The sequence below is a fragment of the Lactuca sativa genome, chromosome 1 (genome assembly GCF_002870075.4).
Source record: "Lactuca sativa cultivar Salinas chromosome 1, Lsat_Salinas_v11, whole genome shotgun sequence".
Lineage (NCBI taxonomy): Eukaryota > Viridiplantae > Streptophyta > Magnoliopsida > Asterales > Asteraceae > Lactuca > Lactuca sativa.
In genome coordinates, this window is record NC_056623.2 from 49,025,275 (window position 1) to 49,097,363 (window position 72,089).

Here is a 72,089-nt window from a genome sequence, read left to right on the forward strand (position 1 = left end):
ATAGAGAGCGGAATTGACTATTCCGTTAGGAATCAGAATGTGAGGTCGCAATTTACCATTTCAACTCAATGTGTTTAGGTCAGCATTGACTAAAGAATTTTGTTTTGTGAATCGTTATGTGAATTTAGTTTAAACACACAGACACACAGACACACACAACATATAGTATAATGTAAAATTAAGGATAATTTATTTAGCTTTTAATTAGTTTGAAGACGCCACTTACGATCATAATCAATTTCCATTTAAAACCTTTTGATAAATTCTAATCAGCAAGCTGCTTCTAGGTTTTTTCTAACCCCATTTGAATTCACCATTTTTATATCCCGTTTTTGAAGTCAACTGTATGCCCTATATATAGTGTTTATAAATAAGACACTGGCATCGATATTCAAACCAATCAAATTAAGATGAAGAAGTACTCTCAAATACGCTCCTGTGTCTTCCTTCTGGTTCTTTGTCTTTCCTTTTCTAACTCATGGGCAAACTTATCTTCCCTTGTTGATGTTACACCAGGTACGGAAAATTTCATAAGTTGCATACAGCCCAAATCCAACAATGTCACCTCCTTCTCTCAGCAGCTCATTATCACACCTGTCAATGCTTCTTTCATTCCCATTTGGCAAGTCGCAGTGCAAAACACTAGGTTCCTTAAACCCTCGACTCCTAAACCATCAATCATCGTGACACCTGTGGATGAAACACTTGTCCAAAAGGCTCTATTCTGCGCAAAGAAACATGGGTACGAGATGAGGATCAGGAGTGGGGGCCATGACTATGAAGGCCTATCATACACTGCTGATGTTCCCTTTGTTATGCTTGATTTCACCAACATGAGGTCTATAGACGTGGACGTAGCTAACAGGAGCGCATGGGTCCAGCCAGGTGCTGTGCTTGGTGAACTCTATTACAGTATTTCTCAGAAGACCGACACCTTGTATTTCCCGGCAGGTGTTTGCCCCACGGTGGGTGTTGGCGGGTACATGGGCGGTGGTGGCTACGGAAACCTACTGAGGAAATATGGTACTGCTGCTGATAATGTTGTGGACGTTCGCTTTATGGATGTCAATGGAAATATTCTTGACAGGAAGTCCATGGGTAAGGATTTGTTTTGGGCAATACGAGGAGGTGGTGCTTCCAGTTTTGGAATCGTTCTCGCATGGAAGCTCAGGTTGGTTCCGGTTCCAGAAAAAGTAACTGTATTCATACTGAATAAAACTTTGGAAGAAGGGGCAACCAAAATTTTCCATAAATATCAATACGTTGCGCCAACTATTGATAGAAATCTACACATAAGAACTCAGGTGTTTGCCGAATATATTGGCAACACCACCAAGAAAACCATACGGATTATGTTCGAAGGAATTTATCAGGGCACAAGTGACACATTGCTTCCGTTGCTGGACGAAAAATTTCCTGAGCTCGGTGTTAGACGAGAGATTTGTGAAGAAATTAGAAGCATCCAATCGACCGTTGTGTTTTGGGGCCTGCCAAGCTCCACCCCAATTGAGATCCTCACGAACCGGTCTGCTATAGCCAAGCTGAACAATAAAAGCAAATCAGACTATGTCCGGACACCAATTCCCATACGCGGTCTAAGAAAGATATGGAGAAAGCTCATGCAAAACGACGGATCGGCACTTCTCATGATCAATCCTTTTGGCGGAAGGATGGCTGATTACTCAGAGTCAGCAATTCCATATCCTCATAGAGCTGGGGTGTTGTTACAGATTCTCAAGACTGTTAATTTTAACGGTCAAACTTCAGACACGACCCCTACATCGCTCAAGAGAATAATGTGGCTTCGAAGCTTGGACGAGTTATTGACGCCTTATGTCTCAAAGAACCCAAGAGAAGCATATTCCAACTACAATGATCTAGATTTGGGTGTTGGAAGTTCTAATTATGAAGAAGCCAGTCTTTGGGGTGAGAGGTACCGGAAAAGGGACAATTTTCAGAAGTTGATTCGAATCAAGGCCAAAGTTGATCCGGATAATTTCTTCCCGCGTCCACAAAGTATCCCTGTTTTCTAACACCTCTCTCTCTACACGCGGCACCTTTTTCTTGAGAAAGGCTCCAAATTAGGGTCTTACTTCTATTGTTTTTTTTTAATAAACTACCAATAAGTCTAACGTACTCATAATATCGCTCTGTTTTAAAAGAATATCTAAAATTAATTGTTAAATGATTGTAATTTTTATATGAATTGGTTATGATTTATTCTAATCGATGCATTGTTTGGTTATTATATTTCTTGGTTATACTTTGTGTTGATGAATAAATTTGATATAATTAATTCTTAAGACGTCTTCGATAATTTCTAATTTTGGCTTGGGTTTAAGTTGGATGATGGAAACTATCCTGTGTTGGAACTCGTATGGTTGATAAAACTTATTGTATAAGTACTTGTTGGTGTAATTGTATATTGTATGGAATATATCATAAGGGAACTACATATATGTAATGTTATATGAGGGGTCAAGAAATGACGAATATTAGTGTAGTTCTTTGTCCAGTCGCAATACCTTGTTGCTAGCCGCTCCAAGTACAACAACATACTCAAACCTTGTTTCTAGAAGCTCCAAGTACAATTACATACTCAAGAACTTGGGGTTAAGAATGGGGATGAATAGTTATACGGTATATGACCATTTGTTGGCAGCGTTGTGAATGTCACACGTTGGTCGTTATGTAGATGCCCGACTGTGTATTTTTGTCAGGACCCTTGAACAATGGATACAATGGATACAACGGATGATCTTTGTTGTGTCTTTCAGTATTGCATTTCATAATATCTATATTGTATTATAAAATGTAAGTAGATTGCTAGTGTTTGAAATTTTCCCAAGAAAACAGACTGTATATTAAATATGGACATGAAAGTAGGTTCTTATTGTTTTCACTTTCCTTGACCACTTGTTTAAACTGATTGTTAACAACAATGTTGTTGATCATAAATATTTTGAGGCTTGGTATTATCATTCATTGTTACTAAGTAGTAGTTAACCGTTATACCAAATCATGTCACATGTATTTTTGATAAATGAGTTTAAGAAAATGTTGTTGCTGGAATGTACAAAATACGGGTACCTTGGAACGAACAAAAAAAAATGTAAAGTTACTAGAATTGTTGGAACAAGTTGAACATTGATTTTTTTATTTGTATGTTTTGGAATTCAAATCATGGGTTATTAATTTGAAACCGTTAATAGCATTGTAGCATTGTACTTTATTTTATCGATTCAATTCGGGACATTTTTTCACAGTTACACGTTGTAACTGTGTTTCCAAAAACACGATCATATTTTCCTCCCGAGTGCTTATCTTGATGACGCTTATCTCTATAAACATAACACTTTTAGCCTTTTCTTCTAGGTGATTTAGGCGACTTTCTAGCGATTTTCGAGATCCGAAGACCACGATTAGAGACTCGTTTATTAAGTTTTGCAAGTTGAGATTTTTACTCTTTTTTTTTTTTTTTTTTTTTTCAGATTAACAGTTTTTGTTTCGTTTTTAGCCATTTATGGGTAAAACTTTAGATTTCAGTTTTGCATCGACGTCGACCTTTTATGCAAGTAATCAGTGGTATTGTTTTTTAATTCATGTTTGTATATAGTAATACCCGTCCTGTTTTAATCTAATGTTTGATTTTGGTTCGGTTCATGTTGGTCTCTTGAATTAGGATTTAATCACTCTAGTTAATCAAATTAGTAGAATATGTAATTGTTACATTGACGGATAAAAAAATGACAATCATCAAATTGGTTTTGCGAGGAGATTTAATGCTGATGTAAATTGTGTATTGGATATTTTTAGGCTTTTGAGCTTGAAATGCAAGAAGCTCACTACTACAAAAGGCTTTACAGGACTCGCCAATTAGAACCTGGTTTCGAGAAAAACTGCGATATATTATTAAAAAACCAGGACTTAAAAGGGAACAACCAATATGACCCGGTTCATTCTAACAAACCGGGATATATGCTCACTTAAGGAAACCGGTTCCCAGCATAACAACCGGGACTTTTAGTCGTATAGGTATATGACCCTGTCTCGAGAAAAACAACCGGGTTCTATTAGTATTACTACAGAACACGCTTACTAGGAAGTTATATGACCCATATTCTACAACCGGGTGTTTTGACTTCTTTTAGCAAATATAAATGTGGATTAATGAATTCTTTTTTTCAACTATGACTTTAGTAAACAACACACAAGAATGAAGCTGGAACAAAGTAAAATAATGAGCAACAAGAAGAATCAAACAAACAAAAGCAAAACATACAAAGAACTAAAAACAATAAGAAAAACACCCCACAAGGGTAAAAAGGTCCAAATAGCAAATATCTATTCCACCATCAACATGGAGAGCATAGCAGACCAGAACAAAAGCAAACAGATCAATAGAGGGAGAAAACATCAGTAATCAAGCACCACACCAAAAATTGCCAGGCAGGGGCAAAATGGTCAAGAAAGCAATAAAACACACCAACATCTAGAATGCAATCAGCAACCAGGATCACAAATAGAACCAGAGAAGATCAAGAAAGTATGCCAGCAACTCCAAAAGAAACCACCACACAGATGCAAGACAAAACCAGGGGCAAAATTGTCAAAGGGATGAACTCATCTCAGCAACACAACATTTTTATAATCATGTTGTCCGGTAATGTGATTATAGTTGGTTTTTGCAAGTTTGAAAAAGACTCGGTTATTTGAATGAAACCGGTCCATATTTAATCTTTATATGACCCGGTTTGGGGATTGGAATCGGGCTCTTTTAGCCATATATGACCCAGTTGTTGGATTAGTGTCTAAGTCCATAACTATTTTGGTATGTACTTGACCCGATGGTGCATGGTCCTTTTGGGTTGCCTTCACCAAAGCAACTTGATTGGAGAAATAAATAGAGAGAGAGGTTATTATGATTTATTAATATGTTATAAGAATAATATATTAAAGGAGAAATCATATTTGTTTAATTAATATTGGTCAATAATTAATTAAGAATTAATTTTGTGATCAAGTGTAATTAATTAAACTAGAGGGGTTGAATTGTAATTATGTGATAGTTACAAAATAAGGTAAGGATTATCTTATATATATGGTGAACGAATTTGAGGTGTAAATCCCTTAGAATTCGACTAGGATAAGGATTTCTAGGACTTATCTTAAGGTTGCTTGGTGGACAAGCAACTAGATAAGGATAAGGACTAAAACCGTAATCTTTACACCTATATAAACCCCCTAAGGCTCATGAATTCGTCCAACCCTTCCCAAGAAGTCCTAGGGACGAATTCTAACACCTCTCCTCTCTCTTTATACCTTCTCCATTTGCTCTTGGTGTTTGTAAGCCATTAGAGGAGTGACACTTGTGACTCTAAGCCTTCCAAAGCCAATTCAAGGAGGAATTGGGATTGTTATTGCTACATAACAATCAAGGTAATATCTTAAACCTAATTATATGTTAATATTGATTTCCATATGCTAGAATTAGGGTTTATAGTCTTGGATTCAAAGCATGTACAATAGAGAAACCTAGATCCAAGCATTAGGGTTTGTATGAGCACATAGGATGTCTTATGACCAAAACCCATCAGTGGTATCAGAGCCTTGATTGGTTTCTATTGTATTGATGCTTGATATGTTTGAAAATTTCGAATTTTGTGTTTCTGGAGGCTGGACTCGCCGAGTCCATAGATGAACTCGCCGAGTCCAAGGTGACTCGACGAGTCCATGCCTGACTCGGCGAGTCGGCTCGTCAGATGGAGGGTACTTCGGGATTTCTTGCTGTTTTTGCTTATGGATAGTTACTTTATCATGTTAGATCATTATTAATCCGATTATATGATATATTTGACTATAATTTTGATCTAATTGAAGATATTTATCAATTAATAAGATAATTGTTTCCTTATAAGATAATTGATTAATTATTTTGAGTAAATTGATAAATTGTTTTGCAAGAAATCATTAAATAAATCAAATATGGATAATTATGTGATTAAATGTTAATTTGAATTATTTGTTATTTGATCCTTGATGTTATGAAAAGTTTCATATTTTGCCCTTTAAGTTTTATAGTTTAAATTTGAACCCCAAAAGTTTGTTGTTTTGAAATTTAAATAGTTGAAACCCTAATGTTTTGAAAAAGGTTTCAAAACTTGCCCTCAAGTTTTGGAATTTAAATTTTGATTAAATGGTTTAATTTTGATGTATATTTAAATTCTAAAACCTAATGTGTTGAAATGTTTCAAAACTTGCCCTCAAGTTTTGGAATTTAAAAGTTGATTAAAAGTTTAATTAGGAATGTTAAATTCTAAAACCCTAGTATTGTTTTGAAAAAAGTTCAAATCACACCCTTATGGTTTTATTAATTAATTAAGGTGTATAATTAAAGGAGGTTTAATAAATCCATAAAAGTTTAGGTTTACAATTTAAGTGAATTAAAAGTATAATTGTTAAATTGAACCACCTAATATTTTAAAAGTGTAAAATACACCCTATACTATATATAACATTAAAAGTCTAACATTATATATATGTATGAGTAAAAGTCAGTCTTACCGTTAGTAGGCCTCATTCACGAAGCTAGTCTATAAGGGGTGTTTAAGGAAATTGCCTATAAAATGGCGATTGAATGGGTATCCACTCTTACCCACCGCACTCTTGACCAGTGGAGGGTCGTTAGCCGAACGGGTAGGATAGGACAAAACCTTCCATTATAAGTATAATGAAGTATAAAAGTAACTAAATGTTTTCATATAATTCCCAATCTTAGTTACTTAGGCAAAAGTGAATTGATGCAATTCCATGAAATTACACTTTGTGCCCTTGCGAAGACGTTAGTGGAGCATGTGTGGTTAACCGGCACACTAAATGGGTCTAAGCAAAGGTAGCAAAGGGTGACTCAATGTTTGTCATAGTTCGGTGGAGCGTGTGTGTTTTACCGGCACATCGAATAGGCGACCGTAACATGTGAGGGCACCATGTAAGTTTGCATGGTTATTCACACCCACTTTGTGATCCTCGGCATCCCAGTCACAAACAAGAGGGGCATATCGAGATTTAAACATGCCATTGAATGTTCAATGAATCTCAAAGGATCTAGGAGTTTTCATAGATTTAAAACTTAAATTTCTTTTTCGTTTTTCGTGATGGAAATTAGTGAATCGTCATTCACTTACCTTCAAATATTCTGCAATTAGGGTTACGGCATCCCTCTCCCGAGTTGTAGAATATTGTGTTGGGTCCTAGCCTTAGTATCTCATTTGGGTGATTTACTAAGGACTCAACCTAACAACTAACTTGAATTTGTTTTTCTCCCGTTTTGTAGATGTCAAAGTTCGACAACTATGGTCTTCCCAAATCCCGTGGAACAAGCATTCCACATGAAGATGATATTCCACGATTCAATCGAGGAACGAGAAATCATGCTTCAATTCCTCCTCCTCCTCCTATTGTTCTCCCTAGCCCACAAGATCGAAGAATTGAAAGGTTCAATATCACTAAAGCCCTATTGGAAATGAAACATGAAGATGGTAAACCCGTGTGTGCCCACGTTCTAGGAATGAAATCACACATTGATAGGTTGATAATGTTGGGTGTGTCATTCCCAGATGAGTTGGCTGTAAATTGGGTTTTGCAGTCACTTCCTAAATCATATAATGAGTTCAAAAGAAAGTATTATATGATGAATCATGACGACAACCTCATTGACCTAACTTACATGCTCATTGCTGCTGAATCAGAAATGATTTGGCGAAGCAATGGAGCGTATTTGTTGGGAAAGTCAACCAACCATGCTTCCGAGGACGTTCTAGGAGAACCGACCTGCGTTTACTGCCAAATGAAAGGGCATTGGATACAAGTCTGCCCAAAGAGCCTGAAGAGTCCAGAAGCTGGGAGAGTCAAAGAGTATGGCTGCGCTTCAGGTAAAATCCACTATCTAACTCCATTAAGTTCCTATTCATTAATTCTTAATACATAATGTGATAAGATTGCATTTGAATGTTTTACAGGATCGGTGAAAAGAAAGGAAGCTTGGTGAAAGAACAAGATGAATCTAATCACAAGGAATGGATCTTGATCGCATGGACTTGAAGATTAGATTTTGAGCTTAGATAGTTATGATAGAGTTGTTAGAAATTTTCTTTTGAAATACATAGTTTTCAATGGATTTTGCATTGTAAGGACATTTGTTTTCCGCTGCTTTTATAAATAAAATAAATTTTCGTTTGACTTATTTATTTATTTGTTTATTTCCTTGCAATGAAATCGTTATGAAAATTGGTGTTTGCATATTTCTACAACAAATGGATATGATTCTTATTTATGGTGTTTATGGAAAAGTCGAGAATTTACCAAATAGGGAGAGTTTTCTCGTCACTCAAGTTTCAATTGGACAGAAATTTAGAATCATGCAACTTGGTTGCACGATGAATGAGAAATTTCATATATGGAAATTAGACTAATTCGTTGACAAGGTGTCAAGTGAAGGACTAAGAGATCGAGCACACAATGTTGCGTGTTGATCAAGTCCACCATAAGAGTAAAAATGATATTCATCATGATTTACTAAAGGTTTAGTAAATATGATTATACTTACATGATTAGGTGTAATTCTGAATTGATTAAAGAGTTTAAATCAATAGCAGAACGAATAAGAAGAATCAAGTAGGCAGAAAGATAAAAGTTTCTCCATTCTAAGATGAAGGGAGAGTACCTTTTATGCTTTATGATATGTCTTAGTGATTAAGAACCATACCTCAATTGATCCTCTAAGTGAGTCTTAGTATAATTGTATGTCTAAGAAGAGGAATCAAGAATTGAAGAAATGGTTAAATCAATAAGTCAATCATACTTCGTTCCAATAACAAGTCTTAAAGTTAAGATTGTGACATTGAGTGAAAGGTATTAAGAAGGTTTGTAACTTTCATTAAATGTGGAAAGTTGTGATGTCTTGGATAAGACAAAGACCAACTAGGACCAATTTATGAAGTCTTTTGATAAAAGCTACACTAACTCTTGAATATTTGTTTGTCAAGAAATGGTTTTTGACAAGAGAATCTTATATGTCAAGGAGTCAGTGGGAGTCTTAATGGTCTTGAAAGGTTTCAAGAACAAATCAAATAAACCTTATCGATCATCACTAGCACACAAGTTGAGGTTTACAACCTATCGTGTTGACATTATTTTGATTCTGTGCCAATCCAATCGAGTTAATTGTGCATGTGAGTTCTATGAGTTCTCATTTTGAACGCATAAAAGGCAAAGCACCTTAATCAATGAAAGGTACATTGATAGGAAAGGGTGAGCAGCTTAACTACTTGGAAGACGTGGTGGGCAGCTGTGCTACCATAAAGGCAAGAAATCGAGATCAAGAAAGTTCGATCCATAAGAGTTTGAATTTGTCGTAAACTTTGGTTTTGACAAATTCACATGGATAGGAACAAATACACTGTTTAAATCTAAGTGTCATAAGATTTCCTCTTTCATGAAAATGATTGTGAGGAAATGCTTTCACTAAGACAGATTTTAAGAAGATAGTGATTGTAAAATTGCATTCTCGAATTCAATTATGGTTACGGCATCCCTTTCCATAATTTGAATTGTGAGGTTTGGCAATTAGTCTTAATTGTTTAGACACACATATGAACTATCGAAGGCAAATGTGTATAAGTTCAAGAAACATTGATAAAAGATTATTAAAGCACTAAGTATTAGAAACATGAACTTAAGAAATTCAATAAGCATTGTTTTTCTGAAAGTTAAGATGTTTATGAATACATGTCGAAGCTAGTGGGAGCATAAGTGTTATGTTTTATAATAATCATCAAGATAGTAGGAGCATAAAAGTTATGATTGTATGATTATTAAGGAAAGTATTGCAAGATTAGCAATATTAATTATAGAAAACAAGAGTCATACTTTGCAAAGTCGCAATAGTTGAAGAGTTGTTTTGCTATAATTAAGGGAGAGAATATTATGCTTCATTTCAAATCTAAAGGTTTAGGTTGAGAAATGTTAATAAAATTTAGTCAAAGGTACAAAGTGTGTTCTTAAAATTTCGATTATGATTACGGCATCCCTCTTCACAATTCGAATTTTGGGAACATAGCAAATAAAACATTATGCGTCGTGTCCCATACGCTTCGGGTATAGGATCGATTGCAAATGCTTTAATGTTTGACCATTCTAAAATTTTCCAAATGTCGAGCACATTTAGAGGGAAAAAGGACTAGAATCGGTTTGGACTAAAATAATTAAACAACTATCAAAGGACAATCCAAGTTCGACGAGGATTGGTCGCTTGTGAGTAGTTGGAAGTATAGTATTGGAAAATATGGAAATGTTTCCATATTGGATGGACCATATCGACATCATTACGAACAGATAAGATTCTATTAAGAATGAGTTGTCATATGGAACATATGGAAGTGTGTCCATATTGGGAATTGAATATTGAGAAATCTATGACTAGATTAGAAACTTCTATGCAAAAGGATGTTCAAAGAAAGTACTTTAAGTGAGAGACATCACATCTATGGAATTGTCTTGTAACAATCTCCGATAGAAGACTTTGTAATATCATTGGCAACAGTCTTTGTGACTTTGGTGTAGTGACATTACAAAAGAGATCATTGCATAAAATGTTAGAATCTAGCATATTCTATAAGTAGCAAGAATTTGATATTCTTTCACTTATGAAAAGGATTTGGAGTTGTGAAATGAGAATGATTGGAAATGTGTTCAATGTGATCTATTTCACAAAGTAAGAACCATAGGTAAACATTGTGTGCATGCTAGGAGCATGGGACAAGTGTTGTAATTCAAGTAAGAAGTTGATTACCCGAAACTACAAATAATGAGTAATCAATATGGTGATAAATAAAAGGTGTTTTATTTATACTCAAAGGGTTGAGGCCACATGGGATTAGTATTATTCTTGTGTTTCACATTTGCCTGTTTTGACTTCCAGAATAATTGAGTTTATTAAGAATAATCGAATTATTCGAACGGGCCACAGTCGTTCATATGTTGAAAGTAGATATGAATGAAGACTGTCATGAATTGGTGTGTGGAATGTCTAGAAAAGTATTAGACATAAGCAAATGTTTGCTAGAACGTTCATGAGTGCTTATGAATGTGATTTGAGCATTGGATTAGACCCACGCTCACTTGGATCACTCCATGGATTGTATCACGAGTGATTGGTGAGACGATAACATCTTATATTCTTGAAACCGAGATGTGTGAGTTGTATCTTGCAAATCGGTTGCACATTGATAATATGTAAAAGCACTAGTAACTTGGTGTTATAAAACATATTGTTGTGTGTGATTCGGTGCTTGAGTACAAGCAAACATTGTATCAAAGTTTATCCATTCCTTTTATCCAAAGTAGGATAAAAGCGATATCTTTGGGCCCCTCGATGGTTTAGTGATGACAAATGTAAATGCTCGGCTGGGCTAGGGCTAATTTGATTTGTTCAATTAGTCTGTCGTCATAAATCAGAAATCGAGATATAGTACAAAGAAAATGATTTGAAATCATTTCTCATATGATATCTAGAATGGAAGAATATATGATCCCTTATCTAAGGACACGCGTATCTGATAGGATCAGAGTTGACAGCGGCTTTGGAAAGCTACGATTGCAGATCAGGATCTGAAGTCATACGCATAATAGTTATTAGACTTATCCAAGTGGGAGACTGTTGGATTAGTGTCTAAGTCCATAACTATTTTGGTATGTACTTGACCCGATGGTGCATGGTCCTTTTGGGTTGCCTTCACCAAAGCAACTTGATTGGAGAAATAAATAGAGAGAGAGGTTATTATGATTTATTAATATGTTATAAGAATAATATATTAAAGGAGAAATCATATTTGTTTAATTAATATTGGTCAATAATTAATTAAGAATTAATTTTGTGATCAAGTGTAATTAATTAAACTAGAGGGGCTGAATTGTAATTATGTGATAGTTACAAAATAAGGTAAGGATTATCTTATATATATGGTGAACGAATTTGAGGTGTAAATCCTTTAGAATTCGACTAGGATAAGGATTTCTAGGACTTATCTTATGGATGCTTGGTGGACAAGCAACTAGATAAGGATAAGGACTAAAACCCTAATCTTTACACCTATATAAACCCCCTAAGGCTCATGAATTCGTCCAACCCTTCCCAAGAAGTCCTAGGGACGAATTCTAACACCTCTCCTCTCTCTTTATACCTTCTCCATTTGCTCTTGGTGTTTGTAAGCCATTAGAGGAGTGACACTTGTGACTCTAAGCCTTCCAAAGCCAATTCAAGGAGGAATTGGGATTGTTATTGCTACATAACAATCAAGGTAATATCTTAAAACTAATTATATGTTAATATTGATTTCCATATGCTAGAATTAGGGTTTATAGTCTTGGATTCAAAGCATGTACAATAGAGAAACCTAGATCCAAACATTAGGGTTTGTATGAGCACATAGGATGTCTTATGACCAAAACCCATCACCAGTTTTGAATGGTTGGACCGTGTCCTAATCTTCGTATATGATCAAATGTTGTGCGTTATGTTCCTCATATATGTCCCGGTTTTATGAATTATTCCACATTCAAGGCTACTATTATTATTGATTTTTTATCTACTTATTTATTTAACAAACAGGATGTTACACATATTTACTATATACTACCTAAAGTTGTAAAAAACACTCGACATTAGCTAGTCGGTGGATGGACTGAGGTTAAGGGGTTAATCGGCTAGGTTGGGATTAATTGAGGGATTCATCGGGGACCCTAAATCGCTAACTTGTTGAATTTAGAAATAATTAAAGATGACTAATTTCGTAACAAAGTTCGTAAATACCACTAATATCATAACAAATAGGTTATTATGATTAATACAACACTAGTCATTCCTCAAATAGTTTTTGTTGACATAGAACTTCTTCAAAATGTTAAAATTTCATCGTTTTCTATTGCTTCGCTCATTGTGTAGGCATAGATTAATATCTAGGGGTCTTCTAGTCGGCTGGGTAACGCCTAAGGACTAATTGGAGATTCAGAACCTAGTCGAGATTTTAACAACACTACTACTACCATTTTCAAACAAGAATTGATTTTTATTTCCCATTTTTTGTTTGTTAGGTTTGACATACCAAACACAACCCATCGACTTACTTCATCATGGTTAGGATACTGCCAATCCACACAACTGCTGGTGCGAAATACGTTAGCAACATCTGCTAACCATTACCTACTTGCTGTCGGTTTCTTCTCCTCGTAGTAGTCAAGAGCCTCACATGCCCAAAACTCCATGAAGGTCAATGAATGCGCCCCTATCAAGGTCACCATCTCAGAATGGAAAGAGCCCAAACGCTCCTCCAACAGCTCCACCATACCCTACTTGATTGTACCGAAGATCACAGGAGTCTGCTCGAGAATGCAAGGCATAATCTCAGACGTAATGAACTCCTGTGTTTGATCATCCAACTGTCCGGCTCCCAAACCTGGGCTTGAGCCCTCACTAGCACCAGAAATACCAACCGGTCTGCCTCGAAGAGGCACATACTGAAAATAGACCATACAAACCATCACAATACACATACACACATACACACACACACACACACACACACATATATATATATATATATATATATATATATATATATATCTTGTTGAGTGATCTTATACTCCACAAGTTTCCTGGTTTCATCGCAGCTCTCCTTGACTCGAGTACGAATTCTCTGCTTCTGTTAGTACGGTCCCATATTGCCTTGCACATCTATCCGTAGTTTCCTCAAGGTTTTCCTTGAATCCGCCAGGTCACTCTTTATCCATACTATTAACTCTCATCAATATAAGGTTCCCGACACTAAATCTCTTCCTAGGTTCTCCTAGGACAACCACCACACCACTCTCTGCCATCTGCAGTAGAGGGGACTCCTACCTGCTCCCTCTAACATGCTCACAAATACAATTACATATCACTAACAACAAAAAATTACATCGAGTAATCAGAACCAAGCATAACCTAATCAAGCCATCATATCACTGACTGATCAGTACTGGTCTACATGCTCATACAATAAGCATACAAAAGTACCTGTCCTAGAATTCTATCATGCAAACACTGAGCATATCATTAGCCCTAACTAGCATGCGATTCACAGATTCACAAATCAAATCATATTAGATAACATGTATGAGTATTTTGGGAAAACTTACTTGAGCTCGGTCGATTGCATCCCCCACACCCTTACTTGTGTTAGTAAACCCTTTTCTGTAAAAATATTTCCCTTTTTTTTTGAATTTTTTTAACAAATCCTCAGTTTGAGTTCAGACACACCCGAGAGTATGTCCGAATCCCTCAAACTAAGGCTCTGATATCAATTTGTAACGTCTCAAAAATAAGACCCAAAAATATCATTTTTAAAATTAGTAAAATGGTAATCCAAAACATTGTCATACAGCCAAGATGAAGTGAGGTGGTGTGTGCTCTGCAATCATCCCAGACTCTTACAATTTGAACCAAAAGTACCTGAAATATAAATCGAAAACCGTAAGTACAAATATTAATGAATTCCCCAAAATACCATATAACATACGTAATAAGCACATATTGGGCCTCTGCCCTTAATTGGGCCCCGCCCAACATCGATCTGGTGTCAAATAGGTGTAGAGGCATTAACATTCACCGACTTATATGGAGGATCGCCCAAATATGACCATCTTACGATTAATAATAATATCTTGTTTTTCAAGGTTCAACTTCCCGCCGGCCCAAACAAAATTTAGTTGTTTATATGTTCGTCTATGCTTTTGATCAGTTTGGTGTCTTTAAATAGGTTCTCGAAACCTTTAAATGCAAATGCTTATAAACAATTTGCCACCCGTATCATACTTGTCTAGGCATGAATTGTGGGTTGATGCACCAGCAAAACGAAACATAAACTAGCCTAAAACGGACACTTAGACAAAATAAAATAATTGAAAATTAAATATGGAATTTGCCTGTGAATATTATAAGAATAAGACACCATACCGTGAAAACAATTTTCTAATCAATAACGTCCATTCTAACTTTTTCATTGCTTCTAACAAAACTTTTGCCAAGTCTTCGAATTAAAGTCCTCCATATCATTAGCCTAATATTAAATATCATAGCTTTAATCAACCTCAACAGTCTGCATGCATGCCGTGGTTCAAACTATATGAGAAAAAAAAAACTGGAAGCACATATCTTTCCTTGACTTTTATTCCTTCGTTGACTTTTGACTCAGATGGTATTATTGACATCTTCAGAACTTGTAATTATAAAAGTAATAGCTCGTCCTTAACAAGAAGCACATATCTGAATTACGTATTCCTGAACATTCAACAAAAAGTTAAACAACGTACATTACCTGAAAACAATTTCATATTATCTATGTGGCAGTTTTCTTTTTGAATCGCGGAATCGATATATTATAACGAAATCAATTGCATCTTAGATTCTATTTGACTATTCCATTAGAAAACAGATTGCAAGGTCATATTTTACTATTTCAGCTCAATATGCTTAGATCAGCAATTAAGGATGTTGACTAAAGAATGCTGTTTTTGTGGATGCTTATTGAGTTATTTCAATTTAGCTTTACAAACACATACATATATAACCTAAGTTTAGGATAACATAATTTGCTTTACAAACACATACAGATTCTCAAGACTGTTAATTTTAACGGTCAAACTTCAGACACGACCCCTACATCGCTCAAGAGAATAATGTGGCTTCGAAGCTTGGACGAGTTACTGACGCCTTATGTCTCAAAGAACCCAAGAGAAGCATATTCCAACTACAATGATCTAGATTTGGGTGTTGGAAGTTCTAATTATGAAGAAGCCAGTCTTTGGGGTGAGAGGTACTGGAAAAGGGACAATTTTCAGAAGTTGATTCGAATCAAGGCCAAAGTTGATCCGGATAATTTCTTCCGGCGTCCACAAAGTATCCCTGTTTTCTAACACCTCTCTCTCTACACGAGGCACCTTTTTCTTGAGAAAGGCTCAAAATTAGGGTCTTACTTCTTTTGTTTTTTTTAATAAACTACCAATAAGTCTAACGTACTCATAATATCGCTCTGTTTTAAAAGAATATCTAAAATTAATTGTTAAATGATTGTAATTTTTATATGAATTGGTTATGATTTATTCTAATCGATGCATTGTTTGGTTATTATATTTCTTGGTTATACTTTGTGTTGATGAATAAATTTGATATAATTAATTCTTAAGACGTCTTCGATAATTTCTAATTTTGGCTTGGGTTTAAGTTGGATGATGGAAACTATCCTGTGTTGGAACTCGTATGGTTGATAAAAACTTATTGTATAAGTACTTGTTGGTGTAATTGTATATTGTATGGAATATATCATAAGGGAACTACATATATGTAATGTTATATGAGGGGTCAAGAAATGACGAATATTAGTGTAGTTCTTTGTCCGGTCGCAATACCTTGTTGCTAGCCGCTCCAAGTACAACAACATACTCAAACCTTGTTTCTAGAAGCTCCAAGTACAATTACATACTCAAGAACTTGGGGTTAAGAATGGGGATGAATAGTTATACGGTATATGACCATTTGTTGGCAGCGTTGTGAATGTCACACGTTGGTCGTTATGCAGATGCCCGACTGTGTATTTTTGTCAGGACCCTTGAACAATGGATACAACGGATGATCTTTGTTGTGTCTTTCAGTATTGCATTTCATAATATCTATATTGTATTATAAAATGTAAGTAGATTGCTATTGTTTGAAATTTTCCCAAGAAAACAGACTGTATATTAAATATGGACATGAAAGTAGGTTCTTATTGTTTTCACTTTCCTTGACCACTTGTTTAAACTGATTGTTAATAACAATGTTGTTGATCATAAATATTTTGAGGCTTGGTATTATCATTCATTGTTACTAAGTAGTAGTTAACCGCTATACCAAATCATGTCACATGTATTTTTGATAAATGAGTTTAAGAAAATGTTGTTGCTGGAATGTACAAAATACGGGTACCTTGGAACGAACAAAAAAATTGTAAAGTTACTGGAATTGTTGGAACAAGTTGAACATTGATTTTTTTATTTGTATGTTTTGGAATTCAAATCATGGGTTATTAATTTTAAACCGTTAATAGCATTGTACTTTATTTTATCGATTCAATTCGGGACATTTTTTCACAGTTACACGTTGTAACTGTGTTTCCAAAAACACGATCATATTTTCCTCCCGAGTGCTTATCTTGATGACGCTTATCTCTATAAACATAACACTTTTAGCCTTTTCTTCTAGGTGATTTAGGCGACTTTCTAGCGATTTTCGAGATCCGAAGACCACGATTAGAGACTCGTTTATTAAGTTTTGTAAGTTATGATTTTTACTCTTTTTTTTATTTTTTTTAATTTTTTTTATTTTTCAGATTAACAGTTTTTGTTTCGTTTTTAGCCATTTATGGGTAAAACTTTAGATTTCAGTTTTGCATCGACGTCGACCTTTTATGCAAGTAATCGGTGGTATTGTTTTTTAATTCATGTTTGTATATAGTAATACCCGTCCTGTTTTAATCTAATGTTTGATTTTGGTTCGGTTCATGTTGGTCTCTTGAATTAGGATTTAATCACTCTAGTTAATCAAATTAGTAGAATATGTAATTGTTACATTGACCGATAAAAAGATGACAATCATCAAATTGGTTTTGCGAGGAGATTTAATGCTGATGTAAATTGTGTATTGGATATTTTTAGGCTTTTGAGCTTGAAATGCAAGAAGCTCACTACTACAAAAGGCTTTATAGGACTCGCCAATTAGAACCCGGTTTCGAGAAAAACTGCGATATATTATTAAAAAACCAGGACTTAAAAGGGAACAACCAATATGACCCGGTTCATTCTAACAAACCGGGATATATGCTCACTTAAGGAAACCGGTTCCCAGCATAACAACCGGGACTTTTAGTCGTATAGGTATATGACCCTGTCTCGAGAAAAACAACCGGGTTCTATTAGTATTACTACAGAACACGCTTACTAGGAAGTTATATGGACCATATTCTACAACCGGGTGTTTTGACTTCTTTTAGCAAATATAAATGTGGATTAATGACTTCTTTTTTTCAACTATGACTTTAGTAAAAAACACACAAGAATGAAGCTGGAACAAAGTAAAATAATGAGCAACAAGAAGAATCAAACAAACAAAAGCAAAACATACAAAGAACTAAAAACAATAAGAAAAACACCCCACAAGGGTAAAAAGGTCCAAATAGCAAATATCTATTCCACCATCAACATGGAGAGCATAGCAGACCAGACCAAAAGCAAACAGATGAATAGAGGGAGAAAACATCAGTAAACAGGCACCACACCGAAAATTGCCAGGTAGGGGCAAAATGGTCAAGAAAGCAATAAAACACACCAACATCTAGAATGCAATCAGCAACCAGGATCACAAATAGAACCAAAGAAGATCAAGAAAGTATGCCAGCAACTCCAAAAGAAACCACCACACAGATGCAAGACAAAACCAGGGGCAAAATTTTCAAAGGGATGAACTCATCTCAGCAACACAACATTTTTATAATCATGTTGTCCGGTAATGTGATTATAGTTGGTTTTTGCAAGTTTGAAAAAGACTCGGTTATTTGAATGAAACCGGTCCATATTTAATCTTTATATGACCCGGTTTGGGGATTGGAATCGGGCTCTTTTAGCCATATATGACCCAGTTTTGAATGGTTGGACCGTGTCCTAATCTTCGTATATGATCAAATGTTGTGCGTTATGTTCCTCATATATGTCCCGGTTTTATGAATTATTCCACATTCAAGGCTACTATTATTATTGATTTTTTATCTACTTATTTATTTAACAAACGGGATGTTACACATATTTACTATGTACTACCTAAAGTTGTAAAAAACACTCGACGTTAGCTAGTCGGTGGACTGAGGTTAAGGGGTTAATCGGCTAGGTTGAGATTAATTGAGGGATTCATCGGGGACCCTAAATCGCTAACTTGTTGAATTTAGAAATAATTAAAGATGACTAATTTCATAACAAAGTTCGTAAATACCACTAATATCATAACAAATAGGTTATTATGATTAATACAACACTAGTCATTCCTCAAATAGTTTTTGTTGACATATAACTTCTGCAAAATGTTAAAATTTCATCGTTTGCTATTGCTTCGCTCATTGTGTAGGCATAGATTAATATCTAGGGGTCTTCTAGTCGGTTGGGTAACGCCTAAGGACTAATTGGAGATTCAGAACCTAGTCGAGATTTTAACAACACTACTACTACCATTTTCAAACAAGAATTGATTTTTATTTCCCATTCTTTGTTTGTTAGGTTTGACATACCAAACACAACCTATCGACTTACTTCATCATGGTTAGGATACTGCCAAACCACACAACTGCTGGTGCGAAATACGTTAGCAACATCTGCTAACCATTACCTACTTGATGTCGGTTTCTTCTCCTCGTAGTAGTCAAGAGCCTCACATGCCCAAAACTCCATGAAGGTCAATGAATGCGCCCCTATCAAGGTCACCATCTCAGAATGGAAAGAGCCCAAACGCTCCTCCAACAGCTCCACCATACCCTACTTGATCGTACCGAAGATCACAAGAGTCTGCTCGAGAATGCAAGGCATAATCTTAGACGTAATGAACTCCTGTGTTTGATCATCCAACTGCCCAACTCCAAAACCTGGGCTTGAGCACTCACTAGCACCAGAAATACCAACCGGTCTGCCTCGAAGAGTCACATACTGAAAATAGACGATACAAACCATCATAATACACATACACACACACACACAGACACACACACATATATATATATATATATATATATATATATATATATATATATTGTTGAGTGATCTTATACTCCACAAGTTTCCAGGTTTCATCGCAGCTCTCCTTGACTCGAGTACGAATTCTCTGCTTCTGTTAGTACGGTCCCATATTGCCTTGCACATCTATCCGTACTTTCCTCAAGGTTTTCCTTGAATCCGCCAGGTCACTCTTTATCCATACTATTAACTCTCATCAATATAGGGTTCCCGATACTAAATCTCTTCCTAGGTTCTCCTAGGACAACCACCACACCACTCTCTGCCATCTGCAGTAGAGGGGACTCCTACCTGCACCCTCTAACATGCTCACAAATACAATTACATATCACTGACAACAAAAAATTCTTCGAATGAAAGGTCTCACACTACAATGATTGGAGTCAAACAAGAGCTGCCCAATAGAGTTAAAACCTAACCTTGTAAAATTATTTAGTTTCCGCCATATGCAACTTTACATATTGGCTTACTAGTTAGCTAATGTTAGTGAGAACTCCTAAAAAGCACAAAGCAAGCAACATTCGAGCATCGAGTAATCAGAACCAAGCATAACCTAATCAAGGCATCATATCACTGACTGATCAGTACTGGTCTACATCCTCATACAATATGCATACAAAAGCACCTCTCCTAGAATTCTATCATGCAAACGCTGAGCATATCATTAGCCCTAACTAGCATGCGATTCACAGATTCACAAATCAAATCATATTAGATAACATGTATGAGTATTTTGGGAAAACTTACTTGAGCTCGGTCGATTGCATCCACCACACCCTTACTTGTGTTAGTAAACCTTTTTCTGTAAAAATATTTCCCTTTTTTTGAATTTTTTTAACAAATCCTCAGTTTGAGTTCAGACACACCCGAGAGTATGTCCGAATCCCTCAAACTAAGGCTCTGATATCAATTTGTAACGTCTCAAAAATAATACCCAAAAATATCATTTTTAAAATTAGTAAAATGGTAATCCAAAACATTGTCATACAGCCAAGATGAAGTGAGGTGGTGTGTGCTCTGCAATCATCCCAGACTCTTACAATTTGAACCAAAAGTACCTGAAATATAAACCGAAAACCGTAAGTACAAATATTAATGAATTCCCCAAAATACCATATAACATACGTAATAAACACATATTGGGCCTCTGCCCTTAATTGGGCCCCGCCCAACATCGATCTGGTGTCAAATAGGTGTAGAGGCATTAACATTCACCGACTTATATGGAGGATCGCCCAAATATGACCATCTTACGATTAATAATAATATCTTGTTTTTCAAGGTTCAACTTCCCGCCCGCCCAAACAAAATTTAGTTGTTTATATGTTCGTCTATGCTTTTGATCAGTTTGGTGTCTTTAAATCGGTTCTCGAAACCTTTAAATGCAAAGGCTTATAAACAATTTGCCACCGTATCATACTTGTCTAGGCATGAATTGTGGGTTGATGCACCATCAAAACGAAACATAAACTAGCCTAAAACGGACACTTAGACAAAATAAAATAATTGAAAATTAAATATGGAATTTGCCTGTGAATATTATAAGAATAAGACACCATACCGTGAAAACAATTTTCTAATCAATGACGTCCATTCTAACTTTTTCATTTCTTCTAACAAAACTTTTGCCAAGTCTTCGAATTAAAGTCCTCCATATCATTAGCCTAATATTAAATATCATAGCTTTAATCAACCTCAACAGTCTGCATGCATGCCGTGGTTCAAACTATATGAGAAAAAAAAACTGGAAGCACATATCTTTCCTTGACTTTTATTCCTTCGTTGACTTTTGACTCAGATGGTATTATTGACATCTTCAGAACTTGTAATTATAAAAGTAATAGCTCGTCCTTAACAAGAAGCACATATCTGAATTACGTATTCCTGAACATTCAACAAAAAGTTAAACAACGTACATTACCTGAAAACAATTTCATATTATCTATGCGGCAGTTTTCTTTTTGAATCGCGGAATCGATATATTATAACGAAATCAACTGCATCTTAGATTCTATTTGACTATTCCATTAGAAAACAGATTGCCAGGTCATATTTTACTATTTCAGCTCAATATGCTTAGATCAGCAATTAAGGATGTTGACTAAAGAATGCTGTTTTTGTGGATGCTTATTGAGTTATTTCAATTTAGCTTTACAAACACATACATACATACATACATAAATGCATGCATACATACATATATAACTTAAGTTTAGGATAACATAATTTGCTTTTAACACGTACGCCACTTATGATCTTATTAATGAATTTCATTTAATTAAAACCTTTTTAGAATTCAAATCACCAAGGTCCTTCTAGGGTCGGTTTTTCTAACTCCATTTGAGTTCTCATTAAATATTAATTATAACCCGATATGAAGTCATCATCCTCTCTATTCTTTATAAATTAATAAGAAAATGCCATATATAGATCTGAGTCACCAAATTATCGTATATTTTGTAATTAGTGTTTTCATTATTTCCTCCGTTGACTTTTGATTCAAAGGGTATTATTGAAATTTTCGAACTTGTAATTACTTATGAATGGTCGTCGTTAACAGGAAGCACATATCTTAAACACTTTTGAAAATTAAATGAGTATATTTGACGAGATTAATACCTAAAAAACTTTACTATCCAGACCGCAATTTTCTTGTTGAAAACATGAAATGGAATCTACGTTAACTAATCAAGTGTATCATGATAGATATATAGAGAGCGGAATTGACTATTCCGTTAGGAATCAGAATGTGAGGTCGCAATTTACCATTTCAACTCAATGTGTTTAGGTCAGCATTGACTAAAGAATTTTGTTTTGTGAATCGTTATGTGAATTTAGTTTAAACACACAGACACACAGACACACACAACATATAGTATAATGTAAAATTAAGGATAATTTATTTAGCTTTTAATTAGTTTGAAGACGCCACTTACGATCATAATCAATTTCCATTTAAAACCTTTTGATAAATTCTAATCAGCAAGCTGCTTCTAGGTTTTTTCTAACCCCATTTGAATTCACCATTTTTATATCCCGTTTTTGAAGTCAACTGTATGCCCTATATATAGTGTTTATAAATAAGACACTGGCATCGATATTCAAACCAATCAAATTAAGATGAAGAAGTACTCTCAAATACGCTCCTGTGTCTTCCTTCTGGTTCTTTGTCTTTCCTTTTCTAACTCATGGGCAAACTTATCTTCCCTTGTTGATGTTACACCAGGTACGGAAAATTTCATAAGTTGCATACAGCCCAAATCCAACAATGTCACCTCCTTCTCTCAGCAGCTCATTATCACACCTGTCAATGCTTCTTTCATTCCCATTTGGCAAGTCGCAGTGCAAAACACTAGGTTCCTTAAACCCTCGACTCCTAAACCATCAATCATCGTGACACCTGTGGATGAAACACTTGTCCAAAAGGCTCTATTCTGCGCAAAGAAACATGGGTACGAGATGAGGATCAGGAGTGGGGGCCATGACTATGAAGGCCTATCATACACTGCTGATGTTCCCTTTGTTATGCTTGATTTCACCAACATGAGGTCTATAGACGTGGACGTAGCTAACAGGAGCGCATGGGTCCAGCCAGGTGCTGTGCTTGGTGAACTCTATTACAGTATTTCTCAGAAGACCGACACCTTGTATTTCCCGGCAGGTGTTTGCCCCACGGTGGGTGTTGGCGGGTACATGGGCGGTGGTGGCTACGGAAACCTACTGAGGAAATATGGTACTGCTGCTGATAATGTTGTGGACGTTCGCTTTATGGATGTCAATGGAAATATTCTTGACAGGAAGTCCATGGGTAAGGATTTGTTTTGGGCAATACGAGGAGGTGGTGCTTCCAGTTTTGGAATCGTTCTCGCATGGAAGCTCAGGTTGGTTCCGGTTCCAGAAAAAGTAACTGTATTCATACTGAATAAAACTTTGGAAGAAGGGGCAACCAAAATTTTCCATAAATATCAATACGTTGCGCCAACTATTGATAGAAATCTACACATAAGAACTCAGGTGTTTGCCGAATATATTGGCAACACCACCAAGAAAACCATACGGATTATGTTCGAAGGAATTTATCAGGGCACAAGGGACACATTGCTTCCGTTGCTGGACGAAAAATTTCCTGAGCTCGGTGTTAGACGAGAGATTTGTGAAGAAATTAGAAGCATCCAATCGACCGTTGTGTTTTGGGGCCTGCCAAGCTCCACCCCAATTGAGATCCTCACGAACCGGTCTGCTATAGCCAAGCTGAACAATAAAAGCAAATCAGACTATGTCCGGACACCAATTCCCATACGCGGTCTAAGAAAGATATGGAGAAAGCTCATGCAAAACGACGGATCGGCACTTCTCATGATCAATCCTTTTGGCGGAAGGATGGCTGATTACTCAGAGTCAGCAATTCCATATCCTCATAGAGCTGGGGTGTTGTTACAGATTCTCAAGACTGTTAATTTTAACGGTCAAACTTCAGACACGACCCCTACATCGCTCAAGAGAATAATGTGGCTTCGAAGCTTGGACGAGTTACTGACGCCTTATGTCTCAAAGAACCCAAGAGAAGCATATTCCAACTACAATGATCTAGATTTGGGTGTTGGAAGTTCTAATTATGAAGAAGCCAGTCTTTGGGGTGAGAGGTACTGGAAAAGGGACAATTTTCAGAAGTTGATTCGAATCAAGGCCAAAGTTGATCCGGATAATTTCTTCCGGCGTCCACAAAGTATCCCTGTTTTCTAACACCTCTCTCTCTACACGAGGCACCTTTTTCTTGAGAAAGGCTCAAAATTAGGGTCTTACTTCTTTTGTTTTTTTTAATAAACTACCAATAAGTCTCACGTACTCATAGTATCGCTCTGTTTTAAAAGAATATCTAAAATTAATTGTTAAATGATTGTAATTTTTATATGAATTGGTTATGATTTATTCTAATCGATGCATTGTTTGGTTATTATATTTCTTGGTTATACTTTGTGTTGATGAATAAATTTGATATAATTAATTCTTAAGACGTCTTCGATAATTTCTAATTTTGGCTTGGGTTTAAGTTGGATGATGGAAACTATCCTGTGTTGGAACTCGTATGGTTGATAAAAACTTATTGTATAAGTACTTGTTGGTGTAATTGTATATTGTATGGAATATATCATAAGGGAACTACATATATGTAATGTTATATGAGGGGTCAAGAAATGACGAATATTAGTGTAGTTCTTTGTCCGGTCGCAATACCTTGTTGCTAGCCGCTCCAAGTACAACAACATACTCAAACCTTGTTTCTAGAAGCTCCAAGTACAATTACATACTCAAGAACTTGGGGTTAAGAATGGGGATGAATAGTTATACGGTATATGACCATTTGTTGGCAGCGTTGTGAATGTCACACGTTGGTCGTTATGCAGATGCCCGAATGTGTATTTTTGTCAGGACCCTTGAACAATGGATACAACGGATGATCTTTGTTGTGTCTTTCAGTATTGCATTTCATAATATCTATATTGTATTATAAAATGTAAGTAGATTGCTATTGTTTGACATTTTCCCAAGAAAACAGACTGTATATTAAATATGGACATGAAAGTAGGTTCTTATTGTTTTCACTTTCCTTGACCACTTGTTTAAAGTGATTGTTAATAACAATGTTGTTGATCATAAATATTTTGAGGCTTGGTATTATCATTCATTGTTACTAAGTAGTAGTTAACCGCTATACCAAATCATGTCACATGTATTTTTGATAAATGAGTTTAAGAAAATGTTGTTGCTGGAATGTACAAAATACGGGTACCTTGGAACGAACAAAAAAATTGTAAAGTTACTGGAATTGTTGGAACAAGTTGAACATTGATTTTTTTATTTGTATGTTTTGGAATTCAAATCATGGGTTATTAATTTTAAACCGTTAATAGCATTGTAGCATTGTACTTTATTTTATCGATTCAATTCGGGACATTTTTTCACAGTTACACGTTGTAACTGTGTTTCCAAAAACACGATCATATTTTCCTCCCGAGTGCTTATCTTGATGACGCTTATCTCTATAAACATAACACTTTTAGCCTTTTCTTCTAGGTGATTTAGGCGACTTTCTAGCGATTTTTGAGATCCGAAGACCACGATTAGAGACTCGTTTATTAAGTTTTGCAAGTTAAGATTTTTACTCTTTTTTTATTTATTTTTATTTTTTTTATTTTTCAGATTAATAGTTTTTGTTTCGTTTTTAGCCATTTATGGGTAAAACTTTAGATTTCAGTTTTGCATCGACGTCGACCTTTTATGCAAGTAATCGGTGGTATTGTTTTTTAATTCATGTTTGTATATAGTAATACCCGTCCTGTTTTAATCTAATGTTTGATTTTGGTTCGGTTCATGTTGGTCTCTTGAATTAGGATTTAATCACTCTAGTTAATCAAATTAGTAGAATATGTAATTGTTACATTGACCGATAAAAAGATGACAATCATCAAATTGGTTTTGCGAGGAGATTTAATGCTGATGTAAATTGTGTATTGGATATTTTTAGGCTTTTGAGCTTGAAATGCAAGAAGCTCACTACTACAAAAGGCTTTATAGGACTCGCCAATTAGAACCCGGTTTCGAGAAAAACTGCGATATATTATTAAAAAACCAGGACTTAAAAGGGAACAACCAATATGACCCGGTTCATTCTAACAAACCGGGATATATGCTCACTTAAGGAAACCGGTTCCCAGCATAACAACCGGGACTTTTAGTCGTATAGGTATATGACCCTGTCTCGAGAAAAACAACCGGGTTCTATTAGTATTACTACAGAACATGCTTACTAGGAAGTTATATGACCCATATTCTACAACCGGGTGTTTTGACTTCTTTTAGCAAATATAAATGTGGATTAATGACTTCTTTTTTTCAACTATGACTTTAGTAAAAAACACACAAGAATGAAGCTGGAACAAAGTAAAATAATGAGCAACAAGAAGAATCAAACAAACAAAAGCAAAACATACAAAGAACTAAAAACAATAAGAAAAACACCCCACAAGGGTAAAAAGGTCCAAATAGCAAATATCTATTCCACCATCAACATGGAGAGCATAGCAGACCAGACCAAAAGCAAACAGATGAATAGAGGGAGAAAACATCAGTAAACAGGCACCACACCGAAAATTGCCAGGTAGGGGCAAAATGGTCAAGAAAGCAATAAAACACACCAACATCTAGAATGCAATCAGCAACCAGGATCACAAATAGAACCAAAGAAGATCAAGAAAGTATGCCAGCAACTCCAAAAGAAACCACCACACAGATGCAAGACAAAACCAGGGGCAAAATTGTCAAAGGGATGAACTCGTCTCAGCAACACAACATTTTTATAATCATGTTGTCCGGTAATGTGATTATAGTTGGTTTTTGCAAGTTTGAAAAAGACTCGGTTATTTGAATGAAACCGGTCCATATTTAATCTTTATATGACCCGGTTTGGGGATTGGAATCGGGCTCTTTTAGCCATATATGACCCAGTTTTGAATGGTTGGACCGTGTCCTAATCTTCGTATATGATCAAATGTTGTGCGTTATGTTCCTCATATATGTCCCGGTTTTATGAATTATTCCACATTCAAGGCTACTATTATTATTGATTTTTTATCTACTTATTTATTTAACAAACGGGATGTTACACATATTTACTATGTACTACCTAAAGTTGTAAAAAACACTCGATGTTAGCTAGTCGGTGGACTGAGGTTAAGGGGTTAATCGGCTAGGTTGAGATTAATTGAGGGATTCATCGGGGACCCTAAATCGCTAACTTGTTGAATTTAGAAATAATTAAAGATGACTAATTTCGTAACAAAGTTCGTAAATACCACTAATATCATAACAAATAGGTTATTATGATTAATACAACACTAGTCATTCCTCAAATAGTTTTTGTTGACATATAACTTCTGCAAAATGTTAAAATTTCATCGTTTGCTATTGCTTCGCTCATTGTGTAGGCATAGATTAATATCTAGGGGTCTTCTAGTCGGTTGGGTAACGCCTAAGGACTAATTGGAGATTCAGAACCTAGTCGAGATTTTAACAACACTACTACTACCATTTTCAAACAAGAATTGATTTTTATTTCCCATTCTTTGTTTGTTAGGTTTGACATACCAAACACAACCCATCGACTTACTTCATCATGGTTAGGATACTACCAATCCACACAACTGCTGGTGCGAAATACATTAGCAACATCTGCTAACCATTACCTACTTGATGTCGGTTTCTTCTCCTCGTAGTAGTCAAGAGCCTCACATGCCCAAAACTCCATGAAGGTCAATGAATGCGCCCCTATCAAGGTCACCATCTCAGAATGGAAAGAGCGCAAACGCTCCTCCAACAGCTCCACCATACCCTACTTGATCGTACCGTAGATCACAAGAGTCTGCTCGAGAATGCAAGGCATAATCTTAGACGTAATGAACTCCTGTGTTTGATCATCCAACTGCCCGGCTCCAAAACCTGGGCTTAAGCACTTACTAGCACCAGAAATACCAACCGGTCTGCCTCGAAGAGTCACATACTGAAAATAGACGATACAAACCATCATAATACACACACACACACACACACACACATATATATATATATATATATATATATATATATATTGTTGAGTGATCTTATACTCCACAAGTTTCCAGGTTTCATCGCAGCTCTCCTTGACTCGAGTACGAATTCTCTGCTTCTGTTAGTACGGTCCCATATTGCCTTGCACATCTATCCGTACTTTCCTTAAGGTTTTCCTTGAATCCGCCAGGTCACTCTTTATCCATACTATTAACTCTCATCAATATAGGGTTCCCGATACTAAATCTCTTCCTAGGTTCTCCTAGGACAACCACCACACCACTCTCTGCCATCTGCAGTAGAGGGGACTCCTACCTGCACCCTCTAACATGCTCACAAATACAATTACATATCACTGACAACAAAAAATTCTTCGAATGAAAGGTCTCACACTACAATGATTGGAGTCAAACAAGAGCTGCCCAATAGAGTTAAAACCTAACCTTGTAAAATTATTTAGTTTCCGCCATATGCAACTTTACATATTGGCTTACTAGTTAGCTAATGTTAGTGAGAACTCCTAAAAAGCACAAAGCAAGCAACATTCGAGCATCGAGTAATCAGAACCAAGCATAACCTAATCAAGGCATCATATCACTGACTGATCAGTACTGGTCTACATGCTCATACAATAAGCATACAAAAGCACCTCTCCTAGAATTCTATCATGCAAACACTAAGCATATCATTAGCCCTAACTAGCATGCGATTCACAGATTCACAAATCAAATCATATTAGATAACATGTATGAGTATTTTGGGAAAACTTACTTGAGCTCGGTCGATTGCATCCACCACACCCTTACTTGTGTTAGTAAACCTTTTTCTGTAAAAATATTTCCCTTTTTTTTGAATTTTTTTAACAAATCCTCAGTTTGAGTTCAGACACACCCGAGAGTATGTCCGAATCCCTCAAACTAAGGCTCTGATATCAATTTGTAACGTCTCAAAAATAATACCCAAAAATATCATTTTTAAAATTAGTAAAATGATAATCCAAAACATTGTCATACAACCAAGATGAAGTGAGGTGGTGTGTGCTCTGCAATCATCCCACACTCTTACAATTTGAACCAAAAGTACCTGAAATATAAACCGAAAACCGTAAGTACAAATATTAATGAATTCCCCAAAATACCATATAACATACGTAATAAACACATATTGGGCCTCTGCCCTTAATTGGGCCCCGCCCAACATCGATCTGGTGTCAAATAGGTGTAGAGGCATTACCATTCACCGACTTATATGGAGGATCGCCCAAATATGACCATCTTACGATTAATAATAATATCTTGTTTTTCAAGGTTCAACTTCCCGCCCGCCCAAACAAAATTTAGTTGTTTATATGTTCGTCTATGCTTTTGATCAGTTTGGTGTCTTTAAATCGGTTCTCGAAACCTTTAAATGCAAAGGCTTATAAACAATTTGCCACCGTATCATACTTGTCTAGGCATGAATTGTGGGTTGATGCACTATCAAAACGAAACATAAACTAGCCTAAAACGGACACTTAGACAAAATAAAATAATTGAAAATTAAATATGGAATTTGCCTGTGAATATTATAAGAATAAGACACCATACCGTGAAAACAATTTTCTAATCAATGACGTCCATTCTAACTTTTTCATTTCTTCTAACAAAACTTTTGCCAAGTCTTCGAATTAAAGTCCTCCATATCATTAGCCTAATATTAAATATCATAGCTTTAATCAACCTCAACAGTCTGCATGCATGCCGTGGTTCAAACTATATGAGAAAAAAAAACTGGAAGCACATATCTTTCCTTGACTTTTATTCCTTCGTTGACTTTTGACTCAGATGGTATTATTGACATCTTCAGAACTTGTAATTATAAAAGTAATAGCTCGTCCTTAACAAGAAGCACATATCTGAATTACGTATTCCTGAACATTCAACAAAAAGTTAAACAACGTACATTACCTGAAAACAATTTCATATTATCTATGCGGCAGTTTTCTTTTTGAATCGCGGAATCGATATATTATAACGAAATCAACTGCATCTTAGATTCTATTTGACTATTCCATTAGAAAACAGATTGCCAGGTCATATTTTACTATTTCAGCTCAATATGCTTAGATCAGCAATTAAGGATGTTGACTAAAGAATGCTGTTTTTGTGGATGCTTATTGAGTTATTTCAATTTAGCTTTACAAACACATACATACATACATACATAAATGCATGCATACATACATATATAACTTAAGTTTAGGATAACATAATTTGCTTTTAACACGTACGCCACTTATGATCTTATTAATGAATTTCATTTAATTAAAACCTTTTTAGAATTCAAATCACCAAGGTCCTTCTAGGGTCGGTTTTTCTAACTCCATTTGAGTTCTCATTAAATATTAATTATAACCCGATATGAAGTCATCATCCTCTCTATTCTTTATAAATTAATAAGAAAATGCCATATATAGATCTGAGTCACCAAATTATCGTATATTTTGTAATTAGTGTTTTCATTATTTCCTCCGTTGACTTTTGATTCAAAGGGTATTATTGAAATTTTCGAACTTGTAATTACTTATGAATGGTCGTCGTTAACAGGAAGCACATATCTTAAACACTTTTGAAAATTAAATGAGTATATTTGACGAGATTAATACCTAAAAAACTTTACTATCCAGACCGCAATTTTCTTGTTGAAAACATGAAATGGAATCTACGTTAACTAATCAAGTGTATCATGATAGATATATAGAGAGCGGAATTGACTATTCCGTTAGGAATCAGAATGTGAGGTCGCAATTTACCATTTCAACTCAATGTGTTTAGGTCAGCATTGACTAAAGAATTTTGTTTTGTGAATCGTTATGTGAATTTAGTTTAAACACACAGACACACAGACACACACAACATATAGTATAATGTAAAATTAAGGATAATTTATTTAGCTTTTAATTAGTTTGAAGACGCCACTTACGATCATAATCAATTTCCATTTAAAACCTTTTGATAAATTCTAATCAGCAAGCTGCTTCTAGGTTTTTTCTAACCCCATTTGAATTCACCATTTTTATATCCCGTTTTTGAAGTCAACTGTATGCCCTATATATAGTGTTTATAAATAAGACACTGGCATCGATATTCAAACCAATCAAATTAAGATGAAGAAGTACTCTCAAATACGCTCCTGTGTCTTCCTTCTGGTTCTTTGTCTTTCCTTTTCTAACTCATGGGCAAACTTATCTTCCCTTGTTGATGTTACACCAGGTACGGAAAATTTCATAAGTTGCATACAGCCCAAATCCAACAATGTCACCTCCTTCTCTCAGCAGCTCATTATCACACCTGTCAATGCTTCTTTCATTCCCATTTGGCAAGTCGCAGTGCAAAACACTAGGTTCCTTAAACCCTCGACTCCTAAACCATCAATCATCGTGACACCTGTGGATGAAACACTTGTCCAAAAGGCTCTATTCTGCGCAAAGAAACATGGGTACGAGATGAGGATCAGGAGTGGGGGCCATGACTATGAAGGCCTATCATACACTGCTGATGTTCCCTTTGTTATGCTTGATTTCACCAACATGAGGTCTATAGACGTGGACGTAGCTAACAGGAGCGCATGGGTCCAGCCAGGTGCTGTGCTTGGTGAACTCTATTACAGTATTTCTCAGAAGACCGACACCTTGTATTTCCCGGCAGGTGTTTGCCCCACGGTGGGTGTTGGCGGGTACATGGGCGGTGGTGGCTACGGAAACCTACTGAGGAAATATGGTACTGCTGCTGATAATGTTGTGGACGTTCGCTTTATGGATGTCAATGGAAATATTCTTGACAGGAAGTCCATGGGTAAGGATTTGTTTTGGGCAATACGAGGAGGTGGTGCTTCCAGTTTTGGAATCGTTCTCGCATGGAAGCTCAGGTTGGTTCCGGTTCCAGAAAAAGTAACTGTATTCATACTGAATAAAACTTTGGAAGAAGGGGCAACCAAAATTTTCCATAAATATCAATACGTTGCGCCAACTATTGATAGAAATCTACACATAAGAACTCAGGTGTTTGCCGAATATATTGGCAACACCACCAAGAAAACCATACGGATTATGTTCGAAGGAATTTATCAGGGCACAAGGGACACATTGCTTCCGTTGCTGGACGAAAAATTTCCTGAGCTCGGTGTTAGACGAGAGATTTGTGAAGAAATTAGAAGCATCCAATCGACCGTTGTGTTTTGGGGCCTGCCAAGCTCCACCCCAATTGAGATCCTCACGAACCGGTCTGCTATAGCCAAGCTGAACAATAAAAGCAAATCAGACTATGTCCGGACACCAATTCCCATACGCGGTCTAAGAAAGATATGGAGAAAGCTCATGCAAAACGACGGATCGGCACTTCTCATGATCAATCCTTTTGGCGGAAGGATGGCTGATTACTCAGAGTCAGCAATTCCATATCCTCATAGAGCTGGGGTGTTGTTACAGATTCTCAAGACTGTTAATTTTAACGGTCAAACTTCAGACACGACCCCTACATCGCTCAAGAGAATAATGTGGCTTCGAAGCTTGGACGAGTTACTGACGCCTTATGTCTCAAAGAACCCAAGAGAAGCATATTCCAACTACAATGATCTAGATTTGGGTGTTGGAAGTTCTAATTATGAAGAAGCCAGTCTTTGGGGTGAGAGGTACCGGAAAAGGGACAATTTTCAGAAGTTGATTCGAATCAAGGCCAAAGTTGATCCGGATAATTTCTTCCCGCGTCCACAAAGTATCCCTGTTTTCTAACACCTCTCTCTCTACACGCGGCACCTTTTTCTTGAGAAAGGCTCCAAATTAGGGTCTTACTTCTATTGTTTTTTTTTTAATAAACTACCAATAAGTCTAACGTACTCATAATATCGCTCTGTTTTAAAAGAATATCTAAAATTAATTGTTAAATGATTGTAATTTTTATATGAATTGGTTATGATTTATTCTAATCGATGCATTGTTTGGTTATTATATTTCTTGGTTATACTTTGTGTTGATGAATAAATTTGATATAATTAATTCTTAAGACGTCTTCGATAATTTCTAATTTTGGCTTGGGTTTAAGTTGGATGATGGAAACTATCCTGTGTTGGAACTCGTATGGTTGATAAAACTTATTGTATAAGTACTTGTTGGTGTAATTGTATATTGTATGGAATATATCATAAGGGAACTACATATATGTAATGTTATATGAGGGGTCAAGAAATGACGAATATTAGTGTAGTTCTTTGTCCAGTCGCAATACCTTGTTGCTAGCCGCTCCAAGTACAACAACATACTCAAACCTTGTTTCTAGAAGCTCCAAGTACAATTACATACTCAAGAACTTGGGGTTAAGAATGGGGATGAATAGTTATACGGTATATGACCATTTGTTGGCAGCGTTGTGAATGTCACACGTTGGTCGTTATGTAGATGCCCGACTGTGTATTTTTGTCAGGACCCTTGAACAATGGATACAATGGATACAACGGATGATCTTTGTTGTGTCTTTCAGTATTGCATTTCATAATATCTATATTGTATTATAAAATGTAAGTAGATTGCTAGTGTTTGAAATTTTCCCAAGAAAACAGACTGTATATTAAATATGGACATGAAAGTAGGTTCTTATTGTTTTCACTTTCCTTGACCACTTGTTTAAACTGATTGTTAACAACAATGTTGTTGATCATAAATATTTTGAGGCTTGGTATTATCATTCATTGTTACTAAGTAGTAGTTAACCGTTATACCAAATCATGTCACATGTATTTTTGATAAATGAGTTTAAGAAAATGTTGTTGCTGGAATGTACAAAATACGGGTACCTTGGAACGAACAAAAAAAAATGTAAAGTTACTAGAATTGTTGGAACAAGTTGAACATTGATTTTTTTATTTGTATGTTTTGGAATTCAAATCATGGGTTATTAATTTGAAACCGTTAATAGCATTGTAGCATTGTACTTTATTTTATCGATTCAATTCGGGACATTTTTTCACAGTTACACGTTGTAACTGTGTTTCCAAAAACACGATCATATTTTCCTCCCGAGTGCTTATCTTGATGACGCTTATCTCTATAAACATAACACTTTTAGCCTTTTCTTCTAGGTGATTTAGGCGACTTTCTAGCGATTTTCGAGATCCGAAGACCACGATTAGAGACTCGTTTATTAAGTTTTGCAAGTTAAGATTTTTACTCTTTTTTTTTTTTTTTTTTTCAGATTAACAGTTTTTGTTTCGTTTTTAGCCATTTATGGGTAAAACTTTAGATTTCAGTTTTGCATCGACGTCGACCTTTTATGCAAGTAATCAGTGGTATTGTTTTTTAATTCATGTTTGTATATAGTAATACCCGTCCTGTTTTAATCTAATGTTTGATTTTGGTTCGGTTCATGTTGGTCTCTTGAATTAGGATTTAATCACTCTAGTTAATCAAATTAGTAGAATATGTAATTGTTACATTGACGGATAAAAAAATGACAATCATCAAATTGGTTTTGCGAGGAGATTTAATGCTGATGTAAATTGTGTATTGGATATTTTTAGGCTTTTGAGCTTGAAATGCAAGAAGCTCACTACTACAAAAGGCTTTACAGGACTCGCCAATTAGAACCTGGTTTCGAGAAAAACTGCGATATATTATTAAAAAACCAGGACTTAAAAGGGAACAACCAATATGACCCGGTTCATTCTAACAAACCGGGATATATGCTCACTTAAGGAAACCGGTTCCCAGCATAACAACCGGGACTTTTAGTCGTATAGGTATATGACCCTGTCTCGAGAAAAACAACCGGGTTCTATTAGTATTACTACAGAACACGCTTACTAGGAAGTTATATGACCCATATTCTACAACCGGGTGTTTTGACTTCTTTTAGCAAATATAAATGTGGATTAATGAATTCTTTTTTTCAACTATGACTTTAGTAAACAACACACAAGAATGAAGCTGGAACAAAGTAAAATAATGAGCAACAAGAAGAATCAAACAAACAAAAGCAAAACATACAAAGAACTAAAAACAATAAGAAAAACACCCCACAAGGGTAAAAAGGTCCAAATAGCAAATATCTATTCCACCATCAACATGGAGAGCATAGCAGACCAGAACAAAAGCAAACAGATCAATAGAGGGAGAAAACATCAGTAATCAAGCACCACACCAAAAATTGCCAGGCAGGGGCAAAATGGTCAAGAAAGCAATAAAACACACCAACATCTAGAATGCAATCAGCAACCAGGATCACAAATAGAACCAGAGAAGATCAAGAAAGTATGCCAGCAACTCCAAAAGAAACCACCACACAGATGCAAGACAAAACCAGGGGCAAAATTGTCAAAGGGATGAACTCATCTCAGCAACACAACATTTTTATAATCATGTTGTCCGGTAATGTGATTATAGTTGGTTTTTGCAAGTTTGAAAAAGACTCGGTTATTTGAATGAAACCGGTCCATATTTAATCTTTATATGACCCGGTTTGGGGATTGGAATCGGGCTCTTTTAGCCATATATGACCCAGTTGTTGGATTAGTGTCTAAGTCCATAACTATTTTGGTATGTACTTGACCCGATGGTGCATGGTCCTTTTGGGTTGCCTTCACCAAAGCAACTTGATTGGAGAAATAAATAGAGAGAGAGGTTATTATGATTTATTAATATGTTATAAGAATAATATATTAAAGGAGAAATCATATTTGTTTAATTAATATTGGTCAATAATTAATTAAGAATTAATTTTGTGATCAAGTGTAATTAATTAAACTAGAGGGGTTGAATTGTAATTATGTGATAGTTACAAAATAAGGTAAGGATTATCTTATATATATGGTGAACGAATTTGAGGTGTAAATCCCTTAGAATTCGACTAGGATAAGGATTTCTAGGACTTATCTTAAGGTTGCTTGGTGGACAAGCAACTAGATAAGGATAAGGACTAAAACCGTAATCTTTACACCTATATAAACCCCCTAAGGCTCATGAATTCGTCCAACCCTTCCCAAGAAGTCCTAGGGACGAATTCTAACACCTCTCCTCTCTCTTTATACCTTCTCCATTTGCTCTTGGTGTTTGTAAGCCATTAGAGGAGTGACACTTGTGACTCTAAGCCTTCCAAAGCCAATTCAAGGAGGAATTGGGATTGTTATTGCTACATAACAATCAAGGTAATATCTTAAACCTAATTATATGTTAATATTGATTTCCATATGCTAGAATTAGGGTTTATAGTCTTGGATTCAAAGCATGTACAATAGAGAAACCTAGATCCAAGCATTAGGGTTTGTATGAGCACATAGGATGTCTTATGACCAAAACCCATCAGTGGTATCAGAGCCTTGATTGGTTTCTATTGTATTGATGCTTGATATGTTTGAAAATTTCGAATTTTGTGTTTCTGGAGGCTGGACTCGCCGAGTCCATAGATGAACTCGCCGAGTCCAAGGTGACTCGACGAGTCCATGCCTGACTCGGCGAGTCGGCTCGTCAGATGGAGGGTACTTCGGGATTTCTTGCTGTTTTTGCTTATGGATAGTTACTTTATCATGTTAGATCATTATTAATCCGATTATATGATATATTTGACTATAATTTTGATCTAATTGAAGATATTTATCAATTAATAAGATAATTGTTTCCTTATAAGATAATTGATTAATTATTTTGAGTAAATTGATAAATTGTTTTGCAAGAAATCATTAAATAAATCAAATATGGATAATTATGTGATTAAATGTTAATTTGAATTATTTGTTATTTGATCCTTGATGTTATGAAAAGTTTCATATTTTGCCCTTTAAGTTTTATAGTTTAAATTTGAACCCCAAAAGTTTGTTGTTTTGAAATTTAAATAGTTGAAACCCTAATGTTTTGAAAAAGGTTTCAAAACTTGCCCTCAAGTTTTGGAATTTAAATTTTGATTAAATGGTTTAATTTTGATGTATATTTAAATTCTAAAACCTAATGTGTTGAAATGTTTCAAAACTTGCCCTCAAGTTTTGGAATTTAAAAGTTGATTAAAAGTTTAATTAGGAATGTTAAATTCTAAAACCCTAGTATTGTTTTGAAAAAAGTTCAAATCACACCCTTATGGTTTTATTAATTAATTAAGGTGTATAATTAAAGGAGGTTTAATAAATCCATAAAAGTTTAGGTTTACAATTTAAGTGAATTAAAAGTATAATTGTTAAATTGAACCACCTAATATTTTAAAAGTGTAAAATACACCCTATACTATATATAACATTAAAAGTCTAACATTATATATATGTATGAGTAAAAGTCAGTCTTACCGTTAGTAGGCCTCATTCACGAAGCTAGTCTATAAGGGGTGTTTAAGGAAATTGCCTATAAAATGGCGATTGAATGGGTATCCACTCTTACCCACCGCACTCTTGACCAGTGGAAGGTCGTTAGCCGAACGGGTAGGATAGGACAAAACCTTCCATTATAAGTATAATGAAGTATAAAAGTAACTAAATGTTTTCATATAATTCCCAATCTTAGTTACTTAGGCAAAAGTGAATTGATGCAATTCCATGAAATTACACTTTGTGCCCTTGCGAAGACGTTAGTGGAGCATGTGTGGTTAACCGGCACACTAAATGGGTCTAAGCAAAGGTAGCAAAGGGTGACTCAATGTTTGTCATAGTTCGGTGGAGCGTGTGTGTTTTACCGGCACATCGAATAGGCGACCGTAACATGTGAGGGCACCATGTAAGTTTGCATGGTTATTCACACCCACTTTGTGATCCTCGGCATCCCAGTCACAAACAAGAGGGGCATATCGAGATTTAAACATGCCATTGAAAGTTCAATGAATCTCAAAGGATCTAGGAGTTTTCATAGATTTAAAACTTAAATTTCTTTTTCGTTTTTCGTGATGGAAATTAGTGAATCGTCATTCACTTACCTTCAAATATTCTGCAATTAGGGTTACGGCATCCCTCTCCCGAGTTGTAGAATATTGTGTTGGGTCCTAGCCTTAGTATCTCATTTGGGTGATTTACTAAGGACTCAACCTAACAACTAACTTGAATTTGTTTTTCTCCCGTTTTGTAGATGTCAAAGTTCGACAACTATGGTCTTCCCAAATCCCGTGGAACAAGCATTCCACATGAAGATGATATTCCACGATTCAATCGAGGAACGAGAAATCATGCTTCAATTCCTCCTCCTCCTCCTATTGTTCTCCCTAGCCCACAAGATCGAAGAATTGAAAGGTTCAATATCACTAAAGCCCTATTGGAAATGAAACATGAAGATGGTAAACCCGTGTGTGCCCACGTTCTAGGAATGAAATCACACATTGATAGGTTGATAATGTTGGGTGTGTCATTCCCAGATGAGTTGGCTGTAAATTGGGTTTTGCAGTCACTTCCTAAATCATATAATGAGTTCAAAAGAAAGTATTATATGATGAATCATGACGACAACCTCATTGACCTAACTTACATGCTCATTGCTGCTGAATCAGAAATGATTTGGCGAAGCAATGGAGCGTATTTGTTGGGACAGTCAACCAACCATGCTTCCGAGGACGTTCTCGGAGAACCGACCTGCGTTTACTGCCAAATGAAAGGGCATTGGATACAAGTCTGCCCAAAGAGCCTGAAGAGTCCAGAAGCTGGGAGAGTCAAAGAGTATGGCTGCGCTTCAGGTAAAATCCACTATCTAACTCCATTAAGTTCCTATTCATTAATTCTTAATACATAATGTGATAAGATTGCATTTGAATGTTTTACAGGATCGGTGAAAAGAAAGGAAGCTTGGTGAAAGAACAAGATGAATCTAATCACAAGGAATGGATCTTGATCGCATGGACTTGAAGATTAGATTTTGAGCTTAGATAGTTATGATAGAGTTGTTAGAAATTTTCTTTTGAAATACATAGTTTTCAATGGATTTTGCATTGTAAGGACATTTGTTTTCCGCTGCTTTTATAAATAAAATAAATTTTCGTTTGACTTATTTATTTATTTGTTTATTTCCTTGCAATGAAATCGTTATGAAAATTGGTGTTTGCATATTTCTACAACAAATGGATATGATTCTTATTTATGGTGTTTATGGAAAAGTCGAGAATTTACCAAATAGGGAGAGTTTTCTCGTCGCTCAAGTTTCAATTGGACAGAAATTTAGAATCATGCAACTTGGTTGCACGATGAATGAGAAATTTCATATATGGAAATTAGACTAATTCGTTGACAAGGTGTCAAGTGAAGGACTAAGAGATCGAGCACACAATGTTGCGTGTTGATCAAGTCCACCATAAGAGTAAAAATGATATTCATCATGATTTACTAAAGGTTTAGTAAATATGATTATACTTACATGATTAGGTGTAATTCTGAATTGATTAAAGAGTTTAAATCAATAGCAGAACGAATAAGAAGAATCAAATAGGCAGAAAGATAAAAGTTTCTCCATTCTAAGATGAAGGGAGAGTACCTTTTATGCTTTATGATATGTCTTAGTGATTAAGAACCATACCTCAATTGATCCTCTAAGTGAGTCTTAGTATAATTGTATGTCTAAGAAGAGGAATCAAGAATTGAAGAAATGGTTAAATCAATAAGTCAATCATACTTCGTTCCAATAACAAGTCTTAAAGTTAAGATTGTGACATTGAGTGAAAGGTATTAAGAAGGTTTGTAACTTTCATTAAATGTGGAAAGTTGTGATGTCTTGGATAAGACAAAGACCAACTAGGACCAATTTATGAAGTCTTTTGATAAAAGCTACACTAACTCTTGAATATTTGTTTGTCAAGAAATGGTTTTTGACAAGAGAATCTTATATGTCAAGGAGTCAGTGGGAGTCTTAATGGTCTTGAAAGGTTTCAAGAACAAATCAAATAAACCTTATCGATCATCACTAGCACACAAGTTGAGGTTTACAACCTATCGTGTTGACATTATTTTGATTCTGTGCCAATCCAATCGAGTTAATTGTGCATGTGAGTTCTATGAGTTCTCATTTTGAACGCATAAAAGGCAAAGCACCTTAATCAATGAAAGGTACATTGATAGGAAAGGGTGAGCAGCTTAACTACTTGGAAGACGTGGTGGGCAGCTGTGCTACCATAAAGGCAAGAAATCGAGATCAAGAAAGTTCGATCCATAAGAGTTTGAATTTGTCGTAAACTTTGGTTTTGACAAATTCACATGGATAGGAACAAATACACTGTTTAAATCTAAGTGTCATAAGATTTCCTCTTTCATGAAAATGATTGTGAGGAAATGCTTTCACTAAGACAGATTTTAAGAAGATAGTGATTGTAAAATTGCATTCTCGAATTCAATTATGGTTACGGCATCCCTTTCCATAATTTGAATTGTGAGGTTTGGCAATTAGTCTTAATTGTTTAGACACACATATGAACTATCGAAGGCAAATGTGTATAAGTTCAAGAAACATTGATAAAAGATTATTAAAGCACTAAGTATTAGAAACATGAACTTAAGAAATTCAATAAGCATTGTTTTTCTGAAAGTTAAGATGTTTATGAATACATGTCGAAGCTAGTGGGAGCATAAGTGTTATGTTTTATAATAATCATCAAGATAGTAGGAGCATAAAAGTTATGATTGTATGATTATTAAGGAAAGTATTGCAAGATTAGCAATATTAATTATAGAAAACAAGAGTCATACTTTGCAAAGTCGCAATAGTTGAAGAGTTGTTTTGCTATAATTAAGGGAGAGAATATTATGCTTCATTTCAAATCTAAAGGTTTAGGTTGAGAAATGTTAATAAAATTTAGTCAAAGGTACAAAGTGTGTTCTTAAAATTTCGATTATGATTACGGCATCCCTCTTCACAATTCGAATTTTGAGAACATAGCAAATAAAACATTATGCGTCGTGTCCCATACGCTTCGGGTATAGGATCGATTGCAAATGCTTTAATGTTTGACCATTCTAAAATTTTCCAAATGTCGAGCACATTTAGAGGGAAAAAGGACTAGAATCGGTTTGGACTAAAATAATTAAACAACTATCAAAGGACAATCCAAGTTCGACGAGGATTGGTCGCTTGTGAGTAGTTGGAAGTATAGTATTGGAAAATATGGAAATGTTTCCATATTGGATGGACCATATCGACATCATTACGAACAGATAAGATTCTATTAAGAATGAGTTGTCATATGGAACATATGGAAGTGTGTCCATATTGGGAATTGAATATTGAGAAATCTATGACTAGATTAGAAACTTCTATGCAAAAGGATGTTCAAAGAAAGTACTTTAAGTGAGAGACATCACATCTATGGAATTGTCTTGTAACAATCTCCGATAGAAGACTTTGTAATATCATTGGCAACAGTCTTTGTGACTTTGGTGTAGTGACATTACAAAAGAGATCATTGCATAAAATGTTAGAATCTAGCATATTCTATAAGTAGCAAGAATTTGATATTCTTTCACTTATGAAAAGGATTTGGAGTTGTGAAATGAGAATGATTGGAAATGTGTTCAATGTGATCTATTTCACAAAGTAAGAACCATAGGTAAACATTGTGTGCATGCTAGGAGCATGGGACAAGTGTTGTAATTCAAGTAAGAAGTTGATTACCCGAAACTACAAATAATGAGTAATCAATATGGTGATAAATAAAAGGTGTTTTATTTATACTCAAAGGGTTGAGGCCACATGGGATTAGTATTATTCTTGTGTTTCACATTTGCCTGTTTTGACTTCCAGAATAATTGAGTTTATTAAGAATAATCGAATTATTCGAACGGGCCACAGTCGTTCATATGTTGAAAGTAGATATGAATGAAGACTGTCATGAATTGGTGTGTGGAATGTCTAGAAAAGTATTAGACATAAGCAAATGTTTGCTAGAACGTTCATGAGTGCTTATGAATGTGATTTGAGCATTGGATTAGACCCACGCTCACTTGGATCACTCCATGGATTGTATCACGAGTGATTGGTGAGACGATAACATCTTATATTCTTGAAACCGAGATGTGTGAGTTGTATCTTGCAAATCGGTTGCACATTGATAATATGTAAAAGCACTAGTAACTTGGTGTTATAAAACATATTGTTGTGTGTGATTCGGTGCTTGAGTACAAGCAAACATTGTATCAAAGTTTATCCATTCCTTTTATCCAAAGTAGGATAAAAGCGATATCTTTGGGCCCCTCGATGGTTTAGTGATGACAAATGTAAATGCTCGGCTGGGCTAGGGCTAATTTGATTTGTTCAATTAGTCTGTCGTCATAAATCAGAAATCGAGATATAGTACAAAGAAAATGATTTGAAATCATTTCTCATATGATATCTAGAATGGAAGAATATATGATCCCTTATCTAAGGACACGCGTATCTGATAGGATCAGAGTTGACAGCGGCTTTGGAAAGCTACGATTGCAGATCAGGATCTGAAGTCATACGCATAATAGTTATTAGACTTATCCAAGTGGGAGACTGTTGGATTAGTGTCTAAGTCCATAACTATTTTGGTATGTACTTGACCCGATGGTGCATGGTCCTTTTGGGTTGCCTTCACCAAAGCAACTTGATTGGAGAAATAAATAGAGAGAGAGGTTATTATGATTTATTAATATGTTATAAGAATAATATATTAAAGGAGAAATCATATTTGTTTAATTAATATTGGTCAATAATTAATTAAGAATTAATTTTGTGATCAAGTGTAATTAATTAAACTAGAGGGGCTGAATTGTAATTATGTGATAGTTACAAAATAAGGTAAGGATTATCTTATATATATGGTGAACGAATTTGAGGTGTAAATCCTTTAGAATTCGACTAGGATAAGGATTTCTAGGACTTATCTTATGGATGCTTGGTGGACAAGCAACTAGATAAGGATAAGGACTAAAACCCTAATCTTTACACCTATATAAACCCCCTAAGGCTCATGAATTCGTCCAACCCTTCCCAAGAAGTCCTAGGGACGAATTCTAACACCTCTCCTCTCTCTTTATACCTTCTCCATTTGCTCTTGGTGTTTGTAAGCCATTAGAGGAGTGACACTTGTGACTCTAAGCCTTCCAAAGCCAATTCAAGGAGGAATTGGGATTGTTATTGCTACATAACAATCAAGGTAATATCTTAAAACTAATTATATGTTAATATTGATTTCCATATGCTAGAATTAGGGTTTATAGTCTTGGATTCAAAGCATGTACAATAGAGAAACCTAGATCCAAACATTAGGGTTTGTATGAGCACATAGGATGTCTTATGACCAAAACCCATCACCAGTTTTGAATGGTTGGACCGTGTCCTAATCTTCGTATATGATCAAATGTTGTGCGTTATGTTCCTCATATATGTCCCGGTTTTATGAATTATTCCACATTCAAGGCTACTATTATTATTGATTTTTTATCTACTTATTTATTTAACAAACAGGATGTTACACATATTTACTATATACTACCTAAAGTTGTAAAAAACACTCGACATTAGCTAGTCGGTGGATGGACTGAGGTTAAGGGGTTAATCGGCTAGGTTGGGATTAATTGAGGGATTCATCGGGGACCCTAAATCGCTAACTTGTTGAATTTAGAAATAATTAAAGATGACTAATTTCGTAACAAAGTTCGTAAATACCACTAATATCATAACAAATAGGTTATTATGATTAATACAACACTAGTCATTCCTCAAATAGTTTTTGTTGACATAGAACTTCTTCAAAATGTTAAAATTTCATCGTTTTCTATTGCTTCGCTCATTGTGTAGGCATAGATTAATATCTAGGGGTCTTCTAGTCGGCTGGGTAACGCCTAAGGACTAATTGGAGATTCAGAACCTAGTCGAGATTTTAACAACACTACTACTACCATTTTCAAACAAGAATTGATTTTTATTTCCCATTTTTTGTTTGTTAGGTTTGACATACCAAACACAACCCATCGACTTACTTCATCATGGTTAGGATACTGCCAATCCACACAACTGCTGGTGCGAAATACGTTAGCAACATCTGCTAACCATTACCTACTTGCTGTCGGTTTCTTCTCCTCGTAGTAGTCAAGAGCCTCACATGCCCAAAACTCCATGAAGGTCAATGAATGCGCCCCTATCAAGGTCACCATCTCAGAATGGAAAGAGCCCAAACGCTCCTCCAACAGCTCCACCATACCCTACTTGATCGTACCGAAGATCACAGGAGTCTGCTCGAGAATGCAAGGCATAATCTCAGACGTAATGAACTCCTGTGTTTGATCATCCAACTGTCCGGCTCCCAAACCTGGGCTTGAGCCCTCACTAGCACCAGAAATACCAACCGGTCTGCCTCGAAGAGGCACATACTGAAAATAGACCATACAAACCATCACAATACACATACACACATACACACACACACACACACACACACACACATATATATATATATATATATATATATATATATATATATATATATATATATATATATATATATATATATATATATCTTGTTGAGTGATCTTATACTCCACAAGTTTCCTGGTTTCATCGCAGCTCTCCTTGACTCGAGTACGAATTCTCTGCTTCTGTTAGTACGGTCCCATATTGCCTTGCACATCTATCCGTAGTTTCCTCAAGGTTTTCCTTGAATCCGCCAGGTCACTCTTTATCCATACTATTAACTCTCATCAATATAAGGTTCCCGACACTAAATCTCTTCCTAGGTTCTCCTAGGACAACCACCACACCACTCTCTGCCATCTGCAGTAGAGGGGACTCCTACCTGCTCCCTCTAACATGCTCACAAATACAATTACATATCACTAACAACAAAAAATTACATCGAGTAATCAGAACCAAGCATAACCTAATCAAGCCATCATATCACTGACTGATCAGTACTGGTCTACATGCTCATACAATAAGCATACAAAAGTACCTGTCCTAGAATTCTATCATGCAAACACTGAGCATATCATTAGCCCTAACTAGCATGCGATTCACAGATTCACAAATCAAATCATATTAGATAACATGTATGAGTATTTTGGGAAAACTTACTTGAGCTCGGTCGATTGCATCCCCCACACCCTTACTTGTGTTAGTAAACCCTTTTCTGTAAAAATATTTCCCTTTTTTTTTGAATTTTTTTAACAAATCCTCAGTTTGAGTTCAGACACACCCGAGAGTATGTCCGAATCCCTCAAACTAAGGCTCTGATATCAATTTGTAACGTCTCAAAAATAAGACCCAAAAATATCATTTTTAAAATTAGTAAAATGGTAATCCAAAACATTGTCATACAGCCAAGATGAAGTGAGGTGGTGTGTGCTCTGCAATCATCCCAGACTCTTACAATTTGAACCAAAAGTACCTGAAATATAAATCGAAAACCGTAAGTACAAATATTAATGAATTCCCCAAAATACCATATAACATACGTAATAAGCACATATTGGGCCTCTGCCCTTAATTGGGCCCCGCCCAACATCGATCTGGTGTCAAATAGGTGTAGAGGCATTAACATTCACCGACTTATATGGAGGATCGCCCAAATATGACCATCTTACGATTAATAATAATATCTTGTTTTTCAAGGTTCAACTTCCCGCCGGCCCAAACAAAATTTAGTTGTTTATATGTTCGTCTATGCTTTTGATCAGTTTGGTGTCTTTAAATAGGTTCTCGAAACCTTTAAATGCAAATGCTTATAAACAATTTGCCACCCGTATCATACTTGTCTAGGCATGAATTGTGGGTTGATGCACCAGCAAAACGAAACATAAACTAGCCTAAAACGGACACTTAGACAAAATAAAATAATTGAAAATTAAATATGGAATTTGCCTGTGAATATTATAAGAATAAGACACCATACCGTGAAAACAATTTTCTAATCAATAACGTCCATTCTAACTTTTTCATTGCTTCTAACAAAACTTTTGCCAAGTCTTCGAATTAAAGTCCTCCATATCATTAGCCTAATATTAAATATCATAGCTTTAATCAACCTCAACAGTCTGCATGCATGCCGTGGTTCAAACTATATGAGAAAAAAAAAACTGGAAGCACATATCTTTCCTTGACTTTTATTCCTTCGTTGACTTTTGACTCAGATGGTATTATTGACATCTTCAGAACTTGTAATTATAAAAGTAATAGCTCGTCCTTAACAAGAAGCACATATCTGAATTACGTATTCCTGAACATTCAACAAAAAGTTAAACAACGTACATTACCTGAAAACAATTTCATATTATCTATGCGGCAGTTTTCTTTTTGAATCGCGGAATCGATATATTATAACGAAATCAATTGCATCTTAGATTCTATTTGACTATTCCATTAGAAAACAGATTGCAAGGTCATATTTTACTATTTCAGCTCAATATGCTTAGATCAGCAATTAAGGATGTTGACTAAAGAATGCTGTTTTTGTGGATGCTTATTGAGTTATTTCAATTTAGCTTTACAAACACATACATATATAACCTAAGTTTAGGATAACATAATTTGCTTTACAAACACATACAGATTCTCAAGACTGTTAATTTTAACGGTCAAACTTCAGACACGACCCCTACATCGCTCAAGAGAATAATGTGGCTTCGAAGCTTGGACGAGTTACTGACGCCTTATGTCTCAAAGAACCCAAGAGAAGCATATTCCAACTACAATGATCTAGATTTGGGTGTTGGAAGTTCAAATTATGAAGAAGCCAGTCTTTGGGGTGAGAGGTACTGGAAAAGGGACAATTTTCAGAAGTTGATTCGAATCAAGGCCAAAGTTGATCTGGATAATTTCTTCCGGCGTCCACAAAGTATCCCTGTTTTCTAACACCTCTCTCTCTACACGAGGCACCTTTTTCTTGAGAAAGGCTCAAAATTAGGGTCTTACTTCTTTTGTTTTTTTTAATAAACTACCAATAAGTCTAACGTACTCATAATATCGCTCTGTTTTAAAAGAATATCTAAAATTAATTGTTAAATGATTGTAATTTTTATATGAATTGGTTATGATTTATTCTAATCGATGCATTGTTTGGTTATTATATTTCTTGGTTATACTTTGTGTTGATGAATAAATTTGATATAATTAATTCTTAAGACGTCTTCGATAATTTCTAATTTTGGCTTGGGTTTAAGTTGGATGATGGAAACTATCCTGTGTTGGAACTCGTATGGTTGATAAAAACTTATTGTATAAGTACTTGTTGGTGTAATTGTATATTGTATGGAATATATCATAAGGGAACTACATATATGTAATGTTATATGAGGGGTCAAGAAATGACGAATATTAGTGTAGTTCTTTGTCCGGTCGCAATACCTTGTTGCTAGCCGCTCCAAGTACAACAACATACTCAAACCTTGTTTCTAGAAGCTCCAAGTACAATTACATACTCAAGAACTTGGGGTTAAGAATGGGGATGAATAGTTATACGGTATATGACCATTTGTTGGCAGCGTTGTGAATGTCACACGTTGGTCGTTATGCAGATGCCCGACTGTGTATTTTTGTCAGGACCCTTGAACAATGGATACAACGGATGATCTTTGTTGTGTCTTTCAGTATTGCATTTCATAATATCTATATTGTATTATAAAATGTAAGTAGATTGCTATTGTTTGAAATTTTCCCAAGAAAACAGACTGTATATTAAATATGGACATGAAAGTAGGTTCTTATTGTTTTCACTTTCCTTGACCACTTGTTTAAACTGATTGTTAATAACAATGTTGTTGATCATAAATATTTTGAGGCTTGGTATTATCATTCATTGTTACTAAGTAGTAGTTAACCGCTATACCAAATCATGTCACATGTATTTTTGATAAATGAGTTTAAGAAAATGTTGTTGCTGGAATGTACAAAATACGGGTACCTTGGAACGAACAAAAAAATTGTAAAGTTACTGGAATTGTTGGAACAAGTTGAACATTGATTTTTATATTTGTATGTTTTGGAATTCAAATCATGGGTTATTAATTTTAAACCGTTAATAGCATTGTAGCATTGTACTTTATTTTATCGATTCAATTCGGGACATTTTTTCACAGTTACACGTTGTAACTGTGTTTCCAAAAACACGATCATATTTTCCTCCCGAGTGCTTATCTTGATGACGCTTATCTCTATAAACATAACACTTTTAGCCTTTTCTTCTAGGTGATTTAGGCGACTTTCTAGCGATTTTCGAGATCCGAAGACCACGATTAGAGACTCGTTTATTAAGTTTTGTAAGTTATGATTTTTACTCTTTTTTTTATTTATTTTTTATTTTTTTTATTTTTCAGATTAACAGTTTTTGTTTCGTTTTTAGCCATTTATGGGTAAAACTTTAGATTTCAGTTTTGCATCGACGTCGACCTTTTATGCAAGTAATCGGTGGTATTGTTTTTTAATTCATGTTTGTATATAGTAATACCCGTCCTGTTTTAATCTAATGTTTGATTTTGGTTCGGTTCATGTTGGTCTCTTGAATTAGGATTTAATCACTCTAGTTAATCAAATTAGTAGAATATGTAATTGTTACATTGACCGATAAAAAGATGACAATCATCAAATTGGTTTTGCGAGGAGATTTAATGCTGATGTAAATTGTGTATTGGATATTTTTAGGCTTTTGAGCTTGAAATGCAAGAAGCTCACTACTACAAAAGGCTTTATAGGACTCGCCAATTAGAACCCGGTTTCGAGAAAAACTGCGATATATTATTAAAAAACCAGGACTTAAAAGGGAACAACCAATATGACCCGGTTCATTCTAACAAACCGGGATATATGCTCACTTAAGGAAACCGGTTCCCAGCATAACAACCGGGACTTTTAGTCGTATAGGTATATGACCCTGTCTCGAGAAAAACAACCGGGTTCTATTAGTATTACTACAGAACACGCTTACTAGGAAGTTATATGGAACATATTCTACAACCGGGTGTTTTGACTTCTTTTAGCAAATATAAATGTGGATTAATGACTTCTTTTTTTCAACTATGACTTTAGTAAAAAACACACAAGAATGAAGCTGGAACAAAGTAAAATAATGAGCAACAAGAAGAATCAAACAAACAAAAGCAAAACATACAAAGAACTAAAAACAATAAGAAAAACACCCCACAAGGGTAAAAAGGTCCAAATAGCAAATATCTATTCCACCATCAACATGGAGAGCATAGCAGACCAGACCAAAAGCAAACAGATGAATAGAGGGAGAAAACATCAGTAAACAGGCACCACACCGAAAATTGCCAGGTAGGGGCAAAATGGTCAAGAAAGCAATAAAACACACTAACATCTAGAATGCAATCAGCAACCAGGATCACAAATAGAACCAAAGAAGATCAAGAAAGTATGCCAGCAACTCCAAAAGAAACCACCACACAGATGCAAGACAAAACCAGGGGCAAAATTTTCAAAGGGATGAACTCATCTCAGCAACACAACATTTTTATAATCATGTTGTCCGGTAATGTGATTATAGTTGGTTTTTGCAAGTTTGAAAAAGACTCGGTTATTTGAATGAAACCGGTCCATATTTAATCTTTATATGACCCGGTTTGGGGATTGGAATCGGGCTCTTTTAGCCATATATGACCCAGTTTTGAATGGTTGGACCGTGTCCTAATCTTCGTATATGATCAAATGTTGTGCGTTATGTTCCTCATATATGTCCCGGTTTTATGAATTATTCCACATTCAAGGCTACTATTATTATTGATTTTTTATCTACTTATTTATTTAACAAACGGGATGTTACACATATTTACTATGTACTACCTAAAGTTGTAAAAAACACTCGACGTTAGCTAGTCGGTGGACTGAGGTTAAGGGGTTAATCGGCTAGGTTGAGATTAATTGAGGGATTCATCGGGGACCCTAAATCGCTAACTTGTTGAATTTAGAAATAATTAAAGATGACTAATTTCATAACAAAGTTCGTAAATACCACTAATATCATAACAAATAGGTTATTATGATTAATACAACACTAGTCATTCCTCAAATAGTTTTTGTTGACATATAACTTCTGCAAAATGTTAAAATTTCATCGTTTGCTATTGCTTCGCTCATTGTGTAGGCATAGATTAATATCTAGGGGTCTTCTAGTCGGTTGGGTAACGCCTAAGGACTAATTGGAGATTCAGAACCTAGTCGAGATTTTAACAACACTACTACTACCATTTTCAAACAAGAATTGATTTTTATTTCCCATTCTTTGTTTGTTAGGTTTGACATACCAAACACAACCTATCGACTTACTTCATCATGGTTAGGATACTGCCAAACCACACAACTGCTGGTGCGAAATACGTTAGCAACATCTGCTAACCATTACCTACTTGATGTCGGTTTCTTCTCCTCGTAGTAGTCAAGAGCCTCACATGCCCAAAACTCCATGAAGGTCAATGAATGCGCCCCTATCAAGGTCACCATCTCAGAATGGAAAGAGCCCAAACGCTCCTCCAACAGCTCCACCATACCCTACTTGATCGTACCGAAGATCACAAGAGTCTGCTCGAGAATGCAAGGCATAATCTTAGACGTAATGAACTCCTGTGTTTGATCATCCAACTGCCCAACTCCAAAACCTGGGCTTGAGCACTCACTAGCACCAGAAATACCAACCGGTCTGCCTCGAAGAGTCACATACTGAAAATAGACGATACAAACCATCATAATACACATACACACACACACACACACATATATATATATATATATATATATATATATATATTGTTGAGTGATCTTATACTCCACAAGTTTCCAGGTTTCATCGCAGCTCTCCTTGACTCGAGTACGAATTCTCTGCTTCTGTTAGTACGGTCCCATATTGCCTTGCACATCTATCCGTACTTTCCTCAAGGTTTTCCTTGAATCCGCCAGGTCACTCTTTATCCATACTATTAACTCTCATCAATATAGGGTTCCCGATACTAAATCTCTTCCTAGGTTCTCCTAGGACAACCACCACACCACTCTCTGCCATCTGCAGTAGAGGGGACTCCTACCTGCACCCTCTAACATGCTCACAAATACAATTACATATCACTGACAACAAAAAATTCTTCGAATGAAAGGTCTCACACTACAATGATTGGAGTCAAACAAGAGCTGCCCAATAGAGTTAAAACCTAACCTTGTAAAATTATTTAGTTTCCGCCATATGCAACTTTACATATTGGCTTACTAGTTAGCTAATGTTAGTGAGAACTCCTAAAAAGCACAAAGCAAGCAACATTCGAGCATCGAGTAATCAGAACCAAGCATAACCTAATCAAGGCATCATATCACTGACTGATCAGTACTGGTCTACATCCTCATACAATAAGCATACAAAAGCACCTCTCCTAGAATTCTATCATGCAAACGCTGAGCATATCATTAGCCCTAACTAGCATGCGATTCACAGATTCACAAATCAAATCATATTAGATAACATGTATGAGTATTTTGGGAAAACTTACTTGAGCTCGGTCGATTGCATCCACCACACCCTTACTTGTGTTAGTAAACCTTTTTCTGTAAAAATATTTCCCTTTTTTTGAATTTTTTTAACAAATCCTCAGTTTGAGTTCAGACACACCCGAGAGTATGTCCGAATCCCTCAAACTAAGGCTCTGATATCAATTTGTAACGTCTCAAAAATAATACCCAAAAATATCATTTTTAAAATTAGTAAAATGGTAATCCAAAACATTGTCATACAGCCAAGATGAAGTGAGGTGGTGTGTGCTCTGCAATCATCCCAGACTCTTACAATTTGAACCAAAAGTACCTGAAATATAAACCGAAAACCGTAAGTACAAATATTAATGAATTCCCCAAAATACCATATAACATACGTAATAAACACATATTGGGCCTCTGCCCTTAATTGGGCCCCGCCCAACATCGATCTGGTGTCAAATAGGTGTAGAGGCATTAACATTCACCGACTTATATGGAGGATCGCCCAAATATGACCATCTTACGATTAATAATAATATCTTGTTTTTCAAGGTTCAACTTCCCGCCCGCCCAAACAAAATTTAGTTGTTTATATGTTCGTCTATGCTTTTGATCAGTTTGGTGTCTTTAAATCGGTTCTCGAAACCTTTAAATGCAAAGGCTTATAAACAATTTGCCACCGTATCATACTTGTCTAGGCATGAATTGTGGGTTGATGCACCATCAAAACGAAACATAAACTAGCCTAAAACGGACACTTAGACAAAATAAAATAATTGAAAATTAAATATGGAATTTGCCTGTGAATATTATAAGAATAAGACACCATACCGTGAAAACAATTTTCTAATCAATGACGTCCATTCTAACTTTTTCATTTCTTCTAACAAAACTTTTGCCAAGTCTTCGAATTAAAGTCCTCCATATCATTAGCCTAATATTAAATATCATAGCTTTAATCAACCTCAACAGTCTGCATGCATGCCGTGGTTCAAACTATATGAGAAAAAAAAACTGGAAGCACATATCTTTCCTTGACTTTTATTCCTTCGTTGACTTTTGACTCAGATGGTATTATTGACATCTTCAGAACTTGTAATTATAAAAGTAATAGCTCGTCCTTAACAAGAAGCACATATCTGAATTACGTATTCCTGAACATTCAACAAAAAGTTAAACAACGTACATTACCTGAAAACAATTTCATATTATCTATGCGGCAGTTTTCTTTTTGAATCGCGGAATCGATATATTATAACGAAATCAACTGCATCTTAGATTCTATTTGACTATTCCATTAGAAAACAGATTGCCAGGTCATATTTTACTATTTCAGCTCAATATGCTTAGATCAGCAATTAAGGATGTTGACTAAAGAATGCTGTTTTTGTGGATGCTTATTGAGTTATTTCAATTTAGCTTTACAAACACATACATACATACATACATAAATGCATGCATACATACATATATAACTTAAGTTTAGGATAACATAATTTGCTTTTAACACGTACGCCACTTATGATCTTATTAATGAATTTCATTTAATTAAAACCTTTTTAGAATTCAAATCACCAAGGTCCTTCTAGGGTCGGTTTTTCTAACTCCATTTGAGTTCTCATTAAATATTAATTATAACCCGATATGAAGTCATCATCCTCTCTATTCTTTATAAATTAATAAGAAAATGCCATATATAGATCTGAGTCACCAAATTATCGTATATTTTGTAATTAGTGTTTTCATTATTTCCTCCGTTGACTTTTGATTCAAAGGGTATTATTGAAATTTTCGAACTTGTAATTACTTATGAATGGTCGTCGTTAACAGGAAGCACATATCTTAAACACTTTTGAAAATTAAATGAGTATATTTGACGAGATTAATACCTAAAAAACTTTACTATCCAGACCGCAATTTTCTTGTTGAAAACATGAAATGGAATCTACGTTAACTAATCAAGTGTATCATGATAGATATATAGAGAGCGGAATTGACTATTCCGTTAGGAATCAGAATGTGAGGTCGCAATTTACCATTTCAACTCAATGTGTTTAGGTCAGCATTGACTAAAGAATTTTGTTTTGTGAATCGTTATGTGAATTTAGTTTAAACACACAGACACACAGACACACACAACATATAGTATAATGTAAAATTAAGGATAATTTATTTAGCTTTTAATTAGTTTGAAGACGCCACTTACGATCATAATCAATTTCCATTTAAAACCTTTTGATAAATTCTAATCAGCAAGCTGCTTCTAGGTTTTTTCTAACCCCATTTGAATTCACCATTTTTATATCCCGTTTTTGAAGTCAACTGTATGCCCTATATATAGTGTTTATAAATAAGACACTGGCATCGATATTCAAACCAATCAAATTAAGATGAAGAAGTACTCTCAAATACGCTCCTGTGTCTTCCTTCTGGTTCTTTGTCTTTCCTTTTCTAACTCATGGGCAAACTTATCTTCCCTTGTTGATGTTACACCAGGTACGGAAAATTTCATAAGTTGCATACAGCCCAAATCCAACAATGTCACCTCCTTCTCTCAGCAGCTCATTATCACACCTGTCAATGCTTCTTTCATTCCCATTTGGCAAGTCGCAGTGCAAAACACTAGGTTCCTTAAACCCTCGACTCCTAAACCATCAATCATCGTGACACCTGTGGATGAAACACTTGTCCAAAAGGCTCTATTCTGCGCAAAGAAACATGGGTACGAGATGAGGATCAGGAGTGGGGGCCATGACTATGAAGGCCTATCATACACTGCTGATGTTCCCTTTGTTATGCTTGATTTCACCAACATGAGGTCTATAGACGTGGACGTAGCTAACAGGAGCGCATGGGTCCAGCCAGGTGCTGTGCTTGGTGAACTCTATTACAGTATTTCTCAGAAGACCGACACCTTGTATTTCCCGGCAGGTGTTTGCCCCACGGTGGGTGTTGGCGGGTACATGGGCGGTGGTGGCTACGGAAACCTACTGAGGAAATATGGTACTGCTGCTGATAATGTTGTGGACGTTCGCTTTATGGATGTCAATGGAAATATTCTTGACAGGAAGTCCATGGGTAAGGATTTGTTTTGGGCAATACGAGGAGGTGGTGCTTCCAGTTTTGGAATCGTTCTCGCATGGAAGCTCAGGTTGGTTCCGGTTCCAGAAAAAGTAACTGTATTCATACTGAATAAAACTTTGGAAGAAGGGGCAACCAAAATTTTCCATAAATATCAATACGTTGCGCCAACTATTGATAGAAATCTACACATAAGAACTCAGGTGTTTGCCGAATATATTGGCAACACCACCAAGAAAACCATACGGATTATGTTCGAAGGAATTTATCAGGGCACAAGGGACACATTGCTTCCGTTGCTGGACGAAAAATTTCCTGAGCTCGGTGTTAGACGAGAGATTTGTGAAGAAATTAGAAGCATCCAATCGACCGTTGTGTTTTGGGGCCTGCCAAGCTCCACCCCAATTGAGATCCTCACGAACCGGTCTGCTATAGCCAAGCTGAACAATAAAAGCAAATCAGACTATGTCCGGACACCAATTCCCATACGCGGTCTAAGAAAGATATGGAGAAAGCTCATGCAAAACGACGGATCGGCACTTCTCATGATCAATCCTTTTGGCGGAAGGATGGCTGATTACTCAGAGTCAGCAATTCCATATCCTCATAGAGCTGGGGTGTTGTTACAGATTCTCAAGACTGTTAATTTTAACGGTCAAACTTCAGACACGACCCCTACATCGCTCAAGAGAATAATGTGGCTTCGAAGCTTGGACGAGTTACTGACGCCTTATGTCTCAAAGAACCCAAGAGAAGCATATTCCAACTACAATGATCTAGATTTGGGTGTTGGAAGTTCTAATTATGAAGAAGCCAGTCTTTGGGGTGAGAGGTACCGGAAAAGGGACAATTTTCAGAAGTTGATTCGAATCAAGGCCAAAGTTGATCCGGATAATTTCTTCCGGCGTCCACAAAGTATCCCTGTTTTCTAACACCTCTCTCTCTACACGAGGCACCTTTTTCTTGAGAAAGGCTCAAAATTAGGGTCTTACTTCTTTTGTTTTTTTTAATAAACTACCAATAAGTCTCACGTACTCATAGTATCGCTCTGTTTTAAAAGAATATCTAAAATTAATTGTTAAATGATTGTAATTTTTATATGAATTGGTTATGATTTATTCTAATCGATGCATTGTTTGGTTATTATATTTCTTGGTTATACTTTGTGTTGATGAATAAATTTGATATAATTAATTCTTAAGACGTCTTCGATAATTTCTAATTTTGGCTTGGGTTTAAGTTGGATGATGGAAACTATCCTGTGTTGGAACTCGTATGGTTGATAAAAACTTATTGTATAAGTACTTGTTGGTGTAATTGTATATTGTATGGAATATATCATAAGGGAACTACATATATGTAATGTTATATGAGGGGTCAAGAAATGACGAATATTAGTGTAGTTCTTTGTCCGGTCGCAATACCTTGTTGCTAGCCGCTCCAAGTACAACAACATACTCAAACCTTGTTTCTAGAAGCTCCAAGTACAATTACATACTCAAGAACTTGGGGTTAAGAATGGGGATGAATAGTTATACGGTATATGACCATTTGTTGGCAGCGTTGTGAATGTCACACGTTGGTCGTTATGCAGATGCCCGAATGTGTATTTTTGTCAGGACCCTTGAACAATGGATACAACGGATGATCTTTGTTGTGTCTTTCAGTATTGCATTTCATAATATCTATATTGTATTATAAAATGTAAGTAGATTGCTATTGTTTGACATTTTCCCAAGAAAACAGACTGTATATTAAATATGGACATGAAAGTAGGTTCTTATTGTTTTCACTTTCCTTGACCACTTGTTTAAAGTGATTGTTAATAACAATGTTGTTGATCATAAATATTTTGAGGCTTGGTATTATCATTCATTGTTACTAAGTAGTAGTTAACCGCTATACCAAATCATGTCACATGTATTTTTGATAAATGAGTTTAAGAAAATGTTGTTGCTGGAATGTACAAAATACGGGTACCTTGGAACGAACAAAAAAATTGTAAAGTTACTGGAATTGTTGGAACAAGTTGAACATTGATTTTTTTATTTGTATGTTTTGGAATTCAAATCATGGGTTATTAATTTTAAACCGTTAATAGCATTGTAGCATTGTACTTTATTTTATCGATTCAATTCGGGACATTTTTTCACAGTTACACGTTGTAACTGTGTTTCCAAAAACACGATCATATTTTCCTCCCGAGTGCTTATCTTGATGACGCTTATCTCTATAAACATAACACTTTTAGCCTTTTCTTCTAGGTGATTTAGGCGACTTTCTAGCGATTTTTGAGATCCGAAGACCACGATTAGAGACTCGTTTATTAAGTTTTGCAAGTTAAGATTTTTACTCTTTTTTTATTTTTTTTTATTTTTTTTATTTTTCAGATTAATAGTTTTTGTTTCGTTTTTAGCCATTTATGGGTAAAACTTTAGATTTCAGTTTTGCATCGACGTCGACCTTTTATGCAAGTAATCGGTGGTATTGTTTTTTAATTCATGTTTGTATATAGTAGTACCCGTCCTGTTTTAATCTAATGTTTGATTTTGGTTCGGTTCATGTTGGTCTCTTGAATTAGGATTTAATCACTCTAGTTAATCAAATTAGTAGAATATGTAATTGTTACATTGACCGATAAAAAGATGACAATCATCAAATTGGTTTTGCGAGGAGATTTAATGCTGATGTAAATTGTGTATTGGATATTTTTAGGCTTTTGAGCTTGAAATGCAAGAAGCTCACTACTACAAAAGGCTTTATAGGACTCGCCAATTAGAACCCGGTTTCGAGAAAAACTGCGATATATTATTAAAAAACCAGGACTTAAAAGGGAACAACCAATATGACCCGGTTCATTCTAACAAACCGGGATATATGCTCACTTAAGGAAACCGGTTCCCAGCATAACAACCGGGACTTTTAGTCGTATAGGTATATGACCCTGTCTCGAGAAAAACAACCGGGTTCTATTAGTATTACTACAGAACATGCTTACTAGGAAGTTATATGACCCATATTCTACAACCGGGTGTTTTGACTTCTTTTAGCAAATATAAATGTGGATTAATGACTTCTTTTTTTCAACTATGACTTTAGTAAAAAACACACAAGAATGAAGCTGGAACAAAGTAAAATAATGAGCAACAAGAAGAATCAAACAAACAAAAGCAAAACATACAAAGAACTAAAAACAATAAGAAAAACACCCCACAAGGGTAAAAAGGTCCAAATAGCAAATATCTATTCCACCATCAACATGGAGAGCATAGCAGACCAGACCAAAAGCAAACAGATGAATAGAGGGAGAAAACATCAGTAAACAGGCACCACACCGAAAATTGCCAGGTAGGGGCAAAATGGTCAAGAAAGCAATAAAACACACCAACATCTAGAATGCAATCAGCAACAAGGATCACAAATAGAACCAAAGAAGATCAAGAAAGTATGCCAGCAACTCCAAAAGAAACCACCACACAGATGCAAGACAAAACCAGGGGCAAAATTGTCAAAGGGATGAACTCGTCTCAGCAACACAACATTTTTATAATCATGTTGTCCGGTAATGTGATTATAGTTGGTTTTTGCAAGTTTGAAAAAGACTCGGTTATTTGAATGAAACCGGTCCATATTTAATCTTTATATGACCCGGTTTGGGGATTGGAATCGGGCTCTTTTAGCCATATATGACCCAGTTTTGAATGGTTGGACCGTGTCCTAATCTTCGTATATGATCAAATGTTGTGCGTTATGTTCCTCATATATGTCCCGGTTTTATGAATTATTCCACATTCAAGGCTACTATTATTATTGATTTTTTATCTACTTATTTATTTAACAAACGGGATGTTACACATATTTACTATGTACTACCTAAAGTTGTAAAAAACACTCGACGTTAGCTAGTCGGTGGACTGAGGTTAAGGGGTTAATCGGCTAGGTTGAGATTAATTGAGGGATTCATCGGGGACCCTAAATCGCTAACTTGTTGAATTTAGAAATAATTAAAGATGACTAATTTCGTAACAAAGTTCGTAAATACCACTAATATCATAACAAATAGGTTATTATGATTAATACAACACTAGTCATTCCTCAAATAGTTTTTGTTGACATATAACTTCTGCAAAATGTTAAAATTTCATCGTTTGCTATTGCTTCGCTCATTGTGTAGGCATAGATTAATATCTAGGGGTCTTCTAGTCGGTTGGGTAACGCCTAAGGACTAATTGGAGATTCAGAACCTAGTCGAGATTTTAACAACACTACTACTACCATTTTCAAACAAGAATTGATTTTTATTTCCCATTCTTTGTTTGTTAGGTTTGACATACCAAACACAACCCATCGACTTACTTCATCATGGTTAGGATACTACCAATCCACACAACTGCTGGTGCGAAATACATTAGCAACATCTGCTAACCATTACCTACTTGATGTCGGTTTCTTCTCCTCGTAGTAGTCAAGAGCCTCACATGCCCAAAACTCCATGAAGGTCAATGAATGCGCCCCTATCAAGGTCACCATCTCAGAATGGAAAGAGCGCAAACGCTCCTCCAACAGCTCCACCATACCCTACTTGATCGTACCGTAGATCACAAGAGTCTGCTCGAGAATGCAAGGCATAATCTTAGACGTAATGAACTCCTGTGTTTGATCATCCAACTGCCCGGCTCCAAAACCTGGGCTTAAGCACTTACTAGCACCAGAAATACCAACCGGTCTGCCTCGAAGAGTCACATACTGAAAATAGACGATACAAACCATCATAATACACATACACACACACACACACACACACATATATATATATATATATATATATATATATATATATATATATATATATATTGTTGAGTGATCTTATACTCCACAAGTTTCCAGGTTTCATCGCAGCTCTCCTTGACTCGAGTACGAATTCTCTGCTTCTGTTAGTACGGTCCCATATTGCCTTGCACATCTATCCGTACTTTCCTTAAGGTTTTCCTTGAATCCGCCAGGTCACTCTTTATCCATACTATTAACTCTCATCAATATAGGGTTCCCGATACTAAATCTCTTCCTAGGTTCTCCTAGGACAACCACCACACCACTCTCTGCCATCTGCAGTAGAGGGGACTCCTACCTGCACCCTCTAACATGCTCACAAATACAATTACATATCACTGACAACAAAAAATTCTTCGAATGAAAGGTCTCACACTACAATGATTGGAGTCAAACAAGAGCTGCCCAATAGAGTTAAAACCTAACCTTGTAAAATTATTTAGTTTCCGCCATATGCAACTTTACATATTGGCTTACTAGTTAGCTAATGTTAGTGAGAACTCCTAAAAAGCACAAAGCAAGCAACATTCGAGCATCGAGTAATCAGAACCAAGCATAACCTAATCAAGGCATCATATCACTGACTGATCAGTACTGGTCTACATGCTCATACAATAAGCATACAAAAGCACCTCTCCTAGAATTCTATCATGCAAACACTAAGCATATCATTAGCCCTAACTAGCATGCGATTCACAGATTCACAAATCAAATCATATTAGATAACATGTATGAGTATTTTGGGAAAACTTACTTGAGCTCGGTCGATTGCATCCACCACACCCTTACTTGTGTTAGTAAACCTTTTTCTGTAAAAATATTTCCCTTTTTTTTGAATTTTTTTAACAAATCCTCAGTTTGAGTTCAGACACACCCGAGAGTATGTCCGAATCCCTCAAACTAAGGCTCTGATATCAATTTGTAACGTCTCAAAAATAATACCCAAAAATATCATTTTTAAAATTAGTAAAATGATAATCCAAAACATTGTCATACAACCAAGATGAAGTGAGGTGGTGTGTGCTCTGCAATCATCCCAGACTCTTACAATTTGAACCAAAAGTACCTGAAATATAAACCGAAAACCGTAAGTACAAATATTAATGAATTCCCCAAAATACCATATAACATACGTAATAAACACATATTGGGCCTCTGCCCTTAATTGGGCCCCGCCCAACATCGATCTGGTGTCAAATAGGTGTAGAGGCATTACCATTCACCGACTTATATGGAGGATCGCCCAAATATGACCATCTTACGATTAATAATAATATCTTGTTTTTCAAGGTTCAACTTCCCGCCCGCCCAAACAAAATTTAGTTGTTTATATGTTCGTCTATGCTTTTGATCAGTTTGGTGTCTTTAAATCGGTTCTCGAAACCTTTAAATGCAAAGGCTTATAAACAATTTGCCACCGTATCATACTTGTCTAGGCATGAATTGTGGGTTGATGCACCATCAAAACGAAACATAAACTAGCCTAAAACGGACACTTAGACAAAATAAAATAATTGAAAATTAAATATGGAATTTGCCTGTGAATATTATAAGAATAAGACACCATACCGTGAAAACAATTTTCTAATCAATGACGTCCATTCTAACTTTTTCATTTCTTCTAACAAAACTTTTGCCAAGTCTTCGAATTAAAGTCCTCCATATCATTAGCCTAATATTAAATATCATAGCTTTAATCAACCTCAACAGTCTGCATGCATGCCGTGGTTCAAACTATATGAGAAAAAAAAACTGGAAGCACATATCTTTCCTTGACTTTTATTCCTTCGTTGACTTTTGACTCAGATGGTATTATTGACATCTTCAGAACTTGTAATTATAAAAGTAATAGCTCGTCCTTAACAAGAAGCACATATCTGAATTACGTATTCCTGAACATTCAACAAAAAGTTAAACAACGTACATTACCTGAAAACAATTTCATATTATCTATGCGGCAGTTTTCTTTTTGAATCGCGGAATCGATATATTATAACGAAATCAACTGCATCTTAGATTCTATTTGACTATTCCATTAGAAAACAGATTGCCAGGTCATATTTTACTATTTCAGCTCAATATGCTTAGATCAGCAATTAAGGATGTTGACTAAAGAATGCTGTTTTTGTGGATGCTTATTGAGTTATTTCAATTTAGCTTTACAAACACATACATACATACATACATAAATGCATGCATACATACATATATAACTTAAGTTTAGGATAACATAATTTGCTTTTAACACGTACGCCACTTATGATCTTATTAATGAATTTCATTTAATTAAAACCTTTTTAGAATTCAAATCACCAAGGTCCTTCTAGGGTCGGTTTTTCTAACTCCATTTGAGTTCTCATTAAATATTAATTATAACCCGATATGAAGTCATCATACTCTCTATTCTTTATAAATTAATAAGAAAATGCCATATATAGATCTGAGTCACCAAATTATCGTATATTTTGTAATTAGTGTTTTCATTATTTCCTCCGTTGACTTTTGATTCAAAGGGTATTATTGAAATTTTCGAACTTGTAATTACTTATGAATGGTCGTCGTTAACAGGAAGCACATATCTTAAACACTTTTGAAAATTAAATGAGTATATTTGACGAGATTAATACCTAAAAAACTTTACTATCCAGACCGCAATTTTCTTGTTGAAAACATGAAATGGAATCTACGTTAACTAATCAAGTGTATCATGATAGATATATAGAGAGCGGAATTGACTATTCCGTTAGGAATCAGAATGTGAGGTCGCAATTTACCATTTCAACTCAATGTGTTTAGGTCAGCATTGACTAAAGAATTTTGTTTTGTGAATCGTTATGTGAATTTAGTTTAAACACACAGACACACAGACACACACAACATATAGTATAATGTAAAATTAAGGATAATTTATTTAGCTTTTAATTAGTTTGAAGACGCCACTTACGATCATAATCAATTTCCATTTAAAACCTTTTGATAAATTCTAATCAGCAAGCTGCTTCTAGGTTTTTTCTAACCCCATTTGAATTCACCATTTTTATATCCCGTTTTTGAAGTCAACTGTATGCCCTATATATAGTGTTTATAAATAAGACACTGGCATCGATATTCAAACCAATCAAATTAAGGTGAAGAAGTACTCTCAAATACGCTCCTGTGTCTTCCTTCTGGTTCTTTGTCTTTCCTTTTCTAACTCATGGGCAAACTTATCTTCCCTTGTTGATGTTACACCAGGTACGGAAAATTTCATAAGTTGCATACAGCCCAAATCCAACAATGTCACCTCCTTCTCTCAGCAGCTCATTATCACACCTGTCAATGCTTCTTTCATTCCCATTTGGCAAGTCGCAGTGCAAAACACTAGGTTCCTTAAACCCTCGACTCCTAAACCATCAATCATCGTGACACCTGTGGATGAAACACTTGTCCAAAAGGCTCTATTCTGCGCAAAGAAACATGGGTACGAGATGAGGATCAGGAGTGGGGGCCATGACTATGAAGGCCTATCATACACTGCTGATGTTCCCTTTGTTATGCTTGATTTCACCAACATGAGGTCTATAGACGTGGACGTAGCTAACAGGAGCGCATGGGTCCAGCCAGGTGCTGTGCTTGGTGAACTCTATTACAGTATTTCTCAGAAGACCGACACCTTGTATTTCCCGGCAGGTGTTTGCCCCACGGTGGGTGTTGGCGGGTACATGGGCGGTGGTGGCTACGGAAACCTACTGAGGAAATATGGTACTGCTGCTGATAATGTTGTGGACGTTCGCTTTATGGATGTCAATGGAAATATTCTTGACAGGAAGTCAATGGGTAAGGATTTGTTTTGGGCAATACGAGGAGGTGGTGCTTCCAGTTTTGGAATCGTTCTCGCATGGAAGCTCAGGTTGGTTCCGGTTCCAGAAAAAGTAACTGTATTCATACTGAATAAAACTTTGGAAGAAGGGGCAACCAAAATTTTCCATAAATATCAATACGTTGCGCCAACTATTGATAGAAATCTACACATAAGAACTCAGGTGTTTGCCGAATATATTGGCAACACCACCAAGAAAACCATACGGATTATGTTCGAAGGAATTTATCAGGGCACAAGGGACACATTGCTTCCGTTGCTGGACGAAAAATTTCCTGAGCTCGGTGTTAGACGAGAGATTTGTGAAGAAATTAGAAGCATCCAATCGACCGTTGTGTTTTGGGGCCTGCCAAGCTCCACCCCAATTGAGATCCTCACGAACCGGTCTGCTATAGCCAAGCTGAACAATAAAAGCAAATCAGACTATGTCCGGACACCAATTCCCATACACGGTCTAAGAAAGATATGGAGAAAGCTCATGCAAAACGACGGATCGGCACTTCTCATGATCAATCCTTTTGGCGGAAGGATGGCTGATTACTCAGAGTCAGCAATTCCATATCCTCATAGAGCTGGGGTGTTGTTACAGATTCTCAAGACTGTTAATTTTAACGGTCAAACTTCAGACACGACCCCTACATCGCTCAAGAGAATAATGTGGCTTCGAAGCTTGGACGAGTTACTGACGCCTTATGTCTCAAAGAACCCAAGAGAAGCATATTCCAACTACAATGATCTAGATTTGGGTGTTGGAAGTTCTAATTATGAAGAAGCCAGTCTTTGGGGTGAGAGGTACTGGAAAAGGGACAATTTTCAGAAGTTGATTCGAATCAAGGCCAAAGTTGATCCGGATAATTTCTTCCGGCGTCCACAAAGTATCCCTGTTTTCTAACACCTCTCTCTCTACACGAGGCACCTTTTTCTTGAGAAAGGCTCAAAATTAGGGTCTTACTTCTTTTGTTTTTTTTAATAAACTACCAATAAGTCTCACGTACTCATAATATCGCTCTGTTTTAAAAGAATATCTAAAATTAATTGTTAAATGATTGTAATTTTTATATGAATTGGTTATGATTTATTCTAATCTATGCATTGTTTGGTTATTATATTTCTTGGTTATACTTTGTGTTGATGAATAAATTTGATATAATTAATTCTTAAGACGTCTTCGATAATTTCTAATTTTGGCTTGGTTTTAAGTTGGATGATGGAAACTATCCTGTGTTGGAACTCGTATGGTTGATAAAAACTTATTGTATAAGTACTTGTTGGTGTAATTGTATATTGTATGGAATATATCATAAGGGAACTACATATATGTAATGTTATATGTGGGGTCAAGAAATGACGAATATTAGTGTAGTTCTTTGTCCGGTCGCAATACCTTGTTGCTAGCCGCTCCAAGTACAACAACATACTCAAACCTTGTTTCTAGAAGCTCCAAGTACAATTACATACTCAAGAACTTGGGGTTAAGAATGGGGATGAATAGTTATACGGTATATGACCATTTGTTGGCAGCGTTGTGAATGTCACACGTTGGTCGTTATGCAGATGCCCGACTGTGTATTTTTGTCAGGACCCTTGAACAATGGATACAACGGATGATCTTTGTTGTGTCTTTCAGTATTGCATTTCATAATATCTATATTGTATTATAAAATGTAAGTAGATTGCTATTGTTTGAAATTTTTCCAAAAAAACAGACTGTATATTAAATATAGACATGAAAGTAGGTTCTTATTGTTTTCACTTTCCTTGACCACTTGTTTAAAGTGATTGTTAATAACAATGTTGTTGATCATAAATATTTTGAGGCTTGGTATTATCATTCATTGTTACTAAGTAGTAGTTAACCGCTATACCAAATCATGTCACATGTATTTTTGATAAATGAGTTTAAGAAAATGTTGTTGCTGGAATGTACAAAATACGGGTACCTTGGAACAAACAAAAAAATTGTAAAGTTACTGGAATTGTTGGAACAAGTTGAACATTGATTTTTTTATTTGTATGTTTTGGAATTCAAATCATGGGTTATTAATTTTAAACCGTTAATAGCATTGTAGCATTGTACTTTATTTTATCGATTCAATTCGGGACATTTTTTCACAGTTACACGTTGTAACTGTGTTTCCAAAAACACGATCATATTTTCCTCCCGAGTGCTTATCTTGATGACGCTTATCTCTATAAACATAACACTTTTAGCCTTTTCTTCTAGGTGATTTAGGCGACTTTCTAGCGATTTTCGAGATCCGAAGACCACGATTAGAGACTCGTTTATTAAGTTTTGCAAGTTAAGATTTTTACTTTTTTTTTTTTTTTTCAGATTAACAGTTTTTGTTTCGTTTTTAGCCATTTATGGGTAAAACTTTAGATTTCAGTTTTGCATCGACGTCGACCTTTTATGCAAGTAATCGGTGGTATTGTTTTTTAATTCATGTTTGTATATAGTAATACCCGTCCTGTTTTAATCTAATGTTTGATTTTGGTTCGGTTCATGTTGGTCTCTTGAATTAGGATTTAATCACTCTAGTTAATCAAATTAGTAGAATATGTAATTGTTACATTGACCGATAAAAAGATGACAATCATCAAATTGGTTTTGCGAGGAGATTTAATGCTGATGTAAATTGTGTATTGGATATTTTTAGGCTTTTGAGCTTGAAATGCAAGAAGCTCACTACTACAAAAGGCTTTATAGGACTTGCCAATTAGAACCCGGTTTCGAGAAAAACTGCGATATATTATTAAAAAACCAGGACTTAAAAGGGAACAACCAATATGACCCGGTTCATTCTGACAAACCGGGATATATGCTCACTTAAGGAAACCGGTTCCCAGCATAACAACCGGGACTTTTAGTCGTATAGGTATATGACCCTGTCTCGAGAAAAACAACCGGGTTCTATTAGTATTACTACAGAACACGCTTACTAGGAAGTTATATGGACCATATTCTACAACCGGGTGTTTTGACTTCTTTTAGCAAATATAAATGTGGATTAATGACTTCTTTTTTTCAACTATGACTTTAGTAAAAAACACACAAGAATGAAGCTGGAACAAAGTAAAATAATGAGCAACAAGAAGAATCAAACAAACAAAAGCAAAACATACAAAGAACTAAAAACAATAAGAAAAACACCCCACAAGGGTAAAAAGGTCCAAATAGCAAATATCTATTCCACCATCAACATGGAGAGCATAGCAGACCAGAACAAAAGCAAACAGATGAATAGAGGGAGAAAACATCAGTAAACATGCACCACATCGAAAATTGCCAGGCAGGGGCAAAATGGTCAAGAAAGCAATAAAACACACCAACATCTAGAATGCAATCAGCAACCGGGATCACAAATAGAACCAGAGAAGATCAAGAAAGTATGCCAGCAACTCCAAAAGAAACCACCATACAGATGCAAGACAAAACCAAGGGCAAAATTGTCAAAGGGATGAACTCATCTCAGCAACACAACATTTTTATAATCATGTTGTCCGGTAATGTGATTATAGTTGGTTTTTGCAAGTTTGAAAAAGACTCGGTTATTTGAATGAAACCGGTCCATATTTAATCTTTATATGACCCGGTTTGGGGATTGGAATCGGGCTCTTTTAGCCATATATGACCCAGTTTTGAATGGTTGGTCCGTGTCCTAATCTTCGTATATGATCAAATGTTGTGCGTTATGTTCCTCATATATGTCCCGGTTTTATGAATTATTCCACATTCAAGGCTACTATTATTATTGATTTTTTATCTACTTATTTATTTAACAAACGGGATGTTACACATATTTACTATGTACTACCTAAAGTTGTAAAAAACACTCGATGTTAGCTAGTCGGTGGACTGAGGTTAAGGGGTTAATCGGCTAGGTTGAGATTAATTGAGGGATTCATCGGGGACCCTAAATCGCTAACTTGTTGAATTTAGAAATAATTAAAGATGACTAATTTCATAACAAAGTTCGTAAATACCACTAATATCATAACAAATAGGTTATTATGATTAATACAACACTAGTCATTCCTCAAATAGTTTTTGTTGACATATAACTTCTGCAAGATGTTAAAATTTCATCGTTTGCTATTGCTTCGCTCATTGTGTAGGCATAGATTAATATCTAGGGGTCTTCTAGTCAGTTGGGTAACGCCTAAGGACTAATTGGAGATTCAGAACCTAGTCGAGATTTTAAGAACACTACTACTACCATTTTCAAACAAGAATTGATTTTTATTTCCCATTCTTTGTTTGTTAGGTTTGACATACCAAACACAACCCATCGACTTACTTCATCATGGTTAGGATACTGCCAATCCACACAACTGCTGGTGCGAAATACGTTAGCAACATCTGCTAACCATTACCTACTTGATGTCGGTTTCTTCTCCTCGTAGTAGTCAAGAGCCTCACATGCCCAAAACTCCATGAAGGTCAATGAATGCGCCCCTATCAAGGTCACCATCTCAGAATGGAAAGAGCGCAAACGCTCCTCCAACAGCTCCACCATACCCTACTTGATCGTACCGTAGATCACAAGAGTCTGCTCGAGAATGCAAGGCATAATCTTAGACGTAATGAACTCCTGTGTTTGATCATCCAACTGCCCGGCTCCAAAACCTGGGCTTGAGCACTCACTAGCACCAGAAATACCAACCGGTCTGCCTCGAAGAGTCACATACTGAAAATAGACGACACAAACCATCATAATACACATACACACATACACACACACACACACACACACACACATATATATATATATATATATATATATATATATATATATATTGTTGAGTGATCTTATACTCCACAAGTTTCCAGGTTTCATCGCAGCTCTCCTTGACTCGAGTACGAATTCTCTGCTTCTGTTAGTACGGTCCCATATTGCCTTGCACATCTATCCGTACTTTCCTCAAGGTTTTCCTTGAATCCGCCAGGTCACTCTTTATCCATACTATTAACTCTCATCAATATAGGGTTCCCGATACTAAATCTCTTCCTAGGTTCTCCTAGGACAACCACCACACCACTCTCTGCCATCTGCAGTAGAGGGGACTCCTACCTGCACCCTCTAACATGCTCACAAATACAATTACATATCACTGACAACAAAAAATTCTTCAAATGAAAGGTCTCACACTACAATGATTGGAGTCAAACAAGAGCTGCCCAATAGAGTTAAAACCTAACCTTGTAAAATTATTTAGTTTCCGCCATATGCAACTTTACATATTGGCTTACTAGTTAGCTAATGTTAGTGAGAACTCCTAAAAAGCACAAAGCAAGCAACATTCGAGCATCGAGTAATCAGAACCAAGCATAACCTAATCAAGGCATCATATCACTGACTGATCAGTACTGGTCTACATGCTCATACAATAAGCATACAAAAGCACCTCTCCTAGAATTCTATCATGCAAACACTGAGCATATCATTAGCCCTAACTAGCATGCGATTCACAGATTCACAAATCAAATCATATTAGATAACATGTATGAGTATTTTGGGAAAACTTACTTGAGCTCGGTCGATTGCATCCACCACACCCTTACTTGTGTTAGTAAACCTTTTTCTGTAAAAATATTTCCCTTTTTTTTGCATTTTTTTAACAAATCCTCAGTTTGAGTTCAGACACACCCGAGAGTATGTCCGAATCCCTCAAACTAAGGCTCTGATATCAATTTGTAACGTCTCAAAAATAATACCCAAAAATATCATTTTTAAAATTAGTAAAATGGTAATCCAAAACATTGTCATACAGCCAAGATGAAGTGAGGTGGTGTGTGCTCTGCAATCATCCCAGACTCTTACAATTTGAACCAAAAGTACCTGAAATATAAACCGAAAACCGTAAGTACAAATATTAATGAATTCCCCAAAATACCATATAACATACGTAATAAACACATATTGGGCCTCTGCCCTTAATTGGGCCCCGCCCAACATCGATCTGGTGTCAAATAGGTGTAGAGGCATTAACATTCACCGACTTATATGGAGGATCGCCCAAATATGACCATCTTACGATTAATAATAATATCTTGTTTTTCAAGGTTCAACTTCCCGCCCGCCCAAACAAAATTTAGTTGTTTATATGTTCGTCTATGCTTTTGATCAGTTTGGTGTCTTTAAATCGGTTCTCGAAACCTTTAAATGCAAAGGCTTATAAACAATTTGCCACCGTATCATACTTGTCTAGGCATGAATTGTGGGTTGATGCACCATCAAAACGAAACATAAACTAGCCTAAAACGGACACTTAGACAAAATAAAATAATTGAAAATTAAATATGGAATTTGCCTGTGAATATTATAAGAATAAGACACCATACCGTGAAAACAATTTTCTAATCAATGACGTCCATTCTAACTTTTTCATTTCTTCTAACAAAACTTTTGCCAAGTCTTCGAATTAAAGTCCTCCATATCATTAGCCTAATATTAAATATCATAGCTTTAATCAACCTCAACAGTCTGCATGCATGCCGTGGTTCAAACTATATGAGAAAAAAAAACTGGAAGCACATATCTTTCCTTGACTTTTATTCCTTCGTTGACTTTTGACTCAGATGGTATTATTGACATCTTCAGAACTTGTAATTATAAAAGTAATAGCTCGTCCTTAACAAGAAGCACATATCTGAATTACGTATTCCTGAACATTCAACAAAAAGTTAAACAACGTACATTACCTGAAAACAATTTCATATTATCTATGCGGCAGTTTTCTTTTTGAATCGCGGAATCGATATATTATAACGAAATCAACTGCATCTTAGATTCTATTTGACTATTCCATTAGAAAACAGATTGCCAGGTCATATTTTACTATTTCAGCTCAATATGCTTAGATCAGCAATTAAGGATGTTGACTAAAGAATGCTGTTTTTGTGGATGCTTATTGAGTTATTTCAATTTAGCTTTACAAACACATACATACATACATACATAAATGCATGCATACATACATATATAACTTAAGTTTAGGATAACATAATTTGCTTTTAACACGTACGCCACTTATGATCTTATTAATGAATTTCATTTAATTAAAACCTTTTTAGAATTCAAATCACCAAGGTCCTTCTAGGGTCGGTTTTTCTAACTCCATTTGAGTTCTCATTAAATATTAATTATAACCCGATATGAAGTCATCATCCTCTCTATTCTTTATAAATTAATAAGAAAATGCCATATATAGATCTGAGTCACCAAATTATCGTATATTTTGTAATTAGTGTTTTCATTATTTCCTCCGTTGACTTTTGATTCAAAGGGTATTATTGAAATTTTCGAACTTGTAATTACTTATGAATGGTCGTCGTTAACAGGAAGCACATATCTTAAACACTTTTGAAAATTAAATGAGTATATTTGACGAGATTAATACCTAAAAAACTTTACTATCCAGACCGCAATTTTCTTGTTGAAAACATGAAGTGGAATCTACGTTAACTAATCAAGTGTATCATGATAGATATATAGAGAGCGGAATTGACTATTCCGTTAGGAATCAGAATGTGAGGTCGCAATTTACCATTTCAACTCAATGTGTTTAGGTCAGCATTGACTAAAGAATTTTGTTTTGTGAATCGTTATGTGAATTTAGTTTAAACACACAGACACACAGACACACACAACATATAGTATAATGTAAAATTAAGGATAATTTATTTAGCTTTTAATTAGTTTGAAGACGCCACTTACGATCATAATCAATTTCCATTTAAAACCTTTTGATAAATTCTAATCAGCAAGCTGCTTCTAGGTTTTTTCTAACCCCATTTGAATTCACCATTTTTATATCCCGTTTTTGAAGTCAACTGTATGCCCTATATATAGTGTTTATAAATAAGACACTGGCATCGATATTCAAACCAATCAAATTAAGATGAAGAAGTACTCTCAAATACGCTCCTGTGTCTTCCTTCTGGTTCTTTGTCTTTCCTTTTCTAACTCATGGGCAAACTTATCTTCCCTTGTTGATGTTACACCAGGTACGGAAAATTTCATAAGTTGCATACAGCCCAAATCCAACAATGTCACCTCCTTCTCTCAGCAGCTCATTATCACACCTGTCAATGCTTCTTTCATTCCCATTTGGCAAGTCGCAGTGCAAAACACTAGGTTCCTTAAACCCTCGACTCCTAAACCATCAATCATCGTGACACCTGTGGATGAAACACTTGTCCAAAAGGCTCTATTCTGCGCAAAGAAACATGGGTACGAGATGAGGATCAGGAGTGGGGGCCATGACTATGAAGGCCTATCATACACTGCTGATGTTCCCTTTGTTATGCTTGATTTCACCAACATGAGGTCTATAGACGTGGACGTAGCTAACAGGAGCGCATGGGTCCAGCCAGGTGCTGTGCTTGGTGAACTCTATTACAGTATTTCTCAG

General features: G+C 35.7%; 6 protein-coding genes across 6 annotated transcripts in view; all 6 read left to right on the forward strand.

The window, feature by feature from the left end:
- The first annotated feature begins 410 nt into the window (after positions 1-410).
- LOC111909232 (tetrahydroberberine oxidase) lies at positions 411-2,033 on the forward strand. Its single transcript, XM_023905023.3, has one exon. The coding sequence runs from the start codon at positions 411-413 to the stop codon at positions 2,031-2,033; it is 1,623 nt and encodes a 540-aa protein (XP_023760791.2).
- Positions 2,034-23,022: 20,989 nt separating this feature from the next.
- On the forward strand, positions 23,023-24,720 carry LOC111904793 (tetrahydroberberine oxidase). Its single transcript, XM_023900513.3, has one exon. It carries the CDS (start codon positions 23,023-23,025, stop codon positions 24,643-24,645), a length of 1,623 nt encoding a protein of 540 aa, XP_023756281.1. The 3' UTR covers positions 24,646-24,720.
- Positions 24,721-31,651: 6,931 nt separating this feature from the next.
- On the forward strand, positions 31,652-33,292 carry LOC128127167 (tetrahydroberberine oxidase-like). The gene has a single exon (XM_052765590.1). The coding sequence runs from the start codon at positions 31,652-31,654 to the stop codon at positions 33,272-33,274; it is 1,623 nt and encodes a 540-aa protein (XP_052621550.1). The 3' UTR covers positions 33,275-33,292.
- Positions 33,293-54,294: 21,002 nt separating this feature from the next.
- Positions 54,295-56,004, forward strand: LOC128127168 (tetrahydroberberine oxidase-like). Its single transcript, XM_052765591.1, has one exon. It carries the CDS (start codon positions 54,295-54,297, stop codon positions 55,915-55,917), a length of 1,623 nt encoding a protein of 540 aa, XP_052621551.1. The 3' UTR covers positions 55,918-56,004.
- Positions 56,005-56,503: 499 nt separating this feature from the next.
- Positions 56,504-64,608, forward strand: LOC128127170 (tetrahydroberberine oxidase-like). The gene is made up of 4 exons (XM_052765592.1): positions 56,504-56,524; positions 57,376-57,411; positions 57,701-57,838; positions 62,944-64,608. The coding sequence occupies exons 1-4, from the start codon at positions 56,504-56,506 to the stop codon at positions 64,564-64,566; spliced, it is 1,818 nt and encodes a 605-aa protein (XP_052621552.1). The 3' UTR covers positions 64,567-64,608.
- Positions 64,609-71,576: 6,968 nt separating this feature from the next.
- LOC128127171 (tetrahydroberberine oxidase-like) overlaps positions 71,577-72,089 on the forward strand; it is a 1,641-nt gene continuing 1,128 nt past the window's right edge. Inside the window, exon 1 of the mRNA XM_052765593.1 lies at positions 71,577-72,089. This exon is cut by the window's right edge and continues 1,128 nt beyond it. Within this exon, the coding sequence (XP_052621553.1) occupies positions 71,577-72,089 (513 nt within the window).

Bases quoted from the DNA above. Each gene is read 5' to 3' on its own strand.
- LOC111909232 (XM_023905023.3), top strand. From the start codon at position 411: ATGAAGAAGTACTCTCAAATACGCTCCTGTGTCTTCCTTCTGGTTCTT.
- LOC128127167 (XM_052765590.1), top strand. From the start codon at position 31,652: ATGAAGAAGTACTCTCAAATACGCTCCTGTGTCTTCCTTCTGGTTCTT.
- LOC128127168 (XM_052765591.1), top strand. From the start codon at position 54,295: ATGAAGAAGTACTCTCAAATACGCTCCTGTGTCTTCCTTCTGGTTCTT.
- LOC128127170 (XM_052765592.1), top strand. From the start codon at position 56,504: ATGGGGATGAATAGTTATACG. The intron at 56,525-57,375 runs GTATATGACCAT...TTTATTTTTCAG, and splicing joins TGGGGATGAATAGTTATACG to ATTAATAGTTTTTGTTTCGT. The intron at 57,839-62,943 runs GTTCATTCTAAC...AATCAAATTAAG, and splicing joins GGAACAACCAATATGACCCG to GTGAAGAAGTACTCTCAAAT.
- LOC111904793 (XM_023900513.3), top strand. From the start codon at position 23,023: ATGAAGAAGTACTCTCAAATACGCTCCTGTGTCTTCCTTCTGGTTCTT.